The sequence below is a fragment of the Lepidochelys olivacea genome, assembly GCF_965140295.1.
Source record: "Lepidochelys olivacea isolate rLepOli2 genome assembly, chromosome: 19".
In the NCBI taxonomy this organism is placed as follows: Eukaryota; Metazoa; Chordata; order Testudines; family Cheloniidae; genus Lepidochelys; species Lepidochelys olivacea.
This window is the reverse complement of record NC_140429.1, coordinates 11,476,818-11,542,482: the sequence shown is the minus strand read 5'-3', so window position 1 is coordinate 11,542,482 and position 65,665 is coordinate 11,476,818. Positions and strand designations below refer to the sequence as shown.

The following is a 65,665-nucleotide window of genomic DNA, read 5'->3' as shown; positions in this document are numbered from 1 at the left end:
AGACAGGTAATGGGTGTGTAAGAGGGTAGATAGATAGATAGATAGATAGATAGATAGATAGATAGATAAGGCCCTGGGTGTTTCCAGCTGGACACCCAAAAACTAAGGCTCTCAGATGCTTGTGAAAAAATAGACTCCAGGTCACACAGCAAGCCAATGGCCAAGCCTGGCAGCCTCCTGACTCCCAGTTCTATGCTCAGTCCATTCGACCACAGCAGGCGTTAAGCCATAAATCATGTTGTCATGGTCGCTGGGCTTGTGCAAGCTTTCGATGGCTTCTCTGTTCTGTTTTCTCTTCCTGGCTCCTACTGTGGGCTTCCCTCTCTCTGAACAGGCCCTGGCTCCGTAAATTGCTGTTCCTTCACAGACAGTCTGACCCCCGAGCTCAGCCACAACACACTGGAAACCGGCCAGAATCAAAAGTCCAGATCCAACCCCCCACCATGCTTTGGAATTGTTTGGGTCCAGAGGCAAGCCTCCCAGCTGGCCCCCATGTCTCAAATGGGCCAATGAAATGCCCACAGTCTCAATTTAGAGCCAAACTTTGTGACGCAGGCCCATAAACCCAGCAGTGCATGACACCCAGGCACTGAACTATTAGACAACAAACCTGATTCACCCTTGATTTATGCCAGCTCCCATTTAGACAACAGCATGGGGCCCCCGGTGGCAGATCATCTGAAGCTAGTCACAACCTCTGCCACAGAAGGCAGACAGCCCAACAAATGGATGGGTCTGGCTGTAAAGTGGGCACAGCCATGCCAGCCTGGGGTGCACTGGTTCCTACGGGAAGGCTGTTGCGTGAACACCTCCTACCTTCTCCTGGGATTGCTGCCGAGCCAGTGTGGGGAGATTCACCCTGGCCCTAGGAAGAGAAATATCAACAGCTCACATCCATCTCTCACGGGTGCTGCTCTTGAGACAGTTTTTTCAGCCTACCCAGCGCCTTAGTAGCCGCACGACTCATTTACTCCGGGTCTGAAGTGTCAAAATCGGCAGGGTGCACAAGTCTTATGCCCATTGACTGCCCTTTTCATTTTCCCAGCACGCTCACCCCTATGCCGCTTCCTTGGCTCGAATGCAACTCCCTTTCAAAGGAATCCAGCACAGACAGCAGGAGCAGCCTTCAGAAATGAAAGGGCTTATCTGAGTGGGGAAAGAGAAGCTGCCTCGTACTGCTCTCTGGAGCAGAAATGAGAAAATAAAAGCTTGTGAGAAGCAGAGCTGAGCTGCTGGAAAGGATTTCCCCCCAGACTTTGCATTTCATTATAAATAAAATACAGGGAGGGTTTGACAATAATGGAGGCAAACGCAATGACTTATCATTGCTGGCTGACGATGGGTTTTCATATTGCTGTCCTTTAAATGAGTGGCTCTCCCTCAAAGGAGCGGACTGCACAGATGCATCCCGGTGGCATCCCCTCCTGTGTGAAAAGCTCTCAATCTAAGCCTTTTGCAGCAGCTGAGCCGGTGTTGTACACAACGAGGCAGTAACTTTACCGCCTGCTCCGTTATCCTCCCTGGCATGACTCCACTGTGTGAATGGAAATTGCTCACCCGGGCTGAATGAAAGAGCAGGGGTTTGATGCCTCGCCTTCCTTTTTTGCAAAGAAGGCTCCATTAAAATGCCAAGGCCAGACCCTTGGCAGGTATAAATCAGTACAGATCCAGTGAAGCCAACAATCATCTCTGCCAGCGGAGGATCTGGCCCTGCTGCTTTAAAGGCCTGACCCTGAGGCCATGAGCACCCTGGATTCTCACTGAAGTCATTGGAGAGGTGCCCAGCATCTTGCAGGATCAGACCCAAATGGAGTCAGTGATTCAAAGGCAAGGAGAAGCAGGGTGGTGCAGTGGCTGGGAAACAGGCCCACGAGGTACAAGACCTGGGGTCCATCCCTGGCTCTGCTTCCGAGCTGCTGTGTGAATTTGGGCACTTGGCCATCTCTATGCTGCTGCAAAGTGGAGATAAATGGCACGTGTGCTCCTGCAGACAGTGCTTTGAAATCTCCAGATGGGAAAGGGCTGAGTATTACACTCTGCAAATCATCGGTCTGCTATACAGATAAATTGCCATCAGCAGAAGCAGACGAAACAACAACCTGGTATTTAAGGCACAGGACCGGCAGATCGGAGGCTTTTGTGTTCTTAGCCAAGCCCCTTCATCTCTCTATGCTCCCATTTCCTCCCTAATGAAAAGGGGATGGTGATACTTACCCACCTGCTGATGGGGTGTTGCGAGGCCAAATTCACGCTTGCGTTCCATGTGCTCTGAGGTCCTTGAAGGGGCTATCCCCAGGGGGCAGTGTTGTCTAGTGGATAAGGCAGTGGGCCAGGAGTCAGGAGAGCTTGCTTCTATTTCTGGCTTTGCCTGCTGGGGGACCATGGGCAAGTCCCCTCCCCTCTTGGCTGGTTAGATCACAAGGTCTCTGTCTCCAGCTATGCACATGCACAGTTCCTAGAATAATGGAGCCTCAGGCTTGGTTGGGACCTCTAAGGGTACGTCTACACTGCAAAAAAAAAACAAAAAAAACAAACCTGAGCAGCGGGTCTCAGAGCCCGGGGCTCCAGATTCAGATCTGTGGGGCTCACATTACAGCGCTAAAAATAGCCATGTCGGCGTTCCCATTCGGGGAGAGCTCAGGTTCTGGAGCCCTGGACTTCAGAGCCCGAGCAGGAACATCTACACGGCTATTTTAAGCACTGTCGTGCGAGCCCCAGACTGTAGACCTGAGCTCTGAGATTCGCTGTTGCAGGTTGGTTGGTTGGTTTTTGCAGCATAGATGTACCATAACGCTACTGCAAAACAAATAATAATAATAATTAATAATAGAAGTGCTTAATCGTGTTACTATGCCATGAAAACGTGTCCTTTGGGTTTATTTTTTAATGATCAAGCTCTAGTAAAAGGTCAAGGAGAGCTGAGAATAAGTCCCTGCAGGAAACAGCAGGCATTATGATTACTCTTATAACTAATCATCTTTTATTCAGGAGTGCCCAGAGGCGCCAGTCAAGAATGGGTTGTGGTCAGAGCTGTGTGAACAAATAGGAAGAGATGGTCCCTTTCTCAAAGAGCTTGAGATGCAGTTTAAGCATAAGAACATCAGAACGGCCATACTGGGTCAGACCAAAGGTCCATCTAGCCCAGTATCCTGGCTTCTGACAGTGGCCAATGCAGGTGCCCCAGAGGGAATGAACAGAATAGATAATCATTAAGTGATCCATCCCCTGTCACCCATTCCCAACTTCTGGCCAAACTAACAGAAACCTACATTGTTTATCTTCCACAGAGGGTCAGATCCTTACCTGGGGAGAATCTGAGATGTGCCAATTGACACCAGCTGCAGATTTTTCCCAGTGTCCATTTTCACCCTATTAAGGAGAGATGACTTTCCACATTGCTTGTCTGGGCTAGCTGTCCCTCTGACCCCGCTCTGATCTCTGAGTGCACCCCCTTGGGTGTTAGGCTCATGCCTTTCCTGGGCTGGAATCCCCTGATCCTTCCATGCTTAGATCAGGCCCTGGGCTAAAATATCTTGTGTCTCCGCTGTGCTTACCCCGCAGGTCTGATTGGGTTTGGCACTTCCGGTTCTTCCCTTTGGGAGGTTGTGAGCAGTGACCACAATTGCCTTATTAAACTGAAGCATTATTAACTCTTCACAGTAGGAACGAAGTGTAACAGAAGAGAAAAGGGATTTTCAAACAACAACAGGCCTCCCTGCGTGTCTATCTCACCTGGGCTCTAACCATCCTCCTTGGGGACCCCAGTAAGGGCGACTTCCCAGACACCCCCAACCTCTGGAATCTGGGTTCTCCATCTCAACAACCCCCCTCTCTCTCTTCTCTGTAAAACCTCCTGGATCCTTGTTTCTCCCCACTGGGACTGAGTCACTTGGGGCAAATGGGTCAGGCAGGCCCAGCAGGAGACTGAGCCAGGGCAACCTGAAGAGCTCTTGCATTGACTCTCAAGTGTTTGCTTGAGAAGTGTCTATCGGAATCCACCTCCCCCTTCCTGGGTACATTTCCCAACACCCCTGCGACTGAATTCACTCAGTGTATGCACAAAGTAGACATCACAATAACCAGGTCAGCATACGGGATTCATAAACTATTCCAGGCAGTTTCAAGTGCATAGCAGTGGGATTCAGAATGCCTGCATGATGAATGCATGCTGGGATTTCAGAGGAGCCTAAGATTTGGGCACCTAACTCCCTCAGACATCTTGGAAAATCGCATCCTAAAATATTCATCTGCTAGAAGAACATGGCATTCTCCAGACCATTGACTGCTGTGCTCTCTGTGGTGCTGAAGTAAAAGGCTTAATAGCGGTGAAGCTCGGACTCAGCTCTTCATTAGAACATTATGTTCTGGAGTGGGAAGGCAGCTTTTTTCTCATCAGCTGGTTTTGTTTACTTGAGGCATGGAGGTTCCCAACCTGAGCTGCTTGACTGGGTGTTTTGCCTTGGGCAAAGCGCTTCACCTCTCTGTGTTGCAATTTCCTCGGCTGTAAAATTGCAGGCAATCTCGTTTATTTGCCCATTTCTGTAAAGCACTTGGAGATCTGCAGATGGAAAGTGCAATCTGTATGCAAAGGGTATAAATTATAACTGTAGTGCACACCACCCCCAAAAAAGCTACGTTATCATGTTGCAAATTCAAGCACTCGAAAGTTGGGAAACAGCAGAAGGCAACATGTACAACCTTAATTCAGCCCCCTTGCGTGTATGCATGGTGATACGGTCTTTAATCACCTAGTATTATTTCAACAGGACTACCGCCTTATTCAGTGAATGGGTAGTTGTTCAATATTTCTTATCCCTCCTTTTCAATGTGTGGTCCCAGGCCTTATTTACCACACACCATCCAAACCCTGCACTGAATACAAAATGGTTAATTTCCTTCTGGGTATTTCTAGGATAGTCTCACCATAGTATCTGAGTGCTTCGCCACCATTATTGAATTTAGACACACAACACCCCTGATTAAGAAGCATTCTTATCCCCGTTTTACTGAGGGGAACTGAGGCACAGAGCGATTCAAGCCAAAATTGCTGAAAGTGTCCATTGATTTTGGGTGCCCAACTTGAGACATGTAGGGCCTAATTTTTCCGAGGGATGGAGCCTCTTGAATGCATTTCATATGTTCAAAGCTCAGATACAAATGACTTCAGTTGCACTTCTGAATGCTTAGCACTACTGCAAACCTGGCTCCATATGTCTCAAGTTGGGTGCCCAGAAAATGAGGAACACACAATCAGTGACCATCTGTAAACCTTTTGGTTCAAGTGACTTGCCCAGCATCAAATAGAAATGCTGTGGCAGAGGCAGGGGTAGAATCCATTTATCCAGGGAAGCATTCAGCTGCCTAAGCCACAAGCTCATCCTTTCTCTTCCTGAAATCCTTTGCTTTATGTACCACACAACTTCCAACTTCTGCAACAAATGAAGCCATGGTCCTTAAGACAACAGGCTTATTTGCTACACAACCCTGATGCATCCTCAGAGCAGGTGCATCTTGTGGCAGGGGTCCTGTGGAAAAAACAGTATGTGATCATGTAAGTCAAGACTGTATCATAAGGCAAATGCATTAGGGGCCAAACTAATATTGCACGGGCAAGATTTTCAGAAGTGACTAGAAGATGCTTCCACTTTTGGCTGCCCAGTGTGACATGACATGGAGTTGGACATGCAAACACTGAGGTGCACAAAATCACTAGTCCCTTTTGAAAATCTTGGCCCACGTGACTGCACTCTTATCTTTGTTGCAAAAGGCTTCTGTGTTTATACCCTGCCAAGGTTCCTTCCCCACTCTGAACTCTAGGGTACAGATGTGGGGACCTGCATGAAAGACCCCCTAAGCTTATTCGTACCAGCTTAGGTTAAAAACTTCCCCAAGGTACAAACTTTGCCTTGTCCTTGAACCATATGCTGCTACCACCAAGCGTTTTAAACAAAGAACAGGGAAAGAGCCCACTTGGAGACGTCTTCTTGCAAAATATCCCCCCAAGCCCTACACCCCTTCTCCTGGGGAAGGCTTGATAAGAATCCTCAACAATTTGTACAGGTGAACACAGACCCAAACCCTTGTATCTTAAGAACAATGACAAATCAATCAGGTTCTTAAAAGAAGAATTTTAATTAAAGAAAAGGTAAAAGAATCACCTCTGTAAAATCAGGATGGTAAATACCTTACAGGGTAATCAGATTCAAAACATAGAGAATCCCTCTTGGCAAAACCTTAAGTTCCAAAAAGACACAAAAACAGGAATATACATTCCATCCAGCACAGCTTATTTTACCAGCCATTAAACAAAAGGAAATCTAACACATTTCTAGCTAGATTACTTACTAACTTAACAGGAGTTGTAAGGCTGCATTCCTGATCTGTTCCCGGCAAAAGCCTCACACAAACAGACAAACCCTTTGTTCCCCCCCACACACACACACTCCAGATTTGAAAGTATCTTGTCCCGTCATTGGTCATTTTGGGTCAGGTGCCAGCGAGGTTATCCTACTTCTTAACCCTTTACAGGTGAAAGGGTTTTGCCTCTGGCCAGGAGGGATTTTATAGCACTGTATACAGAAAGGTGGTTACCCTTCCCTTTATATTTATGACATACCCTTTATTGGCTTCTGGTTTATAGACAGTCTCTGCTGTCATTAGACCACACTTGACAAAGAAAACCATGCATGGCAAGCTTGCAATGCAATCCTCCATGAAAAGAAACCACAGATCTAAAAATACCATACTCGACAGGGACCACATCCCAAAAGAAATCTTTCCTGAACCCCCTTTTTTGGCCTTCAAACCACACCCCAACCTTGCCAAGCTCATCATCAGAAGCAAGCTCCCCACAGACCAGGACACACCAACGCAAAGCAGCACCAGACACTGCCACAAACTCTCCTCTGCTACAATGGTAAACACCCCCCACAACACACCTTGCAAGATCCATGGCTCCCATACACGCCTATCACAACATGTGGGGTACCTCATCCAGTGCACTAAATGCCCCAATAACAACTACATGGGTGAAACCGGACAAACACTGCACTCTCGAATGAACACACAGAGACAAATTATAAAAGCCAAAACACCATCTCACCTATGACAGAAGAGGTGTTAACTACCCACTTCACCCTGAATGGTCTCTTTCAATGTGTGCCAACTCCTTATGTTTAACCATCTGTTCCTCCTTGTATTTAGCCCTGCTTACCTTTCCCAGACCTGAAGAAGAGCTCTGTGCAAACTCAAAAGTTTGTCTCTTCCACCAACAGAAGTTCGTCCACTAAAATATATCACCTCACCCACCTTGTCTCTCTCAAAAATGTCAACGTATCCGATAAGTTAGAAAGAACAGGAGGACTTGTGGCACCTTACAGACTAACAAATTTATTAGAGTATAAGCTTTCGTGGGCTACAGCCCACTTCATCGGATGCATAGAATGGAACATATAGTAAGAAGATATAGATACACAGAAGGTGGAAGTTGCCATACAAACTGTAAGAGGCTAATTAGTTAAGATGAGTTAGGACTTCTCTGCCAACAATGTAAAAACAATTCTCTCCTAGCCTGTCTACTAATGAAAGTTCTGCCAAGCAGAGTGTGGGGAATCATCCCTTTATTATATTTCCCAGTTCCCTAGGGACTTTAAAGAGATCTAATTGAGAACATGCTGTTTCATCTTGACTTCCCTGATCTATAGGCCTCGAACATTCTGGAGCCCCTTGTGGCTAGGTAGAGAGTAATCACATCTCTTTTCATGAGGCTTAACCAAACAAAGGTTACCCCTAGCTTAGCTAGATGGAAAGATAGGGAGGGTTTTGTGTGTGTTGGAAAGCAAAAGAAAGAGAAAGGTGCCAGGTCTATAGGAAAACTGATGTCTGTCAAGGGATCTAGGCAGAGTAAAAGCTTTACAATCCTACCAAGGTACAGTTGAGAAAGCCCTGTTTTGCCTGACTGTGAGGTATAAGCAACCACACAGTGAGGTGGGCAGAAATGAGCATCCATCTTTCTGTCTCTAAGAACATTTCTGTGGGTGTGTAAGTAAATATCCCACTGAGCAGCCACATCTGCTTCCCTTGGAGTGGGGTGGGTGGGGCGGGGAGAATGCTGCAAAAGGAAAAAATAAAAATCCAACCCTTTATTCCCCCTCCCCTTAAGACAAGAAGGCCTAACATCTGTTTTGTCCTGTGTCCTACTGCAGGGGTCTCTTGTTTAATGAGCACACGTCTTTGCACATTCTCAGCTTATGAATATTTATGGCCATTACATAACCAGCTGGGGATGGGAAAATATCCTGCCCTCTTCTAGGAGCTGAGCTCTGCCTTTGGTGAAAACTGTCTTTGTTACCACTGGCCTCTCTGCTTGGAGCAATGAGGTGGATAACTGGGGGGGGGGGGGGGGGCAGGATCCCAATGTCTATGAAGGGAGGTGGCTGAGGAGTAGAAAAAAAAGGAGAAAAATGAAATAAAAGGCGCAAATGTAAATGGAGCTGAACTGGGGGGAAAATTTTGATTGGTGAAATGAGGATAGCCTAGAAAGGGATGCAATATAGAATCAGACAAGTCTCAGCAGGACTGTGGTGGCTGACTGGTCACTGGGATGTGGGTGGAGGTGGTGTGTTTAACTTCCCCTTTACAGAGGTAATTTATTTCCCCAATGATGTTAAACTCACACACATCCCTTTACACCCCCACCCCCACCCCCACAGATGGCATTCGGAGGGCACTTGCTGGGGCCCCGCAAGGCAAGGCTTCCTTGCATGGCTCCAGCCCCACCGGTTCTCAAGCGACGGCCTCAGCCGCTGGCACAGAAGCCTCCCTAGACCGGCCAGGACTAACGGCGTCCAGCCCACCTTTCCCCTCCATCGGCGGCTAATGTGGCACTGAATTCCCCCTCTCCCCATCGATTGCCCAGCTGGGCTGCAACCCTGGCTCCTATCCTGCCTGGAGCTCCTTGGCTAAGCTCCAGGGACCCCCTCCAAGGCTGGGGGGGGGGGCACTTGTTGGCAAAGGGGAACATTTCACCGCCCATGCTCCCCCCCCCCCCCCCAGCCCATGGGTTTTGATTGACAGGCACGCCTTTTTGATTCCCTGCCACCACGTGGCTGCCGACGTCCAGGGGAGTTGTCAGCTTTGACACGAAATCGCTCTGGCCCCGGCGGCGGCAGGTTCCCCGCTCTGCGCCCGCGATCCGCGCCGGAGGAGGAGCAGGCGAGCGGGGATCGGCGTCGGAAGCGGCTCCCCCTCGGCCGGAGCCCGAGCCAGGCTCCCGGTCGGTTGCAGCCACCCCTGCGGGTCTAGGGAGGGGCCCGGGAGTCGGCTGCACTTTAGGGGGCGGCGGCGGGGCCAGCCGGCAACCACGAACCCCCGCCCCGCGCCCCTTTCCAGGGCTGCCCCCCTCCCCGCCCCTTTTCAGGGCTCCCCCCCGCGCCCCTTTCCAGGGCTGCCCCCCTCCCCGCCCCTTTCCAGGGCTGCCCCCCACGCCCCTTTCCAGGGCTGCCCCCCGCCCCTTTTCAGGGCTCCCCCCCGCGCCCCTTTCCAGGGCTGCCCCCCCAGCCCCTTTCCAGGGCTGCCCCCCGCCCCTTTTCAGGGCTCCCCCCCGCGCCCCTTTCCAGGGCTGCCCCCCTCCCCGCCCCTTTCCAGGGCTGCCCCCCCAGCCCCTTTCCAGGGCTGCCCCCCCCCCGCCCCTTTCCAGGGCTGCAAGGGGGTGGCGGCTGCTTGGAAAGTCTCGCCCCGCTTCGCCCCGCCATGGAGCTGTCCACACTGCCCGGGGCTGAAGCCGACGCCGAATTCTTCTCCAACGGCAGCCGCCTGCGCGCCTCGCCCTGGGGTCCCTGCCCCAACCAGAGCTTCAACCACACGGGGCTGCCCGCGGCCAAGGACCCCACCTCCATCGCCATCGCCATCGCCATCACCGCCCTCTACTCCGTGGTGTGCGTGGTGGGGCTGCTGGGGAACATCCTGGTCATGTACGGCATCGTCAGGTACGGGCAGGGCTCCCACCTGGGCCAGGTGTGTGGGGGGGGGGTCACCTGCACGGCTCCGGGGGGGGGGCACTAGGTGACAAGCCGGGGCAGGCTGTCCAGAAGCCAGCGTAGGTGTAATGGGACGGGATATTATGTGTGTGTGTGGGGGGGGGGGGGTGCTTGTGTGCAGAATGGGGGGTGTGAGCATGTGTGTGAGCAGAATGTTGTGTTTGTGTGTACAGAATGTTGGGTTTGTGTGAGCAGAATGTTGTGTTTGTGTGAGCAGAATGTTGGGAGCGTGTGTACAGAATGTTGTGTTTGTGTGTGCAGAATGTTGGGTTTGTGTGTGCAGAATGTTGGGTTTGTGTGAGCAGAATGTTGGGTTTGTGTGTGCAGAATGTTGTGTTTGTGTGAGCAGAATGTTGGGAGCGTGTGTACAGAATGTTGTGTTTGTGTGTGCAGAATGTTGGGTTTGTGTGTGCAGAATGTTGGGTTTGTGTGAGCAGAATGTTGGGTTTGTGTGTGCAGAATGTTGTGTTTGTGTGAGCAGAATGTTGGGAGCGTGTGTACAGAATGTTGTGTTTGTGTGTGCAGAATGTTGTGTTTGTGTGTACAGAATGTTGTGTTTGTGTGAGCAGAATGTTGTGTTTGTGTGTACAGAATGTTGGGAGCGTGTGTGTACAGAATGTTCTGTGTGTTCAGAATGTTGTGTGAGCATTTGTGTGGGTACAAAATGTTGTGCGTGCATTTGTGTGGGAACAGAACGGGGGGGCGGGGTGTGTGTGTACAGAATGTTGTGTAAGCATTTGTGGGTGGATGTATAAAACCTACATATTGGAGTATGGTGGGATATATGTGAAAACTAGTATTGCATATGAGAGCGAAGCCACAATTTGTGTATGTGTGTGTGTAACAGAGCACTGTGTTCAGAGTAGCAGCCCTGTTAGTCTGTGTCCGCAAAAAGAAAAGGAGGACTTGTGGCCCCTGAGAGACTAAGCTGTAGCTCACGAAAGCTTATGCTCAGATAAATTGGTTCGTCTCTCAGGGGCCACAAGTCCTCCTGTTCTTTTTTTGGAGCACTGTGTGTATGTCTGTAAAGCAACAGAGTATTGTGTGCGAATGAAAAAACACTTGTGCGTGTGACAGTGTGTGTGTCCGTGGAGGGGAAGGAAGGTAAGGGGAGAAGACAGAACCACTAATGTAACTGGTTCCAAACGCTGCAAGTCCCTTTAGTTCCTAGCTGTGATTCATACAGTGTTGGTGCTGAAAGCTGTTCACAACCCAAGGTCTAAAGCTGACCATGCTGCATTTCGGAAAAGGTGATGGCTGGAGGTTAGCGGACTGTCAGTGCAATCCTAATGTCCTGCTGTAAAAACCAACCCTCCCGAATCAGTGCCATCAGATGTCAATGGGATCAAATCAGTTGTTCTCACATCTTAAAGTTGCAGAAGGAGCTCTGCATAAGAACCATGTCCGGTGTATCTGCGTGTTGAAAGCTTCGCTGGTGATTAAGAAGAGAGGGCGGAGGGCTCAAATCCTCAGCTGGTGTAAACTAGCGTCACTCCATTGAAGTCAATGGAACTACGCTGAGGGTCTGGACCAGTGGGCATATTTATTTCCCACCCATGAAAAGCTGACACAGCCCGAGCTCATAAACGCATTGTTAGCCTAGAGGCTATGAGTCACCGTTCACGTGTGTCTATGCACAACCTGGAAATAAGCAAGGTGCCCATGTGTTTTTCCTTGTTATTTTTGACACACATGAAACATACAATGCCTAGCTTTGTTAGCAGGGAATTCATGCAGTGAATTTCAGAATCCTCCTCAAGTGACTGAGTCTCACAGCTAGGCTGAGTGCCCTGGCTGTAGATTGCAGTTAGCGACTAAAACACCCTACAGATAACTGAATGGAGATTTTCCTTATCAGTGGACAGTCCCTCTGATCACCGCAGATCTCAGCCTAATGATTCTGGCCTCGGGTACAGTCTAATATTACCTGAATAGAGACGTGCTGTTGCTTGCTATAACAGGTGAATAGCTGTGCTTTTCCCATGTAGGAGCCTGATCCAAAGCCCATCAATGGCAATGGGAGTCTTTTCATTGCTTTCAGTGAGCTCTGGATCAGGCCCTTAGCCTGGCTCACTAGAATTCAGAGCAAATTGGGCCCTGGAAATGTAGGGCCAGATCCTCAGCTGCTGTTGGTGTATCTGCAGTGGCTTTCAGTGGAATCACACCTGTTTACACCACCTGAGGATCTGGCCCTTAGCCTGTAGAATCTCTTTTGAGATCACGTTCTTCACGGTTCTCATTCATCTTCCCATCAGTCTCATAGCACACCCTCACTCCTGATCTGTCACAAGGATCAGGAGTTCTGGGGACTCCTGGATGTCCACACCGTAATGCTGACTCCCTGTCTATTCTCTTACAACAGTCTGTGTTGGCTCAAGAGCACAAGGGGCTGTAGCCACAAAAATGAATGCCTTCACTCTAGGTTTCTAACTCCTGTTGGAAGGGCAAGGACAATAATCCCGCTGCCTTGGCATAGGGAGCTTAGAAGTTCCTTTACTCAAGACAGCAATTCTGTCATCAACTGTTTGTTCTGTAGGATGGTAGACAGTGTGCTTAAAACAAAAGCCATGTTCTTTCTGTACCCCCCACTGCTCACCATAACCCTCACTGCACCGGATCACTGGGGCTGTCACTCCTCTGGTACCAAATTTACTTCTCTCCCACACAAACCTACCAGCACTTCCTGGGTGATGCCTCTAAATTATTGATACTGGGCATGCAGAATCATCAAACTTGGGGCCAGATGCTGATGCCCTTACTCCATTGGTCTCACTGAAAATATCTCACTCTTCAGGGCTCAGGTAGCAGCATCTGGCCCTGAGGTTATAGAAAACTCAGTATATTTTAGTAGATAAATCCAGCACCGTCTCCAGTCAGTTTCACACATTTAGAACCTGGCGGGTCGTGAGTTGTGTACTTTGCTCTTATATAGGGTTTTTCATCTGTGGATCTCAAAGCACTTTACCAAAGTAAGTATTATCCCCATTTTACAGGTAGGGAAACTGAAGTATGGAGAGGTGAAATTATTTGCCCGTGGTCACACAGTGATTCAGTGGCAGAACTGGGACTAGAACCCACATCTTCAGACCCTGAGGCAACATTGCCTCAGATTTAAGAGGCAGCCATCCGCTTGAAACTTTCACTGTGCATTTTTCAGTTGCAATGTGAAAGACCTACAAGCCTGTCATCATTGCTCAGTCGCCAACTCCAGTATAACCAGGCCTTTGATTGGGACTGGGACTCAGTCTTGGATAACCTCGACGGGTAACTTAGAGCATAATTTTCAAAAGTGCCTAAGGGACTTCGAAGCCTATATTGGGACTTAGGTCCCTACGACACTGAGGGCCAAATTTTCAAAGGTACTTAGGTGCACAAAGATACAGAGAGGTGCCCGGGAGGAGTTAAATATCTGAAAAGCTGGTCCTTGAAAGGGTTGCCCTTCAACTCTAAGGGCCTGGTTTTCGGGTGCTGAGCCCCCCCTGCAGCTGAATATTCTCAGGCACCTCTGAAAATCAGGTCCAGGATGCCCCACTTTTTTATCCATTTGCAAAATGGGGCAATGGTGCCGACATCACAGAACACTGTGCGGCTCCAGTCAATGTCTGTGACATGCTTTGAGAGTCTCAAGGAAAAAAATGGTCTAAGTGTTGTTATCAACATCATAACACGCACATAAGAGGCTAATGATGGGTAGCAATCAGAGGTAGGAACTAAATAAACTGTTTATTATGTGTGCTGTTGTAAAATGGCAGCTTTATTCTACATTGCTTTGATTTACAATTTCCACCGCAGCTGCAGAAATTAGCAAAGATTTGTCTGGAGCGTGGGTTGGAAAAAGAAACCCTCTTGCTCCCCTTTCATCCCACCACTCCGTTTGTCTGAAGGGCTCATCCTGCTGATGAATGGCAATGAATGAAAGCTGCCAAGTTCCAGGAGGTTAATGATTCCCTTTGTTGTGGCCTAAGTGGCTATTGTGAAATCTCTGGTTTTCAGCCCCAGACACGAAATATACCAATTCCCCAATCTGGCCATTGGCAGGGCAGCAGAACCACACTCTCGCGTGCGGCGCCAAAAGGCAAGTTCACAGGAATTTAGCGCAACAGGGCAAGATTGAATAAACCTCATCAAAATCCCAACTTTTCGCTATTTTCAATTTTCCTCTGCCAGCACATTCGGTACATAGCAACCAGCACACCAGGTTGTTCCAGCCTGGCTTTGGTTGTGCAGGAAATAAATGGTGTGACTCACATGAAGTAAGTTACCCCACAAAACACAGACTGCATCAGGGCTGGAAGAAACTGAATGATCTGTGCATGATCCATCCTGCCCAATTCTGCTCCCATTGAACTCAATGGGAATCGCAATCCAAACAGGCCCCTTTATAGGGAGGTTTTCATTCTGTAGTGAAATCAAATAGGTCAGTGCAGGATTCCCCCCTCCCTACCCTGTCTCAGATATAGACCTGAAAAGGATTTTTTAGGACCTGATTCTGCATCATTGACACAGCTCACATTGACTTCAATGGGAGCAGGCTGGGTCTGATCCAAAGCTCATTGCAATCAATTGAAACACTCCCCTTTGGCTTTGACAGTAGCCTTTACAAGATTGGACCTTTACTGATTAGTTTGAGGGGGCTGGAGTAGGAGAATGTACAGCACTATGAAGCCTCGACTCTTGAGGTAAAGTACAGTATGGTTAAACTGCTCAAACATTAGCTATCATAGTATGTTCTCTGCAGCATCCTAGCAAGTAAAATAACACAAAGGTGTGCATCAGTGCCTGTATAATCTTTAGGCTGCTTCCGTCATGTGTTTTTAACCTTTGCAACCCCCACGAGCTGGCTGGGTGCGTGGAGGGCAGACTGTGTGACTAGCAGATCAAACCGGGCCTGATCCAAAGTCTGGGGGGGATTTTCCACTGACTCCAGCAGGCTTTGCATCAGGCCCATACCGACAAGCAAATTAAAACATCAAAACCATGCAGTGTCATTGTGAAGGATGCATGTTACTGGCTCTTTAGATACCTGAAGCTGGATCAGGAAAGAATTGTCCAGAAGGGCTCTTTAAAAATCCATTCGGATTTAACCCATTAAGTAACCTAATTGTTACCCGCGACCTCTAAAGCTTAAAGATCTGTCTAGGGTCATATCTGGAGCCTATTGCTGTGGGCTAATGACCAGTGGTCCGAGACCCTAATCGATTTAATCCATATGAAATAACCAATTGCCCATTCTACAGCACCTTCAGTCCGAGGCTCTGAAAGTGCTTTGCACAGAGGAGCGACACAATGCACTTATCGAATTTCACACACGTTTTTTCTGAGGAGCAGCTTCCTTTTCTCCCCCAGTCCCAGCCCATGTGCTGAAACCAGCTGCAAATGCAAAGACCCCCGTGGGCTGGGAATCTGTCCCAAAAGTAAAAAGCATGGACCCAACCCTGTACCACCCTGGGCCATATTCTGCTTTCAGTTGCACAAGTGAAGTGGCTCCATGTACAGGAGCAGACTTGCCCCTGCAGCACCTCCTGCTGGTCATTGGGGCATTAGCTCTTTCCAGTGCAGAGCGCCCTCTGCAAGCCAGTTATCCGCACAGCTCTGGCCCCTGTGTCCCTCACAGACCCCAGTGCCCCTTTCTCTGGGTTCTGCCCCCTGGCAGCACCCCCACACTCTGCCTCTGGGTCTCCCCTTCCTGGGGGACCCCTAGCCCCCTATCCTCACCTTGCCTCAGTCTGGGCTACTGCCAGTCATCACCAAGCCCCCGCTCTCTGGGGCAGACTGCAGTGTAAAGGCCACTCATCATAGGCAAGGGGGTTCAGACCTGTTGCCTTCCTCTGCCTCCCAGTACCTCTGTGGGCCTTGGACCAGGCCCTACAGCCTGGGGAGTTGCCAGCCTGGAGCACCCCACTCAGCCTGCTCCTTCCCCAGCACTGCACCACCCTCAGTACCCTGTCAGCCAGGCCCTGCTCTCACACAGCCTGGAGAGAGACTCCTGGGCCCCTGGCTCACAGCCTTTTTATACAGGCCAGCTGGTGGCCTGATTGGGGCATGGCCCAGCTGCGGCTGCTTCCCCAATGAGCCATCCCCAGCCACAGCCCTCTCCAGGGCTGCTTTTAACCTCTTCTATTTTAGGAGCAGGGTAGCCACCCCGCTACATTCCACTTAAATCAATGGCATCACCAGGGCCGGATTAAGACCTTTAGAGGCCCTAAGCATTGAAAAGATTATGGTCCCCCCCATATGTAATTCAAAATAAAAACAATACTATACCGTAAAATAAAATTTTATTTTTCGAAATGACACAAAACTTACATGTATGCTGAAATTAAAATAGCTTCTTTCTAGATTTTCTGATTGCAAAATTCTGGATACGTTCATTGAAGCTGACTCGACGAAGCATGTCTGCTTCTATACACACTAGGGAAAGTGAATCAAGCCTGTCCTGGCACATTGTTGTTTTCTGAGGGTTTTTTATTCTTTTCAGCTGAGAAAAAGAGCGTTCTGCAGAGCAGTTAGTCATCATCAATGTTAGACAAATCCGTCGTGCTGTCTCCACATTTGGAAATACACGTTGTATTCCCTCTTTCAATATTGTGTCATGAAGATCAATGTGACTGGATTTTATTTTTCCTGATTCATTAAACTTTGCGCAAACTGCCGTACTTCATGTTCAAGTCAACAGGGTATGAGTCATCTAGCTTTTGGGAACCCTGTGAATGTTGTTCGTCAGATAAGTCCATATCATTTAGAAAAGAAAATCTACTTGATACTTCTTTGTACACTTCACCTCTTCTCTTCATATGAGCTTCAAGTGTACCAATTATAGCACAGTAAGTAGATACGAGAAAATTTGTCTCTAGGATTCAATGCTGTTTCTGTTGCACTGCTGTCATTTGCTTGTTTTTTCCTGATTCGCTTGCGGGACTGGGCTTCTTTGTAGTTAGTATCAGGCAAGATATCTTTTGATAGGTCTTCAAAGTGGTCTGCTAATGATTGACAGGGGTCTGCACATGTTATCGAATCCAATTCTTTTTCTTGGAGAGCTTGACTTGTGTGGTAAAAGTGTTGTAAAATTTCATTCTACATGGTCAACATGAATACAAACTCTAGTTCTTCCATCTTGCTGGCAATGTTTTCTGCCTCTCGTATAGTTTCTCCCTTTTGTGATTGGTCTTCAGCTGGACTTTCTAATGCAGCCACAATCTTCGAGTAGGACTCCAGAATTGCACTTATTGCCACTGCACGTGCCTCCCAGCGAGTATTAGAAAGAGAGTTCAACACATGATCATTGCCCAAATATGTTTCAAGAACTGCCCATCAGTGTGTTGAGGCAGAGAAAAATGTATAAAGTAACTGGACTGTTGAGACACAAAGAACTCACTGCCACCGGACAACAATCAGCAGCACTGCGGCCAACAAGACTGAGGGAGTGTGCAGCACATGGAGTGAATATGGCATATTTCTTCGGTTCTAAAAGCTTCTTCTGCATTCCTTGCTAACGCCCTGACATGTTGGCAGCATTGTCATAAGATTGACCTCTGCACTTTGAGAAATCTATTTTGCAAACTTGGCACAGATAATGCAGTATTTGATTTGCCATTTCTTCACCAGTGTGGCTTTTCAAGTTGAGGAATATTATAAATGACAGGATCTGATTTCCTCGCATTATTTCGATCTGCGTTAGTAGGATGCCCCCCCGGTTTAGGTGGGGATAAGTAATAAAAAGAGAACAGAAAAACGGGGGAAGAGTGTGGAGTGGAGTGTAAGGAAGTCTAACAAAGTTCTGATTTTTCCCATGATGACTACTTCAATGCTTTTTTTGAAATATCAAAGTTTTTCCAAAAAAAAAAATCTCATTTTTTTGGTGCCCCCTGCTTTGCTGGTGCCCTAAGAACGTGCTTAGTCTGCCTACTGGGTAATCCAGCCTTGGGCATCACTCCAGATTTACAGTGTGGGAGCTGAGGGCAGGATAGAGCCAATGCTGTACCTGGGACTCGCCTGTTGATTTCAAAGGGAATGCCACGCATCCATGCAGGATAGGGTGCTAAAACTGCGCCCAGCATGCCATTCACATTCAAAGCTCACTTCAAAGCTGACTAAGGGGGGCTGGGGGACGATCCTGCAGGCCTGTGCAGACGAGTGGGGGGGGCGGGGGGCAGGAAGAAGGGCAGCAGGAAGGTGAAAAGAGCCCCTCCCGCCTTTTTCACAGATGCACGAAGCTCAGGAAGCAGGGAGGCCAGGACCTAGGCCCAGGCTGGCCAGCAGAGATAAGCCAATGACAGGAAGGAGGCCAGGGCACATGCTGGACCATGTGAGAGAATGTAGCAAGAGTCACTAAGGCTTGTGCCTTGGTTGCTCTCCCAGAACCACTGTCCCTGTCTCAGCCCAGGTGAGGCCGCTGCGGGAGGGGCCTGGCACCCACCTCCTCCTCACCCCCACCCTCTTCCTCCCAGTCCTTAAATCCAGGGGGCAGGACTGTGCTGGGATCCTAGGCCTGGCTGCCCCAGCAGGGGGGACAGAGTACAAGGGCTCTCCTCGTTTACGTACCCTCGCAGGGGATGGAGCACCTTAGTCCTGGCATCTCCGCAGCACAACGACAACTCCTGTCTAGTGCCACTGGTGGCGGTAGAGTCCCAGGCTGGGGATTTGTAGGGTGGTCAGCAGGTCCCTGGCAGATCCCTCCCACCCTGGGCTAGTGAGCAGAGCTGCAAGGGTGGGGAGGCAGCCATGCAGCCTGAGGGGTCCAAAAGGCACTGGGTCAACCTGGGGTACAAAGCTCCCACTGAGCTGTTGCCCTCTGCCACTAGAACTGACCCAGGGATCTTGCCCAAAGTGGATCGCACAGAGGAAAGGAACATCTCTGCCAAGTGCAGAATCCAGGGGCCCTCATTCGAAAGTGGAGCCCAAAAGGTCCTTTGATAAGTGATTCTTGCCCAAGATCAGAGAAATGCACAGGGGGAAGCTGGAGCTGTGTGACACGTGCCCATGGGCTTCTAGCCAAATCAGTCAATTCTAACGGGAGCACCCTTGGCCTTTTTCGTTCTGCGGTTTTGCCATGACCGTTGTCCTGACGTCAGATCTTTAAAATACCCCTTGAAAGAACCCGGCAGCAGCATAACTGCCCCTGCGAATGCCCAGCACGTAATGGCACTGTCTGATATAATGGCAGAAAATTAATCTTGGCGACTTCCACTCCTGCAGGAGCCATGTGTTTCCTCTACGAGTGCCTGATGCCCAATTTGCTAAGAGAACGTGTGTGTTGTAGAGGTGGAATTCTCAGATCCGCAGTGAAGTTCCTGGCAGTGTTTCTCTTTTAACCCCATCCGGGCGTTCGAGGGTTTGTAACGCCTCCAACTAACTGTTTAGAAAAGGTTTCAGGAGCGGAGCTTGGGCAGAACAAGGTAGAGCGGGGGGTAGAACTGGGCCTAGAGGCAGAGCTGGGCTGGGGTCAGAGCGGAGATGCAGCTAGGGGCGGATCTGGCCTGGAGGCGGAGCAGGCTTGGGGGCTGAATGGGGTTGGGAGTGGAGCTGGGCTGGAAGCATGGCGCTCACTCCACGCCCCCTGTGGGGGCTGGCCCAGGCCCCACCACATGCCCCCCTGAACCTTCCTTTGGGGCGCGCCCCACAGTTTGGGGGCCACTGCAGTAGTGAGTGTCTACCCTGAAGCCCTACCGCTGCTCTAGTGGTTTAAGTGTAGACGTAGCCTCAGAGATGTGTTGGTGGAGGGCAGCCTCACCTCCAGAACTTCTGTTCAGAGAAACCTCCCTTCAGCAGGGAGTCCAGGGACAACCTCCGGCAGGAGAGTGAACTAAACTGGAGATTAGAGAGACAAGGTGCAGGAGGGACTATCTTTTGTTGGACCAACTTCTGTTGGTGAAAGAGACGAGCTTCTGAGCTCCACAGAGCTTGTGTCTCTCTAATATCTTGGGATCAACACGGCTACAGCAACACTGAACTGGAGATGACCGTAGAACAGACGCAGAGTAGAAGGACGCAGTTAGTCCCACCCCATCCACAGCCAAGCGAAAAACCTACCCTCTTAACCCAGATGAGTGCCCTCAGTCCATAACCAAACAAACCCTGAGCCTGCTTCTTGGTGTCAAGGAAGGGGGAGAAAGAGAACATAGCCATTGGAGGGGCTCAGATACCATAGAGATGAGCGTCGTGTAGACAGGACTCAGCTCCCTATTGGTACAACAGGGATAAGGGGCCCGACTGGTACCAGAGATCAATAAATCCAGGTTCAGTTCCTGACTGTGCCGCAAACTCCATCCCTGGACAGGTTACTTCACGTGTGGTGATATGTCATCCTTGAACTAGCACCTGATTAAGCCACCCCGTGGTGCTGAATCAGTCCTGTGCTATGCTCCAGCCAATCCACAAGCCAGGAGCTGGTCTGGTGACTCTCAGGGCAGGTATATAAGCCTCGCAGGAGAAAAGAGCAGCTCAGTCTGCCACATGTCACTTCATGACTTGGAACGCTCCTCTCCCTGGTAGTGGGGACAGAATCCACAGGTCTCAGCCTGCTCTTGACTCCTGTTTCCAGCTCTGAGTCTTAGCTCTGACCCCTAGGACCGACTGCCATTGTTCCAATCACTAGGCCTGACCTGCCGCACCTCATTTTCTGATACATCATCTCCTTGTGCCTCAGTTTCCCATCTGTAAAATGGGTATAAGAATACTTCCCCTCTCCTATCCTTTGTCTGCCAGGTCTATTTGGACTGCAAGCTCTTTGAGGCCAGGACGCTGTCTCTTACGACACGTACAGACTGTGCCCAGCACAAATGAGCAGAGATTTTCATCAGGGCCTGTAGAAGCTACCGTAATTCTCCTAGTAATAATTTCACAGGATGTTGCAGGGCTGTGTCAGGTATAAGATCAAATCTGAAACTCATGCTCTGGTGGGACCTTAGCTGGAGAACTAGAGATACCAGCTGTGCTGGGGTTCCCTTCCAACCTGGCTCTTCCAACGCATGGAACCCCCTCTCCTCATTAGGCAATTGTGTGGGAAGGAGAGTGTCTCCTCCTTGCCCTTCAGCGTCCAGCTCTCCATCCCGGCGCGGGTGCGCATGGGAAATAATCGCGTCAGTATCGCTTCATTACGATAAACGGTTCAAGAGCAGTGCCAAAGTCCATTAAACCTCTTAGCAGCTGAAATCATTAAGCAAGGGGAAGGGATTCTCAGTGGCTGGAAACCAGGATCAGTCCAATCTTATTTTCTCTTATGAACTAGAGAATTGACATTTATAAGCTAATTAGGGAAAGGGACAAGATCATAAAGCTGGATTTTATGGGGCTGCAGAAAAACAAAAGAGTAATGGGCTAGAAGCCCAGCGTGATCCTGGCTAAGACAGATCCCCAGCCAGTGTAAATCAGGGCTGATCTATTGACTTCAACAGACATATGCTGATTTACAGCAGCTGAGAATCTGGCCCCTTGATTATTAAGTCCATTGTATCCCACGGCTAAGGAAGCAGCTCTGAGTCTAGAACCATGTGGTGAAGACACACTCTCCCTGGTAGAACTCTTGTGAGCCACTGCGGCTAGCACTGGGGAGCAAATTCTGCACCCCAACACTACAGAGGGAGGCTGGTGCAAGGCAACTCACCCGTCCATCAGCATTCCCCCTGTGCAATAGGGACATGGACGCAGCAGGGACATCTGACTCCACTGCTCCTCCGCAGCCTTTGGGGGAGAATTCATTCTGCCCCCCTCACTCCCACCCCCCGCCCCAAAGACATCCCTAGGGCTCCATCCAGCTCCCAGCAGAAGCAAAGTTCTGGTTGCCTCTAATTGGAGCGGGAGCAGGCTCAGAAGGGAACAGACCAGTTGCTCGGCCCAGAGTTTGCCTTTACCTGAACACTTGCCTGTGAATTCAAAAACCGTGTGTGTCTGCGGAGCCCGGGCTTACAAGAAGCCCCGAGCGTGTTTATTTGTAATGTGTAAAGCCTGCAAACCACTTCTGCCTTTCACTCCTAGTTTGGCAGTGACCTCTGTGCTAGGACTAACAGGGCCACGGCTGGGCTGTGCATCCTGGAAGTGCTGACCAACCCAGACCTGCTGAAAACCCTGGAACACCACGTCCGCACTGCAGCCAAACTATGTGCAAACCCACGTTCAAATCCTGCCTCCCCTTAAGCAGGGCGCTCTGACAAGAGGCTTTAAATACTGGTGAGGACACTAATGGCCCAGTTTGCAAAGATACTCGGCAAGCCATGGAAGTCAATGGGAGCTGCAGGTGCTCGGCTCCTTTGAAAGTCAGGCCATGTCTGTATTAGCTACCCACGCTCCTTCCCCTACCACGATTCCCAGGTCGCAGTGTGCACAGAGTCTCGGGTTTAGCATATTCTGGGGATGAGAATCAGCATCCTTGTGAATCTGACTGTGATTTTCAGAGAACGCAGTGGGTCAGCCTGAAATTATTTCCCTAAAACCTCCTTGTTCACCCCATTCTTGTTTCACCCCAGCAATAATCAAGGCTTCACATCCTCCTCCACGTCATGAAAACTTCTCCTTGTGGGTGGTCCCACGGCCTTCGCTGCAGACCGTCTTCTGTCATTGGGTGGGGGCTTTGAGTCTGACAAGTGACTAAGCCAGTTCACCAGCTAAGCCAGTTCACCAGCTTTAAATCCCTGGTGGCAAAGAGAACGTTGAGAGAACGTGCTTGTCGTCTTGCGACAGGGGCTGCTGTTCTGAGGGAGTCAGCTAAGCCGTTTAAGTCTCTCACCCAGTGATTGTGCTGCAGGACTGGCCAAAGGGCTCCTTGAACACAGCCTCAGTGGGCTCATGGTCCCCAAAGTCACGGGGGAGTCAGACAGGCCAGTTAGTGCAGGTACGGGAGATGCCACTGGGCATGCCTGGTAGAAAAGCATTGACCCCAAAGGAAGCAGCAATCATGAAGGAGGCGAATCCACTCCCCTGCACCTGGCCCATATGGACGGCCTGGACCCTGGGGAGACGCACAGAATCCTGCGCTTTCCAGAGACCACAGAGCTGTACAGCCATGAAGTCGCTGCTATGACCCAAACCCAGCTCTTCTGCAGGGGGAGGGTGGGAGAATCTATAGAACAGCCGCTCCTCCAGCCTGGCCCAGGCCTCACCTCCACTTGATCCCTCCCCATGTGATGGTGTGAAACTCGGCACCACACAGGGGGTGTGAACCCCCCAAAATCTTGGCTCCCCCTGCCTTGAATGGAACTACTGTGTGGCTGTCTGGATAGAGCCGGGCAGGCCATGGCAGGATTTGCTCCCAGATAATGTATGAAAATCCATGTACCTAGCTGTGCATATTCATAAGACCAGTTTTGCCACCGTCCTGGCATTTAAGTTCAACAACCCATGAAAGTTTTGGAGCGGGGTGCTGCAGTCAAACATGCCCACAGCTCCCACCTGCACATGCAGAAGGCATAAGTGCCTATCTATGCTCCCTTCCCGCGGGGACAGTTTTGCTGCTGGTATAATTGGGCGGGGCTCTGTTGGACCTGCTTACACCAGAGCTGAGTTTGGCCTCGAGTGTTTTGCAAGGTTGATTCTCAAAGAATCAATCTTGAAGCACTTGCATGAGAGGAAAGTGATCAGGAACAGCCAGCATGGAACACAAGGGAAGGCCATGCCTGACTAATCTAATCGCCTTCTATGATGAGATTACTGGTTCTGTGGATGAAGGGAAAGCAGTGGATGTATTGTTTCTTGACTTTAGCAAAGCTTTTGACACGGTCTCCCACAGTATTCTTGTCAGCAAGTTAAGGAAGTATGGGCTGGATGGATGCACTACAAGGTGGGTAGAAAGCTGGCTAGATTGTCGGGCTCAACGGGTAGTGATCAATGGCTCCATGTCTAGTTGGCAGCCGGTATCAAGTGGAGTACCCCAAGGGTCGGTCCTGGGGCCGGTTTTGTTCAATATCTTCATAAATGATCTGGAGGATGGTGTGGATTGCACTCTCAGCAAATTTGCGGATGATACTAAACTGGGAGGAGTGGTAGATACGCTGGAGGGGAGGGATAGGATACAGAAGGACCTAGACAAATTGGAGGATTGGGCCAAAAGAAATCTGATGAGGTTCAATAAGGATAAGTGCAGGGTCCTGCACTTAGGACGGAAGAACCCAATGCACAGCTACAGACTAGGGACCGAATGGCTAGGCAGCAGTTCTGCGGAAAAGGACCTAGGGGTGACAGTGGACGAGAAGCTGGATATGAGTCAGCAGTGTGCCCTTGTTGCCAAGAAGGCCAGTGGCATTTTGGGATGTATAAGTAGGGGCATAGCGAGCAGATCGAGGGACGTGATCGTTCCCCTCTATTCGACATTGGTGAGGCCTCATCTGGAGTACTGTGTCCAGTTTTGGGCCCCACACTTCAAGAAGGATGTGGATAAATTGGAGAGAGTCCAGCGAAGGGCAACAAAAATGATTAGGGGACTGGAACACATGAGTTATGAGGAGAGGCTGAGGGAGCTGGGATTGTTTAGCCTGCAGAAGAGAAGAATGAGGGGGGATTTGATAGCTGCTTTCAACTACCTGAAAGGGGGTTCCAAAGAGGATGGCTCTAGACTGTTCTCAATGGTAGCAGATGACAGAACGAGGAGTAATGGTCTCAAGTTGCAGTGGGGGAGGTTTAGATTGGATATTAGGAAAAACTTTTTCACTAAGAGGGTGGTGAAACACTGGAATGCGTTACCTAGGGAGGTGGTAGAATCTCCTTCCTTAGAGGTTTTTAAGGTCAGGCTTGACAAAGCCCTGGCTGGGATGATTTAACTGGGAATTGGTCCTGCTTTGAGCAGGGGGTTGGACTAGATGACCTTCAGGGGTCCCTTCCAACCCTGATATTCTATGATTCTATGATTCTATGAAGGTGCTTGCAATTTGCAGAGTTACATTGATCGCCAGGTAATGAGCTAAATAACGCTGAACAAGAAACAATAATTAACACATAGATAGAGGAAACTAAGACAGGTGTTTATAGGCATCTCCAAACACCTTGGGAATGTGTAAACAGCAGCTTTCAACTTGTCTGGATTCATGTGGTACCTAGATACAGATAGAAGTTTGCCCTGGTGTCCTAGATCAAAAATGTTCCTGACCGCCCACTGTTGGCATGGCTAGAGAGACAGGATAGTCTTTGTTGATTCTAGCTTCAGTTTCCATCTCTCCCTCAGATTGTCTGTGTGACCCTGGGGGAGGTCACATGGGGCCAGATTCTCAAGGGCTGGGCACTCACAGCTGGAGCCCGATTTTCAAAATAACCAGCCTACCTGGCTCTTATCTAGCGCTTTTCCCACTAACACAGCCACGCCTCCTGAGTCCCACCCCAGCGCTCTATCCACCAGCCCTCCCTGCCTCCAGAATAAACAGCGCCCCAACGGTGTTGCCTAGGAGTTGACCCGCATCAGCTACTGGGAAAGAAGCGCTGTACCCTCCACACGGTGCAAAGAGAGGAAACAAAGCAAAGCCAAACCTCTGCCCTCATGTGCACTAGCTTTGTAAAGAGCTTGCTTAGATCAACAAAGACAAATGCTTTACTCGCCAGACAACAAGGTGGGAACTTGCTGCTTTAGTCCACTGCAGCACAGCATATCCTGCGGGAAAAGGGAGTACTCCCACTCACACACCAGCAAGCAAGGGAAGGGTGGACCATGGTGCCATCCCATAATGCTCTTGGTAACCCTAGCCTGACCAGTGCAGAGCCAGTGGCTTCCTTGGACTTACCCCTGATTGACATTGGCGTGCGAGAGAGCAGAGCTGAGCGAAGTGGGACAGATCCTCAGCTGGATCTCTTTCTTTCGCACTCAGGGTGCTAGCATTTTACCCCAACGTTGCACAGGGGTAAACGGCCACTCAGGGCAGAGGTGGCCAGAACCAGGCCCTGCTAGTTTTTAAGTCACTGCATTTTAGACCAAAGGTAACTTTTAGAACTGCCATTCTGGGGTGGGCTCACCTGAAGCCCTTTCGTTATTTACCTGTAAGAACAGGCACAAGCCATGCAAGAATCCTTCCTCCCACTTTGCCGCTAACCTTTCACTCTAACCAGGAGGGACCACTTCTGGGGGGGACGCTTAGCTTTTTCCCTGTCTCTGGGCAAGCCTGAGGCTTTAATGGTGACAAAACATCCACTGGTTTGCTTTCCTCCTTCCTGTGGGATTCTGCAGCCTTTCTGTTCCCTTTTTCCCAGGCCTAAAGTCTGTTTCATTCTCACACTTCAATCCACTGCCGATTCACTGCCTCGTTAGCCCGGCTGGTTTAGCAGCTGGAGCAGTGTATGTGTGCCCCTCTCATAAATGCAGACTGGTTGTGCTTTCCATCTGGGGGATCAGAGGAGAACCCCTGACTGGATTATCCAGCCCTCTGGGGTAGGAATATGGCCCATGCCCCTGCTTTGAGTCTTTTCTGTGCTTTGACTATCCTATTGATCATGGCGGTTTCTCCTTTTGGTCTGATTTGCGGCTCACCCCTACACTTTAATTGGGTGGATGTGCGGCCGTGTCCTTGTTTTAAATGCTTTGCATATTTTTTTAACCAAAGGGTTAGTTGTCTCCACACCTAGTACATGAGGGTTAATGAGAACACTTGGGACCAAATTCATTGCTGGGGTAACTCTGGGTGAAATTGGGGAAGGTACATGTGGGATTGAATGTCACAGAACCAGGCATCTCTCAGTCTGGGGGCAAGGATGGGTTTGTACATGAGACGACAGAAGCGATATTAATGTTCTAGCTTTGTAGCTTGCACTTGTGTTTAATTAGCGAGGCCAGCTTTATGTCAGCCCAGCACAACGAGGAAGCCTGCTGAAGAGTTGTGCTTTGCACTGGCTTGAAAGCGACTCCTGGCTGGAAGATGGTTTAGGCTCCTGTTTTATCTCTCCCTTAACTGTTTGTCATCTTGGGTTTGAATAGACATGAAGGCTACTTTGTGATTCTTCCCTATACAGCAACTCCACGGTAGGCTTAGGAAGAGCCATGTTTCTTCTATCCCACCTAACAAAGTCACATTCATTTTCCCCCTCTTGAAAACAATGGGGCACCCAACCTTTAGTCCTTGTACTTTACCAATGTCAGAGGAAAGGAGTACTTGTGGCACCTTAGAGACTAACAAATTTTGTCAGAGGGAGTCTGCTGCTTCCAGGTACCCCGCCAGGCCATTATCTTTTAAAGATATGAAATGACTTGCATGGCCTGGGGTCATGCACAGATCAAGAGGAGGTGGGACACATGGTAGCTCAGGGCATATACCGGACACAGAGAGGGTTAAAGGTGAAGTGAATGGAATAATCTACCTGCCACTCCACTGGGGAATCTAATCTCCTTTCCCTATGCACAGGTACTTCGCCATCCATACTAAGGGAGTGGTGGGCCTGGTGGTAAGGTGACCAGGGTGTTTTGTGTTCTTGCACCCTCCACCCCCACTCTGTTTCAAGGGTTGGCTAGCGTGGCAGTGTGGTCTAGTTGTCCAATTAGCAGGCTGTGCTCTTGGTCTGCCTGAGATCTGATCCTGGCTCTTCTGCTGCCCTGCCTCTGTGGACGGTGAGCAAGTCATATGGCTCCTATGTGTAACTTCAGCAGTTCGGCCCACCTGCAAGGGGGAGCACTGGCTGCTCGAGAAGAGGAAAGAGCACCTCCAGGTTGTGTCATGGGATCTGCTCCTGGCTCTGCCAGACTTCCCATGTGACCTTGGGCAAGTTGCCTAATCTTCCCAGGCCTGAGTTCTCCAGCTGGGAAGCAGAGGTGATGCGAACACCAATGACACTTCCTCTGGGATGTGCCTCTTTAGATCAGAAGCCCTTTGGACTCTCTCATTAAGTGTACACACAAGGGCGAGCACAATAGGGCCCTCATCTTGACTATGGCTTCTAGGCACGACAGTAATATTCAGGGCCGTCCCTAGGCATATGCAGAATACGCACCTGTGGCCCAAATTGCCCCAAATTTCATGGTGCCCTAGGCAGCTGCATGCTGCATACATGGCAGCACGAGCTCCGGTGGCCAGCCCTATCCCCCGGCTACCCCCCACGGGCTGCACGCACTGCAAGGGGCTGGGCCATTCCTAGGGACAACTCCCTCTGCCCCACCTCTTAGTCTTCGCCCCTGGCCCGCCCCCATTCCACCTCTTTCCCCCAAGCCTCTCCCCCAGTGATGGATGCAGCCCGGAGGATTACCAGGGGGCCTGCGCCAGCAGCAGGGGTCGGGCCCGACCCCACACTCACAGGCAGCAGTGGGAAGCGAAGCAACCCGGCCCCAAGCCGCTCCACTCTGCCAGCTCCCAACCGTGTCCCTCCGCTTCCCACTGCAAATGAGTGCGGAGGGGCAGTCTTTTCCCCAACACCCCCAACCCGAGCAACACGGCTGGGATGGGGGGAAGCGGAGCAGGCTGGGGTTGGGTCGTTCTGCTGCCAGCGCCGGGCCCCCGCTAATCCCCTGAGCTGCTCTGGGCCTGTGGTGCCCCCCAAAGCGGCCCCCCCACAGATCCTGCCTCCCCGGCCCTAAAGGCCTTGAGTGCAGCCCAGACCCTCCGTGGGGGGTGCAGATGGTGCTCGGGCTGTGTAGCGCACCATAATTGGTAGGGACAGCCCTGGTAATATTAGTTATTAATCACCATCATCATCCCTGCCCAGCAGGGGCGTTGTGGAGATTAACCAGTTAACATGGGTTCTGCGCTTTGAACGTGGGTGAGGAGCGCTCAGAATTAAGGAACGACTTTCCGAGGGGAGAACACAGTAGGGGCTCCCCCTCCACCACAGCACGCAAGCGGATCTTTTTCTGTTTGGAGAAAGGAGGCTCAATAATGTACCTACAGCCCTCCGCAGAAAGAGTCTGACGAAAGGGGAGCGAGGTGAGAGACTACACAGCCCATTTCCCCACCCCCACCCCCCGTTACAATTTAGTGTGAGAACAGTGTGTTTCCATTACAAAGGAACCATCATCTTGGAATAATAATTTCTCCATGACCAGAGGCCTGTGGCTGGCATTTAGCCAAGGAAAGGTTTCTTTTGCTCTGCCCGCATGCTCAGCCAACCATAGATCAAAACCTAAATGACACTTAATCTCCTCAGGAAGAGCGTCTGCAGGGATCTCTGGTGTTTAGCAGTCGCAGGCAGCGCCATAAACTCCTGCTAAGCGCCGAAGCTGCGCCCGGGGACTGTGAGAGGATTTCCAAGCCATGAATATTGGAGGGAACGCAGCCTCTTCTCTTTCAGCATGCGGCTAACGCAATGCTGCAGTCAGCAACGTGCTCGCTGAGCAATAGATTTTACACTAACTAAATCCACAGAGCTCCCGATAAAGTGCCCAGTTAGGGATAGATCGTGGCTGCCAGCAACTGGCCACGTCAGACTGGAAAAGCAGAGGGTGCTGCAGGGCAGGGCTGAGCTCTATGTGCAGGAAGCCCAGATCTGGGATAGCTGGGTGGGGGCTGTAGGTCAAGACTGGAGGGCATGGTTGGAATTGCATGGGGAGCGGGGGAGCTCCAGGGGTTCTGCAGATGAGGGTTGGGCTGCGTGTTGGTGGGACGGGGCTGGCACAGTGTGGTGGGCGTTCCCAGCTGACTCACCCAGAATTCCCCTGGAGGCTGTAGGGGAGCAAAGGCTAGAGCATGAGCTCTGCCACTCATTTAAGGGGTTGCTGATGCCCTCCATGTGTAACACACTGGCACAGTGGGTGCCATGTCCATCTCTAGGGTTGGTCCATATAACAACCTACTACTGCAACCAGCTTACTGAGTTACTTCTGTAGCTCACAAAGCAGAGGGGCCATGCTTTTATTGTGAATGGTACTGGGTTCAAATCCTGCTCCCACCCAGAGGGTGATCACACTTGCATTCAGGGAGAGTAAGGGCTAAGATTGTGGCTGACTCCATTGAAAAGGGGTCAGGATCACGGGCCAACTCTTGCACTCCAGGCTTGGGCCAGCCACAAGGTCAAGTTCACTAGGGAAGAGTGTGTAGGGAGTTACTTCCTTCTGGTGTGTCTTTGCAGCAGGAGGGTACCCAGATACCAGACCTGCACCACATGACGGGGCCTGGCCGCCAGTCAGTCCCTAGGCTGTGGTGCACATCACTAATCAGAAAAGGCAGGAGACCCATTGTTACTTTGAAGCAGGAAGGGCAAGATGCTACCACGTACTGTGCCTTTCATTCCACTCCTACTACCCTGGACCACCTGGTTCTCAGGTGCCAGGACAAATCATGCAGCATAACATACACAGCAGACCCTGCCTAAGCCTCTGGTGCCTACCTGTCCATAAAACTCAATTTTCATGGTCCGGCTCATGACTGACCACAACACCTCCCAAGGCTGTGATGACCCCCTTCCTGGGCAGTCATCAGAACCGAACACCGATCACACCTCTTCTCCACTTCAAGCAGGTCTGGTTTGCAGCATGCCCCTGTGGTGGACAGACTCCGCAGCACTCCAACCAACTGGGGAAGCGAATTCCAAAGTCAAGAACACTTGGCCAAGACCAGACTGGGGCTATGCCCGTAGATCTTTATGAATGCTGGGAGCTTCATAGATTCCACAGTTCAGAACCCTGAAGACCTTGGAACCCTTTAGAATATTCAGGGTTCTAGATTTTGACTCATGCAGGAATGCGGCCTTTTAGACCTTCTGAGGGTGGGATCCCATCATTTAAAGGGCAAAAGGAAAAAAATTAATTTAATTCATGTTCTGAACATTCTCAATGTTTCATGAGGGACCCAGGACCTCATTCCTAGTGCCTTTATGAAAATAGCTAATTGCATTTGTTTCTACATGTTTAATATGCATTGAAACATTCTGCAAACAGGAAGGAGCGTCTTAATGGTTAGTGCAGAATACAGTGAGAAGGCAAAACTCTTGAGCTCTTTTCCAGGACCTGCTAGCCATTGGCTGTATTGATTTTGTATAAACTGCTTAATCTCTTGGGCCAGATTTTCAGAAGAGCTCAGCTCCCATTTAGGCATCTAAATAAATACCCAGATTTTAGACATCCTGAACAGTGGTTTGAAATAAGCAGCTAAATTATTCTGGCATCTCAATAAGCAGACAGATAGTCAAAAGATATCAGCATGTCAGGTGCACATTGAGTGCTGAGCACTTCTGAAAAGCTAGCTGTAAGTGTCACAGTAGGAGCTGCTATACACAGGGAAAACCTGGCCCAGAGCTCTTCTGGAAATGTGTCCCTGAATGCCTCCATTTACCTGCTCTAAAATGGTTCTAATAATCATGTTGTTCTGGGCTCCATTATATAAAGTTTGTAAAGTCTTTGGGGAAGCTGAGGGGAAAAAAGCTACAATTCAAAGAAATATTATTAATCATGATATTTCAGCACGCTAGTTCCCTTAGGTAGCTGAATGGATTTCTGCAAGCAACCTGGTAGAAAACAAAACTGAGTGGAAAGAAAGAAAGAAAGAAAGAAAGAAAGAAAGAAAGAAAGAAAGAAAGAAAGAAAGAAAGAAAGAAAGAAAGAAAAGCAGCCAGCCATATGAAGAAGGTTGCCTAACTGCTTCTCTAGCTGCAGAGATAGATTAAATTGGTTTAATTTGAAACGAGGCCTTGTCTGAAAGACTTTTCATGCCTTATTACCTCATCTTCCTTTGAATTCTCAAAGCAATAGGTTTTCTCTCCAATCTAGCTACAGAAATGATTACTACCTCCTTGTTCAGCTAATGGGATTAGAACCTCGGCAGGGTCTGAACTTTATTCTACTCTTTTCCTAATTAGAGCCCCAATTCAGCCAAGTACCTAAGCATGGGTGTAATTTTAAGGAAACCACTTAAGCACGTGTTTAAGGCTATGGGCTAGTCTACGCTGGCTGCCGTAGCAGTGCTTTAATGTGGCTTGTGTAGTCGCGGTGCAGCGCTGGGAGACAGCTCGTCCAGCGCTCTAAAAACACCACCTCCAGGAGCAGCTCCCAGCGCTGGTGCACTGTCTAAACGGGCGCTTTACAGCGCTGAAACCTGCTGCACCCAGGGGGGTGTTTTTTCACAGTCTACATTCCAAAGACAAATCGACCTATGTTACCTCTTGTCTACACTGGCCATTCACAGCGCTGCGACTTTCTCGCATTAATTACTGAGGTGGCTCATGTCCACGCTACCGTCCGTCTGTCAGTGGTACGCATCCTCACCAGGAGTGGTTCCACCGCCTGAAGTGTGGAGGACTGAGAGCCAGGGATCTCAGCTCCACGCAGATCCCCAGGCCTGCTGGGGTTTCTTGCCTCCGGCTGGGAGAGCCACACCCGGAGTTCAGTCGGCTGCCCTGCTCCTGGCAGGGGGCAGTAGGGTTTGCAGCAGCCTGGGTGGCAGCCTGGCTTGGAGTGGAGGCCGGGCAGCAGCCTGGCTTGTGAGCCAGCTTTCTTGTCAATTTCACAGCTCCAGCCCTGGTGGGTGGGAGGCATGGGGGGGGAGAAAGGGGAGCAGGAGCGGTAAGAGGCGGAGCGAGGGTGGGGCATGCTCAGGGGAGGGGGCGGAGTGGGGGCAGGAAGAGGCGGAGCAAGGGTGGGGCCTTGAGGCAAGGGGCGGAGTGGAGGCAGGACCTTGGGGCAGAGTTGGGGGTGGAGCAGCCATCTGGAAAGAAGAAAGTTGTACCTGCGCTCAACGGTATTTAGGGGTCTTAATCCCATTGGTTTCAATACCTAAATACCTTTGAGGGTCTGGGCCTTAGTTAGTCTCCACCCAGCACCCATCTCCCCTTGACACTGAATAAAACTCTGATGCACTTTAACATCTGTCCTTCACTTTGTGCCCTCAGATACACCAAGATGAAAACGGCCACCAACATTTACATCTTCAACCTGGCCCTTGCAGACGCCCTGGCGACGAGCACACTGCCCTTCCAGAGTGCCAAATACCTGATGGAGACCTGGCCCTTCGGGGAGCTGCTCTGCAAGGTGGTCCTCTCCATCGACTACTACAACATGTTCACCAGCATCTTCACGCTGACCATGATGAGCGTGGATCGCTACATTGCCGTGTGCCACCCAGTCAAGGCTCTGGACTTCCGCACCCCAGCCAAAGCCAAGATCATCAACGTCTGCATCTGGGTCCTCTCCTCTGTGATTGGCGTGCCCATCATGATCTTGGCTGTGACCAAGTCAAAAGGCAAGTGAACATGGCCCTTTCTGGCCCTGCGATCCATTGACTGGAGCGTATGCCAGCGCCAATCAACCCTCCTGTAACAGGAGGACTGACACCGAGGTCAAAGTAAGCCGGTACGGCATACCGGCAAGAGCCAGTATGCCTTGCTGGACCGGACCGGGTTCCCCAGGCTGGCTCTTTAAAGGGCCCCAGGGCTCCCCGCAGTGGCCGGAGCCCCAGGCTCTTTAAAACGCCGCTGGAGCCCTGCCACTGCTACCCCAGGGGCTCTGGCAGCGGGGCTTGGAGGGCGCTTTAAAGGGCCCGGGGCTCCCAGCCGCCTCTGCAGCTGGTAGCTCTGGGGGTGATTTAAAGGCCCCGGGGCTCCCAGCTGCAGCCAGAGCCCTGGGACCTTTAAAATTTGATTTAAAGGGCCTGGCCACACCTCTTCTGGTTGAGGCCATGCTCCGCTGCTCAGGACTCCTGAGTACCAGTAAGCCCTTTAAGTTACTTTCACCCCTGACTGAGTCTCAGGCCTCATCTACACTTGTGGCGGCTCTGCACCCCAGTGAGAAAGAGGCTGCGGGGTGTAGCTATAACGCAGCAGTAGAAGGCTCTGGCCGGGGAGAGGCAGTGGCGAAAGACTCCAGCAACCCGGAGCTCCCAGAGCCTTTTCCCTGTGGTGGGGAAAGACGCCGGCTGCAGGGAGGCAATCGGACACTATACTCCATAAGTAAAACTGTTTCCCCTTGTTTATTTCCCCTCCTACTGTTCTTGTCAACTGCTGGAAATGGCCCACCTTGATTATCACTACAAAAGGACACCCCCATCCCCTCCCCCTCTGCCTCCCCCCCCCCCCCCCCCCCCGCTCTTCTCCTGGTAATAGCTCACCTTTCCTGATCACTCTGGTTACTCAGGTCACCAGCACACCAGCAGGAGAGTGAATTTGTGGGGGGGGGTGGAGGGTGAGAAAACCTGGATTTGTGCTGGAAATCACTTTAGATAAGCTATTACCAGCAGGACAGTGGGGTGGGAGGAGGTATTGTTTCATATTCTCTGTGTATATATAAAGTCTGCTGCAGTTTCCACGATATGCATCTGAGGAAGTGAGCTGTAGCTCACGAAAGCTCATGCTCTAATAAATTGGTTAGTCTCTAAGGTGCCACAAGTCCTCCTTTTCTTTCTGGTTACAGTGTGTCTGGTAACACCCATTGTTTCATGTTCTCTGCGTATATAAAATCTCCCCACTGAATGCATTTTCCACTGAAAGCATCCGATGAAGTGAGCTGTAGCTCACGAAAGCTCATGCTCTAATAAATTGGTTAGTCTCCAAGGTGCCACAAGTCCTCCCGTCCTTTTTAGTGCTGAAAAGAGCAGTGTAGCTGGAGGAGGTGCTGCGTGGGCGTGTAGCAAGCCATTCGGGGTACGCACCCTAGGGCTCTGGCATGTCTGTACTCTACTCACCTAACCAGGGTCTCCCTGTTCACGCTGCTGTCTATACCGTGTTAGCTGAGGATACGTGTAAGACATGCAGGTAGATGCAGCTTCAGAGAGCTGCAGGCTAGAGGGGAGGGATGGTGCAGTTAAGGCTTTGGGCTAGGACAAAAAAGTGCTGGCTTCCATTCTTGGCTTTGCCCCAGACTCCCCCCCCATGCAGATCACTGAATGCCTCAGTTCCCCCCAAAACCATCCCACCTCCCTTACATGGCTGTTTTAATGCCCTCGATCTCCCAGTGGTTCCTCTCCTGCCCTGTCTCTTAGCGAAGGTGATTAGTTCTGATCTAGAGCAGGCTGGTTGGTAGTGGGATGTCGCCATCAGTGTCCATTTGGCAGCTTCCCTGCAATGAGTCCTTGGCCCCATTTTCAGAACACAGGCATCTGCATCACAGGGATCGGTGTTACAACTGGCAGTCTCAGTAACCTCCGCAACTGAATGGGGCCTGGAGGCCTTTCAGAGTAGCTGACTCTAAGAACGGATTTGTGATCAGAGGAAGGGCTTTATCATTACACATCCATAGAGGCTTCTGTTTAAGAATCTCAAGCCATTTATAATTTGAACAGCAGCAAGGCCCAGAAGCCCTAACTCAGTATAAAGGTCCCACTGTGCAAGGTGCTGTACATACATCAAACGAAAAGGTGACCCCTGCCCCCAAGAGCCCGCAATCTATGTATGCTTTACAAACATTCATTATCCCTTACAGTGTAGCATGAGACAGGTAAATAGTGTTAGACTGATTTTACGGATGAGGAAACTGAGGCACCGATAGGTGAAATGTAGCACTCCAAAACTCAGACCAGACCCACCCTGAAGTTTGGAGCAGGGGTTTGGATCTGGGTCTTTGGTTCTGTACCCAGATCTCATTAAAAAACTTTTTCCCGGTCATTAAATGTGTCAGTGGCAAGAGTTTTGGAAAGCCCCAGTTGTAATTGCAAACAACGATCCTTTGTTAGTTTTCAGGAAGGTTACAGATCAAGTAAAAGAAAAGGAGTACTTGTGGCACCTTAGAGACTAACAAATTTAGTACAGATCAAGTACTTTCTCATCTTAACACTAACACACTTTTGAGCTAGGTAATTTCAGGGATATACATGAAGTAATCCACAGGTTATAGATAAGTGAAGACAATACTATTAACAGTTCCTTTGAACTAAACTAACACACAAGTGAACTGGCCTGATTACATTACAATACCTTTTGACGCTCCTTGGATTTCTATTAGCATATGAGTGAATTAGCCTGCAGCCCTGTCCTGAGCTGACACCTGGGTAGACAGCATCACACCAAGTCACCAGCACTAACCACTAGGCAACTCTCCATCTCATCCAGTCGGAGAACACTTCACTCTCTTTGATCACTTGATCACAGACCTAAAAGTGGCAATTCTTCAACAAAAAAACTTCAAAAACAGACTCCAACAAGAGACTGCTGAATGCATCTGATGAAGTGAGCTGTAGCTCACAAAAGCTTATGCTCAAATAAATTTGTTAGTCTCTAAGGTGCCACAAGTCCTCCTTTTCTTTTTGCAAATACAGACTAACATGGCTGCTACTCTGAAACCTGCTGAACTGGAATTAATTTGCAAACTGGATACAATTAACTTAGGCTTGAATAAAGACTGGGAGTGGATGTGTCATTACACAAAGTAAAACTATTTCCCCATGTTTATTTCTTCCCCCCCCCCCCACACACACACTGTTCCTCACACGTTCTTGTCAACTGCTGGAAATGGCCCACCTTGATTATCACTACAAAAGGTTATTCCCCCCCCGACCCCCCGTTCTCCTGCTGGTAATAGCTCACCTTACCTGATCACTCTCATTACAGTGTATATGATAACACCCATTGTTTCATGTTCTCTGCATATATAAATCTCCCCACTGTATTTTCCACTGCATGCATCCGATGAAGTGAGCTGTAGCTCACGAAAGCTTATGCTCAAATAAATTTGTTAGTCTCTAAGGTGCCACAAGTACTCCTTTTCTCCATCTCTGAAGCACTCTGTTTAGCCAGCATTAAATCAAACCAAGAGCAAATGTTAGGAATTTAGCTGGATCTGTTTGGAAACTGACAGATGCCAAGGTTGGAAGCTGCACGCACACAGACAGAGCTGTCTGCTGAAAAAGGGTGCCCGGTGGGCTGCATGGAGGATTGTGGGGGTGGCAACTCTGAGACAGTCTAATCATTTGAATACAATGGGAGACAGCATGCAAATAAGGCCTATTGTATGCAAAAGTAGGCTCCTACTCTGGTGCAAATTAGGCCTGTTGAATTCAACTGCAGTTCCAATTATCCTGCAGATGTGATCCCCCTTGGTGCTAAACTGTTAGGAGTATTTAATTATGTTGATGTAGAAATACGGGAATACATTAGGAGTTCCTTGCCTATGCCGTTTTAATAAGCAGAGGGGGCTGTAAATGCACACCTGGGGCAGCTGATTACGGGGGTATTCCTCTGGCTCTGGCTCTCTCTCCCACCTATCCACCACTCTCCCTTACCCTCTCTCCCCTGCAGATGGGATCGTGCTCTGCATGCTCCAATTCCCTGATCCCGCCATGTACTGGGACACGGTGACCAAGATCTGCGTGTTCATCTTCGCCTTCATGGTGCCCATCCTGGTCATCACCATCTGCTATGGGCTCATGATCCTACGCCTCAAGAGCGTCCGCCTTCTCTCGGGCTCCAAGGAGAAGGACCGCAATCTGCGTCGCATCACCCGCATGGTGCTGGTCGTGGTAGCGGCCTTCATCATCTGCTGGACGCCCATCCACATCTTCGTCATCGTCTGGACGCTGGTGGACATAGATAAGAAGAACCCCTACGTGGTGGCCAGCTTGCACTTCTGCATTGCCCTGGGTTACACCAACAGCAGCCTCAACCCTGTCCTCTATGCCTTCCTGGACGAGAACTTCAAGAGGTGCTTCCGGGAGTTCTGCCTGCCCTTCCGGTCCCGGATCGAGCAAAACAGCTTCTCCCGAGCGAGAAACACCACCCGGGAGCGCGTCTCCACCTGCACCCCTTCCGAAGCCCTCAATAAGCCAGCATGACTAGACATGGACAGCCACCAGCGGGGCTCCCGTGGCCGCAGAAGGGAGGAACTGTTCTCGGAGGTGACTCAGGTCACCACCACAGAATTCTAGTGGAGGTGGCTGGAGGCGAGTGGGCGGGAGTGGATTGGCTCATCAAGGACTCTTTAAAAAAAAAAAATTTGCAAATGCTTGATTTTCCATGAAGACACCAGGGTGATGGGGAATTGGGCAGGGAGCGGGAGGATCACAAAGCAACAGATTCCTGGCTGAACATTTCTAAGAACTGTAGAAAAACAGACCGTGGCATCGGATGGGCAATGAGGAGGATCCACAGGCTGCAAACACGTCGTCAGACGAGCACCAAACCTGCACCACAAGGCAGCCTGGAGATGGACAGGCCCCGCCATCAGGATGGGGGAACCTGCCGCTGCTTTCATGGGGGTGGGGCCGCTTCTTTAACTCTCAGCGGATGTAAAAGCCCAGGCGCCCTTCAAACGCCGGTTGGCGCGATGCAAATTGCAAAGATGCAACCCTGTGAAGTCATGTGCCATTCAAACGTCGGGTTTTGTTCCCCCGATGCCAGCAGGTGGCGCCGGTGGCGAGAAACCGCAGCTCGTGGTGGGCAAGCTGCTGTGCCAAAGCACACCGTGCTCTGGGACCCGCGCAAGGTAGAACTGGGGTTCGCCAACAGCCCACGGACTCTGGGGAGGAGCCCTGCGCTTTCGTTGTGCCCATTCTGACCTTGCACATGGCAGGCCCCGGCGCATCCCGTTGACCCTTTGCTGCTGCACTCTGGGACGGCTGCTCAGGACCCCCCCACCCCCGGTAGGAGAGCAGAGCACTCACTGACTGCCATGTCCTGTACATATGTACATTCCAACAGCCCACCTGTCCAGGGCGGCCTGGGACGTTCCTGACGGAGGCGTGTGGCTACTTGTCTCGTGTGCCCGCTTCCTTCCTTTCGACGCATCGTTATTGCTCTGTACAGCCTTATGCGGTGCAAAGCGGGATCTGTAGGAGTCAGCCAACTCCCCTGCTTACCCCGGGCCACGGAGCTCGGAGCGTCACGGACACTCGTGGCAGGAGTGCCAGGATCTGCCCGGCGAGAATGCACTCCCGCCGCCCCCCGCAGAGAGGCACCGCGTCATGTGTTCTGTGTCACAGTAGGAACTGGGATTGTTGCTGTACACCAGCAGCAGGAGGGTGACTGCGCTGGGAGAGGGGACTCCCTCTGCCTGTCTCTGGGGGAGGCTAAACACTGAGGTTAAAGATCCTTTCAAGGCGTTTCTAAAAAGAGATCTGGGATCCCTGCCATACCTCCCTCTCTCTCACTTAGGGCCTCTGCCAAACCCCAGTCAGGTCAATGCGAGTCTTTCCCAGGACTTCAGTGGGGTTTGGATCAGCCCTTAAAGTGGGCTGGAGGGGCCCACACTGTGGGAGAGTCATTGCTAGGCACACAGTGGCTCTCGCATTTGCCCGCCGCAGCCAGTCTCAGGGCCCAACTCTCCAACCCGGGCCCGGAAGCTAGGGCTCCCACTTGCACAGTGCTCAAGTGGGCATTCACGGGCCCTGGTACCATCCCAGGCGACGACATGCTGATCGGCGCATCCACATGCAGAACTAGGGGTCTCATAGTAGTTTGCAAATCGGGTTTCTGATATCTTTGCAAAGCACATTGAGATACTCTGAGCATGACAGGCACCAGCTTAAACCCAGCTCCTTTCTATGCTCTCTGTGTGCATATGCACGTTGGAATACCAGACACGGGCTCTGTTGTTATTTTTTTTATTTTAGTGACATCTAAATGCCTTATCTAGGTCATGGCCCCCATGTGTTTGGTGCTGTACATTGTGCTCAAGCCACGGAATTAGAACCCAGGACCAAATCTCAAACATGCTAGCAATCGGACACGGGATTTTCGTTCTCCCTGTTCTAAGATTATCTGCATGATTCCAGGTGGGAGCCGTGTTTGGAGTTCATACAGCTGGACAGCATGTTGGGATGTGAACTTCTGGGCCAGGCTCAGGTCTGGTTAACACATAAACCTGCAGAACTGGTCAGCCTGGTGGGGAATGGGCTGTGATGATTTGATGGGGAGGAAAAGTGCAGGCACGTAGCAATGAGCAGAGCTGATCCAGGCCAGAGGCAGGCCACGGGCTGCACCAACACCGCGGGCTGGATTCGGCTTGCGGCTACACTGGTATAAATCCAACAAAGTCAACAGAGTTGTACCAGACTCAGACTGGAGTGAGACAGTCTTGGGGATCTGTATCCTCTGTCCACAAAACAGGTCACACTGCAAGCTCCCTGCCTGCCAATGTGCCTTGACTCTCATCGGGGGGGCACTCTCCTTTCAGGGGTGAAAGGAGCTCTGCCTCCTTAGCCCATTCAATGCCAAGGCATTGCTGCTGGGAGGGCTCCCAAGGAGACCCGTCAGTGCCAGTAGAAGCGGTGGGTTTTGTGATGTGTCCACCTGCCTGCTGGGAGCTGGGCGGACCTGATCCCACGCATTTCACACCAGCCTGGGGACACTTATTAGAGAGAAGCTACTTGTGGTCATTAGCTGTTTGGGCTGGATTGCAACCTACAGGTGAAAGGCTCTTCATCATAAAAACAGACACACATACGTGTGCGTGTGTCTGTGTGTGTGTGTGAGAGAGAGAGACTTACGTATACATGTGTGTTGCTTAGTAGACGTTGGCCTTTTACTACAAATCAAGAATAGTTCTAGCAACCTAGGGCTGACGCACAACACGGAGGGCTGTCCACTGCAGCTGGTCCTATTACTGTTATGACCACAGCACCTACCTGCCCCGGCTGAGCTCAGGGCTCCATTGTGCGAGGTGCTGCACGCACCCCCAGGAAGAGATCAGCCAACTCCAAAGACCTCACAGTCTAAACAAACAAGACTGACGAACAAGGCGCTATTTTCCCGGTTTCACTAACGACATGCAGGGAGTCGGCAGTAAGAAATGAGCCCCGATCAGCTGAGCCTTACTGTCCATCCTCCGTAGCGCTGGTCCCACTTTCTCTCTCACTGTCCATTCGAGAAGGCTGCACGACGCCTGCAATGAACCATTCCGTCCAGTGGGAAGATGCCAGTTCAGCAGTGCATCTGGAGCTGAGCTTTGCGGTTCAGGCCGGTCTCCACTATGGCTGTAAAATCTGAGTGGCATGTCCAATACATTATGCACCATAGGCTTATTCTCCCCCAAGGGACAAGAGCTACACATTCTTTCTATAGATCAGCATGTAAAGGTTAATGAAGCAGCCCAAGACAACTTTCCTAAGCTGCATAATTCTTAATTTAGTTTCATAATAAGAGAGACTTGACAGTAATAATACTCTGTGCTTCTAGATAAGAACCTTGGCAGTATTTGCAAACAGGAATGAATTACCCCTGCTGGGAGAGAGGCGCATGATCCCTTTTCAACTGTTTGGGGAAACTGAGGCACAAAGAGGCAGAATGATTTGCTTACGGTCACGCAGGAAGTCTGTGACACAACTGGGAGGCCAACCCAGGCCTCATGATGCCTTGGCATATGCTTTAACCACCGAACCCTCCTATCTCTCTTCCCAGACTTATAAAATAGAAATGAAATGTATTCCTGCACACACACAAGTATACATGTATATGAACAACTCAGATTCCCTACCACTAGGAAACATTTAGCTTACAGACCAAGGCAACTATGCAAAGATTAAATCCTTCCATCTTTGCTCTTTATCTTTGCACAGATCGACCCCATGCACGGGCTCAGACCCAATAACTAGACAAGCACTCGGGATCCCACCTGAGCGCCCTATTATTATGTGTAATGACCAGATGACAAGCCGCAAGCCCTGACTGAGTAACGTGATCCATCTCCTTCCACAATCCAGTCCGATCCAGCCACCCGGCTGGAGCCTTGAAACTCAATTGGTTAAAGATCAGACACGGGATGCCTAGAGTGAAAAGTACCAGCTCAGCCAAGAGCAGATGGAGCCAAGACAGAAGAGATGCAGCAGTGGAAGTATCCTCCTGAGGCCTGAGTCTCCACTGCCATGCATCCCAGGCCAGTATTTATGCTCCGGCAAATGGAGAGTAAAATGCTACCAGCAGCCTCTTACACCCATGTGGCCAGGTGCAGGTCAATGGAGAATCAGTCCTCTAGTGGCCGTTAACTGCAGCATGATCTCATTGCAGAAACAATTAATGGGGCCTTCATGTTTCCCTGTTAGAGTTAAACCAGTTGGTATGGATTAGCACTGCCACAAGCCCTGGAGACAAGAAGAAGACTGGCCGCTGGCCAGTTTGTTTCCATTGCTCCCCGCTGCCCCAGCGACTCAAAGAATCTGTGTAGTGCATAGGAATTGGGTTGTATCCCTTTAAATACTTTGTGAGCCTTCTAGTGGTGCTCACTAAGTTTCAGAAGGCATCTGAGCCCTGCCAGAGCAGAAGTGCGTATATGTAGCTGGGCCTTGCTGCATGTTGTATATCGTTAGTGAACGTGGGTATTCAGACCCCACTGGGCCTGTGTGGTTCCTTCACATTACACGTTGGAAACAGCCGCGTCAGGGAGCTCCTAGACTGAGCCATTTTGGAAAGAGGACCCAAAAATATTCAGGAATTTTAGGAAAATGTGAAGGGCAGGTGACGGTTCAAAAACCACCATGTATTCAAAATACCATTTTTTGAACTGTACCAAACTTCCCAGAAAAACTCTACCCCATGATGAGATGGGACATGCAACATTTCAGGATAATTGGTTTTCTTGTTGGCCACTGGGATAACAACCTGCTATTGCTGCCAGCTTATGTAGCTGCTCCTTTAGCTCAAGTGCTAGGGGTCTGTGTTTTGGTGCTGAAAGACAAGTCTTGATGGCTTTTGTTACTCCACACGTAGTGGAGGCCAGAGAATATCTGACAGCAGGCAGGCAAAACCAGCCCAGTAAGGCCCTAGGTCGGTAAAGCACTTAAGTTTGAGCTTAACTTTGAACTCTACTGAAGCCAAAGTTAACGGCATTGCTGACTCAGGGCCTAAATCAGGCTGAGCATCTGTGTACAACAGCAACCACTAGGTAACAACCCTACTGGATGTCTTTCTAAAACACAGGATAGAGCTCAAACAGAAGTAATGGGCCTGATGTAGGAATTAGTGATTTGAGGGTCTGTGGCCTGTGTTATACAGGAAGTCAAACTTAATGATTGTGGGTGGTCTCTTCTGATCTCAAAAGCTAGGAATACTGTATTGACTCAAACCATGCGAGGTAAACCCTGTATCCTAAGCAGCCTCCACTGCAGAAGGCCTTTATGGTCGTACTGGTAAAGACAGGCTCTTTTGTTGGAATGATCATCTGACAAGACTGTAAAAACATTATTTTCCTCCCAAGGACAAAGTGAGAAAAATTGACGTTTGGATCTCAGACACACAGTGTGAACAACCTGTCTTCTCTCCCCAGTACTTGTCTCACTGGAACAAAACCTGCTCTTGCCTATGTCAGTTTCCTTCCTTAGAAGTTTTTAAGGTCAGGCTTGACAGAGCCCTGGCTGGGATGATTTAGTTGGGGATTGGTCCTGCTTTGAGCAGGGGGTTGGACTAGATGACCTCCTGAGGTCCCTTCCAACCCTGATATTCTATGATTCTATGATTAGGTGATTATTAGAGAAGATGGAATGGCTCATTTCTTCCTCATTGTGATGGCTTGCATATACAGAGAACTTACTGAGATTTGTATCTCACTGTGACACCCAGATCTCTTCCCACATAACAGAAATCCTAGCTGGAGAGTATCTATTTCACCAGACTGATTGATGGTGGGGGGGGGCAGTAAAGCAGACCCCTCAAAACCCAGGAAAGGCCAAGCGAGAGACTGGAAAGGGAACAGGGATTAGTATGGGTAACACACCGGCCTTCCACCTCTGCAGACCTGGGTTCAAATTTTTCTTGGCAAACGGAAGTAAAACCACGAGCCTGGTATTCATCTCTTCCTCTCTCTGCGGCTTATTCTCCAACAGGGAAACCACAGCGCAGTTTGCCACAAGTGTCACTCTCTCTTCCCAGGAGATGCCCAGCATTGAGATGCCACGGGGTGCCGTAGGTCAGGGCTAAGATTCACAGTGCAAGAGCTATGGATGGGGAGAACCTTTCATACATCTGCCCAGGTTATGTCTCACTCTGGGCACTGCTATCAGTCCCTTGCTGTTGATGAACACCAAAAAGGCAACCTTCTTTATTGTTTGGTTTAATTGTTTGTTTTTTTTCCAATCAGTCTTTATCACTAAGGGAGGCTGTATTGGCTTTGGCATGAATCCGATCACTGGCAAATATAAGACTCTTGTAATGAACCAATTTCATTTGATGCTGGTGAAACGCCATCTTGCCCAGGGTAAAGAAACAAACATCTGTCAGCCATTCACTTTGAACATGGACATGAATAATGTGTTTTCTGAACATTCAGGGGCCTGATCCAAAGCCAATGGAAAACAGGGGGAAGTCTTTCAATTGACTTCAAAAGGCGTGTGATCAGGCCCCATCGGCATTGGCCTGTGGAAGTTTTAATTATTACTTTTTACCCCTAATCATTGAAGCAAATGGTCACATGCATAACATCCCTGTTTTAATTGAAAGGGGCATTGCCAATTTTCACAACACACCTAGAAACGTTTTCACTGTTTCTTGAAAATGGATTAAGCGGCTGGTTTTTTTAGTCACATATTCCTGTATAGTGCTGAAAGCTCAAAACACAACAGTGGGTTAGTGCAAGAGAAAGAGAAACTGACTATAAACAGAAAGCAAAACTGACCTACCTGAATTCAGAGTGATCAAATAATATTGACAATAACATTAGGATTTGGGGGGTTGTTTATATATATTTCAGTTTTAATTATGTAATGCAGAGTTGCCAACTCTTGCAATTTTACTGCGAGTCTCACAATATGTGGTTTTTTTCTTAAAGCCCCAGCTTCTGGAATCCTGTGATTACATGAGAATCTCAGCTTTTGTTAACAAAACAAACAAACAAACAAAAACCCCCTAAGTTTCCACCCTTCTTAGTTGTGGTGAAAAGCTTGAGAACATGACCCTAACAACTCAAAAACAGAGGGCAAGTTAAAATAACCCCTCCCCCCAAATGAATTTTTAATCCCAGGATTTTTAAGCAAAGCTCATGATTTTGGGGGACCCAAATCATGATTTTTGACCATTGCGGGGGGCAGCTCTCTATGCTGATTGACACCAAGTAAAGACCTTGGTAGTAAGCAAGCCAATGGAGTTGTACTAATTAGCATCACTACCAATAGGACCTGTGATTTTTATTTTGACAGGGTCTCTTGTAAGAAGTAAGCCCTAAGGTCTGATTCTGATTTCATTTACCCTAGGAAAAATCAGCAGGAAGGGCTAAAGACAATGGGGCTGAACCAGTGTGAGAGCAGATGTCGGTCCCACGTCTGTCTGGCCAGCTGCGAACACACATGTAACTATATCAAAGCTAGACTGAAGGTGGTGGAGAGGGAACAATAGGGTTTTATATCAGCAGAGGCTGTTTGCTATCAGCACCACTTGCTTCATGTGGATTTGCACAGCAGAAATAAACAGTATTTATGGCTGTACAAAAATGTACATATCTCTGTCTCTCTTTATGGACGTCAGCTGAAATTAACCCAGCCCTGTCCCAGCTCTGCTGCCAGCCTGTTCTTGTGTGCAGGAGTCAGGGATCCCAAGTGAATTTTCAAGCCTGGGACAGGTGTGGAATCAGTAAGGGTGTAATGAGCGACCTTCGTCCTCTTTCAAGCGCTTGAGCCAGTAGCTCTAGCCCTGGCTTCTGGAAGGGCGGCGTTTTGGTGACGTTTCTGTAAGGGACACACATTTTCCTTTCTATCTTTTTTTGTTTGTTTGAATAAAGTGAGTGCAATTCCAAATCCTCCCTTGACTCCTGGGCTGATTGTCCCCTTTCAGTGCTCATTTAAAAAAAGAAGAAGGGATATTGGCTGCCATGCAAGAGGAAGGAGAGGAGAACGAGCAGATGGTGGGCTCAATACTCAGCACATTTGAAGGGGACGCAGCAATGCTAATCCACTTTTAGACCCAGCCCGTGCGTTGGCCGCCGTGCTCCCAGGCTGCCCTCACTTACGGCAGCTCATTTGGTCCCCATTCCACCAGCTGAGCATGAGCTGAGTGCATCTTCTTCTTGCGCCCTCCCCCTCCTGTCTCTACACTAGGACATACCTCCCCAGCCCCAGCCGGCTCCGACCCTCTCGCAGCGCCAAAGGGGGTAGGGAGGCTGATATAAATCTTTATGCCAGACCAGGATTCCCCTGCACACTACAGGAATCCTCAGCCCCCCCTTTCAGGCAGGTCGGTGGTCATGTAGTGAAACCCAGCAGGGTCCAGAATCCGACCCAAAGGTTCAACTGGCTTTGAGTAGCCAGCGCCCGAGCCCCCTTGCCATCCAGCTGCATCAGCCTCACCAAGTCACGTGGAGAGCTTGAGTCCCCGCGAAGCAGACCAGACTCCAGTGCCAAACCGGGGCATAGCCCTAGTGGTGCAGAGCTCCCCACACTGGGTGGATCTGGCCAGTGGGGGGTTCCCCTTGCTTAAGGGAACCCCCCTCGTGGGGTAAGCCCACTAATGCCACCCCTCCACTCCCCATGGCCAGTGGAAACAGGACAGGCCTGGGATGGTCCCGGGCCCCGGCAGCCAGCGTGGCCCTCTGGGGCAGTGAGGGGCTGGTGTAGCACACAATCCCTGTTTGCAAGTACACCCATAACCTCCCAAGATGAATGTCCCGCCACACACAGTGAGATCAGCTGATGGTGGCCCTGCTATCTTTCCACCGGGTGGATCTTTTAACTGATCCGTGTCTTTCAAATCTCCAGGTTACCAGCCTCAGTCACCAGGACTGGGGTCTCCTCTTCACAGCGATTAACCAGATGATTGTGTTTGCGTGTTTGTTGGGATGCTCCTTATCCAGGCCATTATGGGGCCTTTCTTGCTTAGTATCCTTAATTGCTCCTTTTTGCTCTAACTCCACAGCAAGCCACCCGGCTGTCACATTCTGGGGTGCGATCCAGACCAGTGAGGGCTTGTGTCACCACCTGCCCTGTAATCCCGAGTGCCTTAAATGTTCCAATGCTGTGGGTCATGGCCTGGACACCAGCAGACAAGCATGTGCTCTGATTCTGCATGTGACACCCCAGCCACACTCTGGTATCCACCAGCCTTGGTTACTACTAGCCAAGTGACCCCAACACACTCCCAGCCCCCAATTTTCCCAGAACCATGGCTTTGCAATGTCCAGCCCTCTCCTGGACCATTCGGAAGAATAGAATCATAGAATCATAGAATATCAGGGTTGGAAGGGACCTCAGGAGGTCATCTAGTCCAACCCCCTGCTCAAAGCAGGACCAATCCCCAATTAAATCATCCCAGCCAGGGCTTTGTCAAGCCTGACCTTAAAAACTTCTAAGGAAGGAGATTCTACCACCTCCCTAGGTAATGCATTCCAGTGTTTCACCACCCTCCTACTGAAGAAGTTTTTCCTAATATCCAACCTAAACCTCCCTCACTGCAACTTGAGACCATTACTCCTTGTCCTGTCCTCTTCCACCACTGAGAATAGTCTAGAACCATCCTCTCTGGAACCACCTCTCAGGTAGTTGAAAGCAGCTATCAAATCCCCTCTCATTCTTCTCTTCTGCAGACTAAACAATCCCAGTTCCCTCAGCCTCTCCTCATAACTCATGTGTTCCAGACCCCTAATCATTTTTGTTGCCCTTCGCTGGACTCTCTCCAATTTATCCACATCCTTCTTGTAGTGTGGGGCCCAAAGCTGGACACAGTACTCCAGATGAGGCCTCACCAATGTCGAATAGAGGGGAACGATCACGTCCCTCGATCTGCTCGCTATGCCCCTACTTATACATCCCAAAATGCCATTGGCCTTCTTGGCAACAAGGGCACGCTGTTGACTCATATCCAGCTTCTCGTCCACTGTCACCCCTAGGTCCTTTTCCGCAGAACTGCTGCCTAGCCATTCGGTCCCTAGTCTGTAGCTGTGCATTGGGTTCTTCCGTCCTAAGTGCAGGACCCTGCACTTATCCTTATTGAACCTCATCAGATTTCTTTTGGCCCAATCCTCCAATTTGTCTAGGTCCCTCTGTATCCTATCCCTGCCCTCCAGCATATCAACCACTCCTCCCAGTTTAGTATCATCAGCAAATTTTCTGAGAGTGCAATCCATACCATCCTCCAGATCATTTATGAAGATATTGAACAAAACCGGCCCCAGGACCGACCCCTGGGGACTCCACTTGACACCGGCTGCCAACTAGACATGGAACCATTGATCACTACCCGTTGAGCCCGATAATCTAGCCAACTTTCTACCCACCTTATAGTGCATTCATCCAGCCCGTACTTCTTTAACTTGCTGACAAGAATACTGTGGGATGCTGACAAGAATACTGTGGGAATAATAAGATGTGTTTGTGCCTTTAAAGCAGCCTGCCACATTCACTGAAGTTAACAATCCCTTCAATTCAAACACAGCGCTTGGTTGCTTTAGATTAAAAGTAAAACAAGTTTACTAACAAAAGCAGATCGGATTTTAAAGTATAAGTGATAAAGTTAGTGGTTACAAGCAAACAGAAGTGAAAAAATGCTTACTAGTGACTAAGTCATAACAAAACTATAGTCCTGGTTCAAAGTCAAATTCCTACAACACGTCTTCCCATCAAGATGGCTGACCACCCGCATGGTCAGGATCTCCCACAAAGCTCAATTCCTTTGTCTCCTTAAGTGAAAGATAAGGCGGGGTTCCTTGGCGCTTTCTTTTATAATCCAGTGAACCTTTGAAATGGATTCCTCTGAAGGTTACTCTGCAAATAGAGGTAATTCAAGCTGTGAGGAAGGAACCATGGAGTCTGGTGGTGAAGGAAGTTCCATGCTGGTTTCTTCCCCCACTGGCATTTGCCATAACACAAATTGATTTGTTCTTGCCCCCTCTGATGAAAACGAACCATGTGATTGCAATTCGGCTCTGATGATACCTGGCTGAAGGCGTCTGCTTCTCTTTTGTCTGAGAGAAACCTGTTTACCCACTTCCCAGACTTGTCTGGGAAACACATTTTAGTTCCGTGTTTCCATCACATTTGTACAGCCCCTTGGCCATTTACCAAACACACACCACACAAGAATATTAATGATCAGTGTGTTATATATTTCCCAGTGATACCTTACATGACACACAACAGATATCGGTTACAACATTAGTGAGACGGGGTACACTGAACTGGTCAGGCCAGCTGAAGCTCACTACCAGATACCACTGAGCCACTTGCACTCTTGTGGCCGTAAGGGTCACACCATCCTAAACACAGAGGCGGGCACAATAGCTATAAGAAATAATACACCTATTTCCCAGTTCTCCACGCTGAGCACCCAGCTAGGAAAGGGACTACTCAGAGCAACACGAATCAGTCTACTCACAGGATTGCGGGCTGGGAAGTTGCTGCTTTATTTAACTGCATCCCAACGGGGGTGGGATGGAGGAAGAAAAGCTCCCACAGATTGCACTGGAACTAAAGGAGGAGGTGGACCATGGTTCCAATCCACAATACTTTGAATAATCCACTTAACCCTATCATGACCACTTCACTGCAACTGAGCACTCCAGCTGAAACAGATGTGAGCTGCAGGAGTCCAGCACCTCTGCAAACCAGCCCCTAAATGAAACATCCCAGTGTGATCTGGGCTGGGAACGCCCTCTGGCACAGCGCTGGGGTCCCAGCTCAGCCCATTACCAAGGGAAGGGTCAACTGGGAAATTCAGATCCAGACCCAAGCTTGGATTTCAACAGGATTCTGGGTTCTAGGTGACGTAACCCCAAGCTCGCCAACCCTTCATCCATGTGGAACTGCCCCGGATGTTTGTGGTTAGCTGGGGGCAGGGTTTGTGCAGAAGGCTAGTTAATGTCCGCTCAGCGCTCTGCAGATGTCAATGCCACATCAGTGCTCAGCATCGCACCCTGGGTCCCTGCTGCTAGGACACTCCTCCTCTGACCCAGCTGGGCTTTGATCTTTTTCCATCAATGACCTGGGACGCTTCACCCCCTTCTCTGTGGGGATTAAAGATGAGCCCTCAATTGCATAATTAAAAAGGCTTCCTTGAGAGGCTCCAAACCAAGCATTAAACAATTACATATGATCTAATTATAGCATTACAAAGTAAATGGAGTCTCATTAGCACCTTTTTGGCTGGCAATATTTATTTCCAGCCATGCAGAGAGAACAGATTCCTGACTCGATTCTCCGCTTTCCCACCTGTTTTAATTTGAAAAAATGTTTCAGATTTTAGTTGCCAGAAACCAAAACAATTTCAGTTTCTATTTTTTTCAATGAAAACCCCAACATTTTCAGCAATAATGGAAATTTTTTCACAAAAATTGCTGTTTTGACCAAAAAAGGAGCAACTTTCCCCCTGCAGCTGGGAAGTATTATAATCCCTATGTTACAAATGGAAAACTGAGGCACAGAGACATGCCTATCATCAAACAGGAAATCTGTGACAAAGGTAGATTTTCAACCCGAGCTCTTCTGACGGTGCTTTAACTGCAAGATCATCCTTCCACCTCTTGGCAGCTTCATGTGGTATTTTCTGTAACCTCTGCTTATCACGGCATTTATGGTCCAATACAGTTACAACCATGATAGGGAGAAAATGTTTGTATTGGGGAGGGACATAAAAACTGGAGATGGGACTGGACTACACTGTTCACACCTGGATTTCCCCAAATATCCAGGGTGTTCAGATCTGAGAGCTTTGGTTTGGTCCATGATAGAGCTCAGAGCCAATTCCCAGCTCTGCCAGGGACTCCATGTGTGAACTTGGGGAAGTCACTTCATCCCTCCATACCTCCATTCCCCACCTGTAAAATGGGGACAATACAATTTCCTCTCTCACACCCTTTCTCTGTATCACTCTCCTGTGGCACGCCGTCTCGGTGTCTGGAACACTGCCAGAGGTTGATAAACCTGCTACAACCTTCATTAGCCAAAAGGGGGTGTCTCTTAGCTTAGGCAGTAGAAGTCCCCGCATTTAAGACTCAGAGTCATCAGTTCAATCTCTGGTGCAGCTGACATCCATGGGTGCATCATTACAAGCATCTTCATGTGTTTTCCAATGCTACCCCTCGTGTTTAGAAGATGCTTCCCATGAACTTCTGCAAAGTTATCTCATTATCCACCTTCAACACCCTCCGTAGATCTGTCCTCTGCCCCGGTGCCTACAAAGAACTAGAGAACAGCCAGGCTGCTGGTGTGCTGAGACCACTGACCAATACTGTCTCCTTGTGCTCCCCAATCCATCTGTCTCCATCTGTTGTCTCTTTTCTTAGACTGTAAGCAGTGGCAGATTAGACACTGGACCAATGGGACCCATGCTGGGGCCCCCCAGAAAATGGGCACCCTTGCACCCCGAGCCACTCCGCCTGCCCGGCACTCCTGCCAGGGAAATATGCTGGGTCAGGGAGCAGGAGAAGCCCCCGCGCCCGGACCCCATTCCCCAGCCGGAGCACCAGACGGGATGACTGCAGGCGGATGGGGTGGGGAGGGGCCCCCACTTGCTCTGGCCCAGGGCCCCACAAACCCCTTATTCTCCTCTGGCTGTAAGCTCCATGGGGCAGGGACCATCTTTTCGTTGTGTTTGTACAGTGCCTTGCACAACAGTCCTGGTCCATGACTAGGACTCCTAGCACTACGGTAATACAAATAATCAATCATTATAAATGTCTGTTTAGATTGCCAGGTCTTCTGTCTTTCACGCTGGGTCTGTACCAAACTTTGCACAATGGAGTTCTGATCTCAACTGGGGTCTCTGAGTGCTACCATCAGATTAACACCACTACCAGAAATAATAAACAAACTCAAAGTCTGGATTTCACACCAGATCCAGCTCTGTCTCCCCCAGCTCTTTGGCAGTCCAGCTTTGGAGGGCATTCTGAGCCCATCTCTAATTAAAACCCATCTGGCTGGGGATCCCCATCCCACCTACCTCCTCCCTTTGGAGAGGAACAAATGTTCCAGCCAACCCAATTAATATAAACTATGCTTGCAGTTTCAATTCTCCAGAAGTTCTTTATTAACAAACTTGTTACAATGCGAGAGCGGAGGAGGGCGAGAGGGAGAAGCTAGTGGTTTTAATAAACACACAAGCTCCAGGCTCGTCAATTAAATCAGAGCATAAATGAGAGATAACACCACTTCAATATTGATGCAGGCTGGTTAAATACGAACCCTTCTGGCTGAGAGGATGCTGATATGTCACCTCCGACAGACACGCAGCTTGTACTTTATACACAGGGACAGGCACATACACTGCTGGGTTTGTAAACTCATTAATAAGACACAGAAGATGTTGCAGGCTGGTGGGAACAAGCGTGGGCTAACAGGGCACTGCACCGCTCATTAAAAGTTCAAAGGAAAACATGGCTTAAAGCGCTGGCTCCTGATTAAATAATCATCCCAGATAATAATCACCAGTGTTCCTAATTGGTCTCCAGTAGGAACACGCTGCCCAATTCATGGAGGACCAATGGCTGTTAGTCAAGATGGTCAGGGATGAAACCCTGACGGATAGAACAAAGATTCAGCTTTTCCTTTGGACACTGACCTTTCTGAGGCTGCTGGACACAGACAAACCCTGTGGCTCCCTCTGGTTCTCCAGCTCCCAGAAGGATGGTCCCAGCCAAAGCTGCCTGGTGGCCGTTTAAATCCTGGGCTGGATTATGGATGAGACTGCAGACTGCACTAATGAGTGAAATATACCCAGCTTTTCCAACTTTTCCCATCACCCCTCCCTGGGGATCCGCCAGGTAGCCAAAAAGCCCACCTGATTTTGGGGTTGAGGGAATAAGGAAAGTAGCCACTAGAGTCACTCTTGGAGCTGGGGGTAAAGAGCCCTTTGACCTCTGTGTACCCAGCCGAATCCAGCTGGGAAAGGGAGACAGAGGGCAGGAACCTCTCAGAGAACCGGACACCACATCTGAACTGAACTTTCATGTAGAAAATGAAATTACCTTTAAAACGTCTGCAACTCTTGGCCCAGGGTAGCAGCCTATTGGCATTTCCACACAAGAGGGCTCCATGCAATCATAGAACATTAGTCTTTCCACCAGGTTTACACCATTCCCTTTGTCCTCCTCATGGCTTCTCTATGCAAAGCAAAGAGCCCCAGTAAGCAGGAGCATTACCAAGGCCTGGGGCTGTTTGGTCTGTGAGTCATACAGGGACGAAAATTTTCTTCCCACAGCCTCTCAGCCAACTCAAACTGCCATGCTAAATACCTGGGCTCAGGATCAGCCAGGGGGGCTCACAACTTCAAGGGTAGGTAGGCTCCTAATTTCCTTTGATTTCAAAGGGAGTTAGGCACTTAAATACCTTTGAGGATCTGAGCCAGGGCTCCCAGGCTGAGAGCAGGTGAAGGCAAGGCTGAAATTAGGCTGCCCCTAAGGCCTGATCCTGAGTGATGATGACCGAGGGCTTTTCTGTTTGTCGACCAGCCAGGCTGAGGGGCCAAGCAAGGAAAGGGGGCGGTTCTCTCTAAATCAAGCATGTGGGTAGTGGGGCAGACGCAGGATTGTTTGACCTCAAGGTTAAGGATTAAGGCTTAGGACCTAAACAAGACATAGTGAATCACTCAGTGAACAGCCAGTTCTCACCCCAGGGTGCTGGGGACAGCGTCTTGGCCAGACCTCTCTTTTTACAGAGTAGCTACCCTGCCACCAGGCCCACCTGACCAGAGAGTCTCCCCCAATAGCAGACCAGGCCTCCCTTAGGAACTGGCTCTTTCTACCTTCTCTGGGTATAGGGTTACCATACGTCAGGGTTTTCCCGAAGTGACCTCCTTTTCGGTCCTCTGATCTCCATCTGGGCTGATTTTTTGAAATATGAACAAATGTCCGTGATTTTTTCCTTGCTTGTCCTTTTTCCAACATCGATTCTGGCAAAACTGCAATTCCCAGCATGCCCTAATAGCGGGTGCGTGCGTGTGTGTGTGTGTTTGTGTGTGCACGTGTGCTGCCTTGCCACCCTTACTTCTGGGCTGCTGCTGACGGCGGCACTGCCTTCAGAGCTGGGCAGCCAGAGAGCCGCGGCTGCTGGCCGGGAGCCCAGCTCTGAAGAATCGCCAACCGCCAGCAGCCGCGCAGAAGTAAGGGCGGCCTGGTATTGACTGTTGAGTCACTCGAAGGGATCGTACGACTTCACGCACACGTCTGGCAAAGACTTTCATGGCTACCTGATGAGCAGTCAACCACTGCTGAGAAAGATACGCTCTACGGAGAAACCTGCCTGGGCACAACAGGAAGAAGCACAGTAGGAAAGGGCTGACTGTATGTAAAAACGTACATTTAAATTTGATTCACATTTGTTTCTGAGGCCATTAGACTTGTTATTTATAAATGTTAGCTATTCAAAGCAGCAAGAAACTGGACAGCAGAAACTGAAACACACACATTCTCAGCAGTATCTCTGTTTGGGAACTATGGTCACCCTATCTAGGTAGGACAGTGGCCCCTTTTCTCCATTGCCATCTGCCCCCTGGAGAATCCCTGCAGGGCGATTTACAGTGGTCTCAAACACAGGGGACATGTTGGGAGCAGTTACAGAGAGGCTTTGGCTAGAGCTGGGGTCAGCAACCTTTCAGAAGTGGTGTGCCGAGTCTTCATTTATTCACTCTAATTGAAGGTTTCGCGTGCCAGTCATACATTTTAATGTTTTTAGGAGGTCACTTTCTATAAGTCTAGAATATATAACCAAACTATTGTTGTATGTAAAGTAAACAAGGTTTTTAAAATGTTTAAGAAGCTTCATTTAAAATTAAATTAAAATGTAGAGCCCCCCCAGGCCAGTGGCCAGAACCCGGGCAGAGTGCGTGCCACTGAAAATCAACGTGCATGCTGCCTTCGGCACGTGTGCCATAGGTTGCCTATCCCTGGGCTAAAGAGCTGCTGCACTGCAACTGTTTTTTGCTCCCCCAGGAGCACAGGGGCCATGGGCAGCATAGAAATAAGGTAGAGCAGCCCTAAGGCTGCTCTAATTCACACCAGTGGCCATGCAACCAGTGGCCAGGCAGGCCATAGAAGAATACCAGAATGCTTAAACCCACCTTTGCTCCCTGCCCCATGTCAGTTTCTGCATCAAGCACAGAGACCAATGAACAGACAATGGGGCGAATTGTCTCCAATCTCAACCTCTGAGAGCCACATCAGCATGCACTGCTGGGCTGAGGGAGTGCTGGTCCTTTTCCTCATCTCTTTATGCCCCCAGCAGAACCCGTTCCCAGCCTTAGAAGCTCCCTGCACACACAGCTCCCAGCTCCTGGGCCTGATCCTTTCCCTTTGGCAGCATGCAGGTTCCCCCCCGAGCACAGAAGGGCTCTTCTTCTGCTCTGCTTCTCCACCTCCTTCAGAGACCTCATTCGGGGAGAGGAGAAGAACACGCACCGCCTTTAATTTCAGGCAGCTGGTCTGCCAAGAAAGTGCTTTAGAGGAGATGAAACAATCCACCCAGAGGAGAGGCGGGGCTGGGTTTGTTGTTGCCCCGATCACTGCGCATTTGTTTCATCAGCAGATTAAAGAAGAAGCAGGCCTGGCTCTCAATCTAGTTACGGCTGTCCCTTTGGCAGAACTCCTCCCTGGCCCTGCACCCACTCACCCCACAGGGGAGACGCCGATGGAGATGCGGGGGCCTGGAACCTGGTAAGACTCCCACAGCAAAGGCAGAGTCAGTGCAGCTAAGTAAAGCTCAGTGGGGCTGGACGGTTCATCCCAACTGATTTTATGTTCCTCCTTGCATGGGTTCACCCCTGCCGATTGCACATGGGGACCAAAACCCAACCATCAAGTTCCGTATATCTGCTTCCACACTAGGAGCTATGCTGGTATCACTGTATCCGTAAGCCATGCCCATGCCAATATAGTTTAACAGGTGTAAAATCAGTGTGTACAGCAGGCAAAGTGCCTTGCCAAGGTTACCCAGATATTCCACGGCAGAGCCAGGAATAGAATCCAAGCCTAATCCACTGTCATACCCACAAGAGCAGCTCATTGATTCCAGTGAGAGTGGAGAGGACTGAGGCCCCTTCTGGATTTGGCCCACTGGGCTATTTGACTCAGAAGGGCCTATCAAGAGGCATTTATAGCCACTGGTGAAACTGATGCTTCCCCCCCCCCGAGTCCCCCCACACCTCTATATGTGGGTCTGGTTCACATCTCTTCTTCCAGCCCTACTCAATATTTATTTTTGCCCAAGTCATCTCTTTCCACAAAGCAGCTGAAATCAGATCCCCACCACCACCACCGAAACGAGAAATATTCTCCTCTCCTTGCTCAAATATCTGCTCTGTTAATCCTCTTCCGTTCCTGCCCCTTCTGCAGCCACTATTCAGGTCCTCATTGGCACCACAGATTTAAGCTCACTGTCATTTTAATTTTGCTGGGCAATTGTTCTCAACAATGGGAAAGTAATAAAAATGAAAGCTTTATGCTGCCCGGCCTCTTTGTTTGCGTAGCACACGCCTGCTGGGTTTTTTTTTTCCTTTCGCCTATAAAAATGGCTTTTGTCTCAAGAATCTGCAATTGTGCTGGTAATAAAGCTATTTCCTGCAATGTGACATACACATTCTCCATACACACGCTGCAGTGGGCGAGTGTGCAAGGGGCACGTGTGTGGGACAAGCTGATGGTGTGTTTTGTGCATGGCCCCTCTTCTCTACTCTGCAGCTGGGACTTTATTCACACTGGGCTCTTTTTTCTCTTGCACCTGGGAGGGGAGTCGAGTGTAATCTGTAAATTACACAGATGAGAATGGAACACTGCTGGGGCTCGGTCTCAAAATTACTGTATCTCCACAGGGTCTGTACAGGGATGAGGGGCTCCCATGGGGACCCTGACATTTCCCCATGCATGGGGGAGTGGGGGACTATATATAACCAGAACGTTTGGAAAAGCCTTTTGATCTCACAAGTGTGGTGGGGAGGGGGATATTTAAAGGAGCCTTTGGGAATCAGACAGCTTGAATGTAGATGGGATTCTTCATTGAAAATTTCAGCCTCAAGAATAATTTTCAGTCCCTCAAACACGCCTCCACAGTTGATTGTCCCTGCACAAGAGAGGTTAAGGGCTGGAACAGCAGGATAATTGTGGGTCTAGAATGAGTCATGCTGGCAGGTCTGAGTGGGGTTGAAAGAGCAGGACTTGCAGCAGGTCGTGGTTGAGGCACGTCGGAAAAGCTATGAAGGGAAATTTGCACTAATCTCTGGCTTTAATCAAGACTATTAACCCTCCCGTTCACGAGCAACAAGTTGAAGATAGCTTTATGTCCCATGGGTCTGATTCTCCTCTCGCTGACACTTGAGAAATGCAAGTGACTTCCATGGAGCCACGCCTGATTTACATCGGTGTAAAGAAAACTCAGGACAGACTTTCAGCAGCCACAGTCGGAACCAGATTTTTCAAGAGCTCAGCATGTTGAGTGCTCACTCTGAGCCTTTTGGCCCATCTGGCTCCAAGTAGCCCAATGGGAGCTGAGGAGTTTTGAAAAATCTGTCCCCAGTTACGGGTGCTGAGCACTTGAAATCACGGCTATGGACTCTAATGAAAAGTCCCAGAGTACACACAGAGAATTTAATAAAAACATAACAAATACTCTTGCTGGAAGGCTGCAGAGTAACACTACTTATTTCTTAGAATTCAGAATGACAACACACAAGAACCCAAGAACAGAGAGAAAGAAAACAGGCTGCTCCCTAAGGCAGCAAGGCATGACTCACCCCCCACCTTGCTCCAGGCTGGCTCTTTTTCCAAACTGACTCTAATCACACACTTTCCTAGAGCGTTTTTTAGCCCACAAGCATGATCAGGAACCATGCCCACCCGCACCCTTAAAATGATAGCTTGCAATTCCAACACGATTGTCAATACACCCCAAAAAGCTGTCCCCTCAACTACAGCAGCCACACGCTTTACTGCAGGTCCATGCCTCCTCTATTCAGATGCCTTCCCTCTGAGCCTTTTACTTTGAAAGTGTATGTGATCATTAATATTTGCCACTGAATTGACTATACATAGACTCCCTTTGCAAACACAATGTGCTATACCCAGACCTTTCGATATGGTTTTAATAGCCCGGTTCAACTCTGGTAAAATTTAATTTGTAATTTAAATGCAAATGAGGATTTACTGAAAATGCAATAGAATAGTTCATATCAGCCTGCTCCTTTCACTCTCTGGTTAATAAGTCTTTGGGAGTTAAGTATTTATTACTTCTACCATTTCCAAGTATAAGTGTTTTTCTTCTTCTCAGAAATAATGGAAAGAGTGCCAAGGTGATGGGATTAGAGAGAGGTAGGGTTTAGATCTACAGACACTTCTGTCATGAATGAACGATCGTCTTATTCACAGAGTGAACTGATAAAATTATATCCCGAAACGTCACCAGTGAAAGGCTGAGAGCAGCAAAAGGCTAAGGGAAGAACGGGCTCTGGAGCTGGGCTAGTGCTGAGCTTGGCAGGCTTCTGATGGACATTTGGCTGGCAATTCTGTTCGGTACGGGCAAGGTTCCGTCCTGCAGGTGCTACAAGGAAAATAGAACGGAGTCTGCCAGAAGTCGGGGATGCTCTGGTTGAAATGGTAGCCTCACCCTTTTGAGACAGGCACCACTCACAGAGGCAAAAGCAGAAAGCACAATCCTTGGGAATCTGGCAGGCTGCAGAAGTGTGTGTATCGGGGCAGGCTTCTTGAGCCCCATCGCTCCCTGGCACCCCCAGAGATGGATAAGCCAGAACCTTGTGCTAACTAGGGCCCCAATCTAGCAAACCATTTAAGCACGTGCTTAACTTTAAGCAGGTGAGTCAGTTGCAGGGGGCCACTCATGCTTGAAGCTATGCACAGGCCAACATGCTTTAAAGGATCCGGGGCCTCGGGGAATGGAGATATGGATTAGGGCAATGGATGGCTCAGGGGTTTGGTAATAGGATCTAGATGGTTTGAATCTGGCTTCAGTCAGAAGCACCTGGAATTTGGGTCTCAGTCATAGAATCATAGAACATCAGGGTTGGAAGGGACCTCAGGAGGTCATCTAGTCCAACCCGCTGCTCAAAGCAGGACCAATCCCCAATTTCTGCCCCAGATCCCTAAATTTCCCCCTCAAGGATTGAACTCACAACCCTGGGTTTAGCAGGCCAATGCTCAAACCACTGAGCTATCCCTCCCCACCCTTATCAGAAGAGATCAGAAAGCAGGACAGAATCAAACTGATCTCCACTGAAATATGTTCATTACCATCCAGCGTTTCCCACCCAGACTCTCACTCACTTAATCAAACCCTTAGTGAAATTCAGTAGGCGGCAAACAAAGCTGTGAGTTTAGAAACTCTGGTTAAAACAAACAAACAAAAATCAATCTCTCACCGGTGAGGTAAGCTAGAGCAGTCCCATGGCTGCTCTAACTGCACGGGGGCCAGCACAGAATCAAGGAGCCACAATTGGCTCCCTGACAACTCCCCTCCTCACCTTCACCAAGCAGAACTCAGATGCAGAGGTTAAGCACTGTGCTCGGTTAAAGCAGTGTCAATCTAGAGTTCCTTTATTAATTCTCAGGGGAGTTACTCTGCATTTACACTCATGTAACAGCAGAATTTGGTCCTACATGAAGCTGAGCAGGGGAGTTTGCCTGGAGCCATTTTCCTTAGGGCTTTCAAGAAGGTACGGGAGAGGATGGATGAGTGGGGAGGTGGCTGGGGCAGGGTTTGCTTCCTGTTGTATGTGGAAAAGAATGGCACCCCTCTGCAAAGCCCGAAGTCCGGCTTCCTGGGACATGAGGGGAGAAAGGGTCAGGAGCCGTGCTGAACTGCAGGCTTCAGTTCGACATCTGGCTGAACGATGTTTGTTGGTGCATAGGACCACAACACAGGGAGCTTCCTGGGTGCTGGATGTCTACTGCTTCCTTTCATGTTACACATTAAATTCCAGCGCACACCAGCTCCCAACCCCGGAAGTGGTAATTCCCGGAGGCAAAGCCCGTTCTAGCCTGTTGCTCTGCATCTCTCCACTAGGATCTAACAGCCTCGCTGAAAATGGAACAGAATGAAATGGAGTGACTGGTGAGAGAAGGAATGGGATGCACATGTGCCCTCATGCAGCAGAGCCCCCAGCCAGTACTTGGGTACGGGTCACCAGCTCTTTGACTGCTGGGTCTCAGGGGGGCTGTATTTTCATGCCACATCCTCCAACGTGCCAAAAATGTTTTGCTCTTTCTCCGTCAGCTGGTGTCCTCCTATCAGACTGAAATATTGCCCTCGGGGCAGATGTCAGCCTTCTGAAAGAGACACCTCCATTACAAAAGGCTAATGAAATGCTCTGGCTAATCCCTGTAAGACCCAGGGTCAGAGGGGCTAGGAAAATAAATAACAAAATTCCCTCCCCCACCCCACGGCAGACTCCTTCTTCAAACCACTGAGGAGTCAGGCCACGCTTACACTACAGAGCCTGCCAGCACAGCTATGTCATTCATGGAGGGAGGATAGGTTCATCAATGGCTGTTAGCCAAGGTGGTCAGGGACCACCCCACCCCATGCTCTAGGTGAACCTAAATCTCTGACAGCTAGAAGCTCAGACTGGATGACAGGAGATGAATCACTTGATAAATTGCCCTGTTCTGTTCACTCCCTCTGAAGCACCTGGCACTGGCCACAGCCAGAAGATAGGATACTGTGCTAGATGGACCCTTCGTCTGACCCAGCATGGCCTTTCTTAAGTTCAAATTGTTAGGTGAGAAAAAATTAAATATGAAGCAGTTATGCCAACCGAACCAAAGTCAGGCCAATAAAGGTTGCTGGGAAAGTCCCTGAATGAGATAAATAGAAAGAAGGAATATTTGTTTAAGTTGCAGGGAGTAAGAAAAAAGGGGAGGCCTGCATTCCTGCATTTTTGTACCAAATGTTCTGGGAACAGTTTGTTGAGATAGGAGGCACTGTTTTCCACTCCTTGTTTTTGTGTTATGTCTGTTCTTAACTCCTCGTCTCCTGGTTGACACCCATACCGATAAGAAAGTTGGTGAAGCATTGCGATTTGCTAAAAGTTATCTACAATAAGGGGGTAGAAGTGCATGCATAATAGAGAAAGAGGATTTTAACTAACATAGGGGAGGGGTGGGCTGCTTTATGAATAAATCTGTGACGCGACGGGACTGTTTATAAAAACCTACGAGTTTTACTTAAAGGCTGGCTGGTTCTCCTTGGAGACGGGCTGCTCTCTATTGTTGTGTGTACTCTTCAATAAAGAGCTTGTGTTTGGACCTTGCTGGTGTTGCCTTTCTCTCTGTGGTCAGACAACGAACCGTGCCGTCTGGGGTTCAAGTCCTCGACAAAATTAAGCAGCAACATCTGCCATTGCCTTCAACGCCAGGGCAGACTGGATTCTCGGAGTTTGTGACACTTCATTCCACCTGGTTTAATGAAGATCAAGTATCATTTTTGGTCCATTCAGATCACAAGCTATTCACCACATTAGCTTTCACGTGTTGTGTGCGCCTGTCTCAAAATGACCAGTGCTTAAACATACTGATGCATTCGTCCAGCACGCCTCGTTCCGACATTCGAAGAACACGAGGGGGAAACAAACACTTTCCCTAAACCCCTTTTTGCTTTATGGCTTTCCGAAGGACAAAGCCGCGTTGGATCAGATCCTTGTGCGTACAACGGCTTTCTACCTCACGCCTGGGAGGTGTTCTGTAAACATCCACCAAAACTTGCGGGTGCCATGGGGCCCACAAAAAGCTTGGGAACAGTTTGGTTGCTGGTGTGCAGAGATCACTGCCACAGTGGGGACCAACAGCCTCGCATTGTTCCTCTGTCCACCCCTATTGGCCTGTCTGCTGTCTCGGGTCTTATACTTCGATTGTAAGCACTTTGGGGCAGGGACTAGCTTTTGGGTCTGTGCTTTTGCAGTGCCTGGCACAACAGGGTCCTGGTCCACAACTGGTGCTCCTAGGAACTACTGTAATACACCTAAGAGCAGTGGCGAATTACTGCATGGGCCAATGGGGCCTGGGCCAAGTTGCCCCAGCCCATTCGGATGCCCCAGAAAAAATCTTCCTCCACCGTGTCCCCAGGGCTGGAGAAGCTCTCACTCTCCACCACAGCCCTGGCAAAGACCCTCTCTGGTCTCGGGGCCACAGTGGGGTGGTGGGAGAGGAGCAAGCGGTGGGTGGGGCAACAGGGAAAGGGTGGAATGGGGTAGGGTCGTGGTTAGAATGGGGGCAGGGCCACGGGGAAAGGGGCAGATGGGGTGGGGCTGTGGACAGGGCCACAGACAGAAGGAGTGGAACCGCAGGCAGAAGGGGTGGGGCCACACTTCCGGCACTGGGGCCCCCCGCTTGCTCTGGCCCAGGGCCGCAGGAGACCTTAATCCACCTCTGCCTAAGAGCAATAAAAATATACTGCACCGAATACAATGGAAGCCTGGCCCAGGACTGGTGCGCCAGGGAACTACCATAATACTGTAAATATACCACGCCTAGCACAATGGGAGCCTGGCCCAGGACTGGTGCACCGGGGAACTACCATAATGTTGGATCATATTAAAGAAGTTCTGTATTAAAATCACAAATTAGTTTGATTCCCCATAGATTAAATTCCAGGGTATTACTAATTAAGAGGTCTCTTGGTTTTTGGTACTGTTTCTCTCCCTCTCTGTGTGAAACTTGCAAGCTGCTAATTGTGTTAGTACATTCTAAGACAGAGTCTGTTCTCAAAGCAATTCTTTGTAACAACAACTACTCACACAGAGAGAGACTCAAAGCAATACTCTGTAACAACAGAAACAGCACCCAGAGACTCCCCACCCTTTTGTTGTATTCATCTTGCTTTGTTAACAATTGTGATTAAAATGGAGATAGAGGATGTATGTGGATGGATGCTTGGTGTGGATAATAACTGAATGATCAGGGAGGTGCCAGCCTAAGAATCCAGTGTCCATCGGCTGAAGAAGGCGTCAAGTGGAAATAACCAGAGGACCCCCAGAGGGCAGACTGGAATCATAGAATATCAGGGTAGGAAGGGACCTCAGGAGGTCATCTAGTCCAACCCCCTGCTCAAAGCAGGACCAATCCCCAGTTAAATCATCCCAGCCAGGGCTTTGTCAAACCTGACCTTAAAAACTTCTAAGGAAGGAGATTCTACCACCTCTCTAGGTAACGCATTCCAGTGTTTCACCACCCTCTTAGTGAAAAAGTTTTTCCTAATATCCAACCTAAACCTCCCCCACTGCAACTTGAGACCATTACTCCTTGTCCTGTCCTCTTCTACCACTGAGAATAGTTTAGAACCATCCTCTCTGGAACCACCTCTCAGGTAGTTGAAAGCAGCTATCAAATCCCCCCTCATTCTTCTCTTCTGCAGACTAAACAATCCCAGTTCCCTCAGCCTCTCCTCATAACTCATGTGTTCCAGACCCCTAATCATTTTTGTTGCCCTTCGCTGGACTCTCTCCAATTTATCCACATCCTTCCTGTAGTGTGGGGCCCAAAACTGGACACAGTACTCCAGATGAGGCCTCACCAATGTCGAATAGAGGGGAATGATCACGTCCCTCGATCTGCTCGCTATGCCCCTACTTATACATCCCAAAATGCCATTGGCCTTCTTGGCAACAAGGGCACACTGTTGACTCATATCCAGCTTCTCGTCCACAGTCACCCCTAGGTCCTTTTCCGCAGAACAGCTGCCTAGCCATTCGGTCCCTAGTCTGTAGCTGTGCATTGGGTTCTTCCGTCCTAAGTGCAGGACCCTGCACTTATCCTTATTGAACCTCATCAGATTTCTTTTGGCCCAATCCTCCAATTTGTGTTTGTCCCTCTGTATCCTATCCCTACCCTCCAGCGTATCTACCACTCCTCCTAGTTTAGTATCATCCGCAAATTTGCTGAGAGTGCAATCCACACCATCCTCCAGATCATTTATGAAGATATTGAACAAAACTGGCCCCAGGACCGACCCCTGGGGCACTCCACTTGACACCGGCTGCCAACTAGACATGGAGCCATTGATCACTACCCGTTGAGCCCGACAATCTAGCCAACTTTCTACCCACCTTATAGTGCATTCATCCAGCCCATACTTCTTTAACTTGCTGACAAGAATACTGTGGGAGACCGTGTCAAAAGCTTTGCTAAAGTCAAGAAACAATACATCCACTGCTTTCCCTTCATCCACAGAACCAGTAATCTCATCATAGAAGGCAATTAGATTAGTCAGGCATGACCTTCCCTTGGCGAATCCATGCTGACTGTTCCTGATCACTTTCCTCTCATGTAAGTGCTTCAAGATTGATTCTTTGAGGACCTGCTCCATGATTTTTCCGGAGACTGAGGTGAGGCTGACTGGCCCGTAGTTCCCAGGATCCTTCTTTTTCCCTTTTTTAAAGATTGGCACTACATTAGCCTTTTTCCAGTCATCTGGGACTTTCCCCGTTCGGCACGAGTTTTCAAAGATAATGGCCAATGGCTCTGCAATCACAGCCGCCAATTCCTTTAGCACTCTCGGATGCAACTCGTCCGGCCCCATGGACTTATGCATGTCCAGCTTTTCTAAATAGTCCCTAACCACCTCTTTCTCCACAGAGGGCTGGCCATCTACTCCCCATGAATCCACCCAACAGCCTCAAGAATGGGAGAACCAAAGAAGATAACATCTGGCAGTACGGAGCTGTCAGGAATGTGACATCTGCTGATTGATTCAGCAACAGCATGATGAAGCAGTTCCCACAGACTGGCATAGGAAGAAATTCCTATAAAAATGGCCTCTAGAAAGTGAGAACTTTGGGGTCTGATTCTGCAAACCAACTTCCAAGAGCATCAGATGTGCATCTGACAAGGCCCTGCTCCCTCCTCATGTCCAGGCCACCTGGCCAGTGGTTTGGCACGAGCAACTCTAAGGCTGGTAACTATGATAACAACCTTGCAGAACCTCTGTGTGTGTGTGTGACAATAAATATGAAATTGAATGGAATGTTATAACTATAACTAACTGCTTAACTCAAAAAGAAAAGGAGGACTTGTGGCACCTTAGAGACTAACAAATTTATTTGAGCATAAGCTTTCGTGAGCTACAGCTCACTTCATCGGATGCATTTGTTAGTCTCTAAGATGCCACAAGTACTCCTTTTCTTTTTGTGTAGACAGACTAACACGGCTGCTACTCTGATAACTGCTTACTATGATTCTTTCTGTATTCACAATAAATGTGGCATTTTGCCTTTTTCCTTTTAATAAGATCCTGCTGGTTTTTACTTTATTGGTATAATAATACTGTAAATATACCACGTCGAACACAAGGGGGGCCTGGCCCACAACTGGTGCACCAGGGAACTACCATAATACTGTATATATACTGCGCCTAGCACAATGGGGGCCTGGCCCAGGACTGGTGTGCCAGGGAACAACCATAATACTGTAACTATACCGCGCCTAACACAGTGGGGGCCTGGCCCAGGACTGGTGAGCCAGGGAACTACCATAATACTGTAACTATACCGCGCCTAACACAGTGGGGGCCTGGCCCAGGACTGGGGCTCCCAGGCATGATGGTAATACCACTAATAATAATAATAGCCTGCATTATATTCCTAAGCACCAAGCATCCAGAAGGGATATTTGCGTATCTTCCTAAAGCGCTCCCTGGGCTCGCAGCATCCAGGCCATCCTGCTGGGCACTTAAGAGGATTCCAAAGTCACATCTCCTTAACGGTCCAATCGCAACCACATACTGACTGCAAGCAGAAGGCTACCTAGGCTAGCATTTCTAATGACAGGCCTGCGTCCCGTGTTTTGGCAGGAGAATGCCTACTGGCCTTTAGAAAAGAAGGCAACTTGTAATTACAGCTGAGCAACAAGCAGAATGTCCGCCTTGTGTCTGACTCAGGGAAAAGGAAATGTCTCTGCCCCTTGTTAATCAATAGGGCTCTCGGTCACCCCAGTAAACATAGCTGTATAGGTGACCTTAGGGGCTGGTGACTGGGGAAAAGCCGAGCTTTGC

At 49.6% G+C, this 65,665-nt stretch overlaps 1 protein-coding gene across 1 annotated transcript; it reads left to right on the top strand.

Annotated features, from left to right (window-relative positions):
- Positions 1-9,750: 9,750 nt before the first annotated feature.
- On the top strand, positions 9,751-37,654 carry OPRD1 (opioid receptor delta 1; the record flags this gene model as incomplete). Its single annotated transcript, XM_084609760.1, has 3 exons — positions 9,751-9,986; positions 32,748-33,097; positions 37,083-37,654. The coding sequence occupies 3 exons, from the start codon at positions 9,751-9,753 to the stop codon at positions 37,613-37,615; spliced, it is 1,119 nt and encodes a 372-aa protein (XP_084465886.1). The 3' UTR covers positions 37,616-37,654.
- Positions 37,655-65,665: the final 28,011 nt, after the last annotated feature.